Source organism: Homalodisca vitripennis, chromosome 1 (assembly GCF_021130785.1).
Source record: "Homalodisca vitripennis isolate AUS2020 chromosome 1, UT_GWSS_2.1, whole genome shotgun sequence".
Taxonomy (NCBI): Eukaryota; Metazoa; Arthropoda; class Insecta; order Hemiptera; family Cicadellidae; genus Homalodisca; species Homalodisca vitripennis.
Window position 1 is genome coordinate 167305625 of NC_060207.1, and position 72089 is coordinate 167377713.

A 72089-nucleotide genomic window follows, 5' to 3' on the forward strand; every position below is an offset into this window, starting at 1 on the left:
AAACTAGAAAATAAACGATATCATCTAATTTGTATTTAAATTGGTATTAGGTAATAAGGAATATGTATTCTGATTTAATTGAAGTATTTACAAGATACTGTCACCGTCAGGTAGATTTAATGAGATCTTGTATATTATACTGAATAGTTTAAATGTCTGATAAAGAGACTGTATAACCTATTACTGATTCATTGGCGTTTCATAAGAAATCTATTTATGTTCACTCACTTTTATCTAAAAGAAAATCTTTTATGATTAAAGAAATGTTTGTTTGGATATAAAATATATTTGATCTTTGTTTGTTAGTTCCAAAAAGTATTATTTTATAAACTATAATGTAATTCCAATGGAATAGTTCAAACTCAGAGTAAACTATCTACAAGATATGAAACTGGCGTGTAGGCCACGTAACTACAAACTGACAAAGTTAGATTAATCCTGACCGCCAGATTTGTCGCCTGCACGGTGTAATCTAAAGTTCGATTTCAATCTTGGCAAGAAACCTGGAAGTGGCAAGTTTGGGAAAGTAATGCTAAAAGTTCTAGGACGGACGCACTAAGGAGAAACCGTATTTGAATGATTTTTTATCTGGAGAACGCTTATATAACAGGTTTAGATGATCTTATTCAGTTTTAAAGCAATTCATACTTATTGTACTGTATGGAAATTTATTTATTTTCGAGTTATTACTATATTGCGACTTCAAGCAAATTTTTGCTCAATAGAAGTCATAGTTATATAAAAAAGTACTATCGTGTGGCCAAGGAAAACACAAGGAAATTAAGTGGTTTATATACACGAGGTGTTCAAGAAATGGTGTCACAATGTTCTGTTGTTGTTCCTTGCACATAAATTGCGATGAATAAAAGGAAAATTAAAAAAATACAATGGTGTGGTTTCCTTTAATATTTCATAAATAAGGCCCGTTGACAATTTGCATAGTCCAGTAAAGTCAAGTATTAACCAAATTACAAAATTATACTGTGTCACAGTTTTTATTAAATTATTATAAAACTTATTAAAACTCAACAGTACTTTTTTTCAAGATCCGTCAACGCACGAACGAGCAAGACCATTTTAAAGAATGCTTGCACAGGCCGACAGTGACAAACATTTTGTCGGTTGACATTCATCGGCTGTTTCTAAATGTTTGTGACAACCGTTTCTGAATACCTGTGTATGTGGTATGTCTAATTTAATAAGCATAGAAAAAATAAACAAACTATCAAAACATTAAGTTCTATAAATATAAATGATGTATTGTAGTGTTAACTAGGTTTTCTTGCTCAAATACATACTCATTACAAATTATAAAAGTCTTACATGTATTGACGAGTAATAAACTAGCTTATTCAACAAAATACAAAATAAATAGCTGTTTATTCCTTAACTATAGGACCTCAACGGGCCCTAATAGTTTATTAAAGGGAAACATATTCGTAGTATGGTGTCCAATTAATTATTAACATTATTCCCATCTAAAATAAGCTCTAACAATTACACTTTAAGGGGTATCTTATATTCTTATTGAATTTAAAGTTCCTAATCTTAAAACTTCAATGCGCATCTCTCTATACGTACTGTGTAATCTTAAGTACACGTTACAGTATACAGCGCACTAGCGTGTCTGCCTTGACAACTTTTTACAGAATTCAAACTCAAAGTTGCAATAGCTACTAATTGTTTATTTAAGGAAAACACTAAATAAACATTGACTCTATTTTAACTTCATTTTCGTTACACATTTGTGTTTTAATAATTTTTATTTTCTGGTGTATTGTATGATTAATTTGAATTTAAATCTTATTAATTAATTTTCAATTATTTAAGTAGATGAATATTACTTTTTACGAATTTTTTAAACTTTATATTGTTTGCTGTTTTGTGTTTTTTTGCTTATATTTTTTTTACGTTTATTTTTACATTAGTAATTCCAATAACTGTCCTCTTTTCACGAGTATTGCTGATTTGTAGAAATATAATCAACTGTATATATACATATATATATATATATATATATATATATATATATATATATATATATATATATATTATCTATACATAGATTAAAGCTCTTTAAAAAAAACACATTACTGTATTTGCAACCAAAAACACTCAATTCCTTACCTGACTCCAAAAAGAACTATTTTGGCAATCGTCATTCTAAATCCATGTTGGAATCTTTTCCTATTAATTTTATTACTTATCAGAATTGTTTAACTATTGTCCACAATCTCTCTTAATTTACATAATTGTATGCCATTGATAGTAAATTAAAAGGTTTTATAAGTTATGAGTATGTACGAAATATTGTAATATGCCAATGAAGAATAAAATAATGTATTCTATTTTATTCTATTCATATATGAAAATTTAACTTTAATACACCGATAAATACTTTATTCTTCACTAAGTAGGAGAAAATTGAAGGAAAACAATTACAAAGAATTTGCATTGTGAAACATCAAGACTTTAGACACAGAATGGAGTTTCTTTGTAGGAGATTTCCTCATTTGCCGTAACATAATAAGAACTAAATACAATGAATAAATCAGAAGACTACGTTGCTAACAGCTTTATTGTGAGTGTTAGTTTAGTGTTATTGTGTTGTTTGGTAAATATTTGTTTTTATCATTTTGTAAGCACTTTTTGAGTACAAGCACATAGACAAAATACATTTTGAGTACATAGAATAACAGAATATAGATGTTGATAGAAACGATTAAAAATTAAATCAAAACTTAAGACAAAGGAACTGAATTACCCAAACTGAATTAGGTCGCAGTAAGTTATATTTAGAAATTATTTATTATAAGATTTTATCGTTGCCTTATGCCTATCCATAATACCAATGTAAAAATGTTCGCTAACGTACATCCAAATCCCATTAAATGGCATACATTACAATCGTTAAATGTTTAGTCATAGTCTTCTTGTGGTAAATACACAAACAAAGTGCGTACGATATTACGTTAGAACATGATTTTCCGTGTTATTGTTTACATTGACAAACATATAGACTTACTTTATAATTACTTCATTTTTAGTTTTTACACAACCATAATTATGTTCGTTTGATCTAGAGTTTATTTTTATTAGCCAAATAAAACAGATAATACACATTTGGTTTTTGAGATATAATGAGATGAGTTATGCAGCAGCTAAGTATTATCTGAGTCGTACAAAAAGAAACTACAGATTTCATGTACTGAGTATGAAATTTACAAATATAACAATAAACTGAAGTTGAGTTAATAATGTATTTTTAATGAAATATCAATTAATAATTGTAATTTTATTCAGGGACTACTGATGGATTAAAGGCCTTTTTGATCTCGTAAACAAAACAAAGACCTCTTTCACCGAATATGAATTAAAATTGGTATTCTGTAATAACGAATGTGGATCCGGTTTTAATTAAAGTGTTTACACCGTATTGTCACCACCAGGTAGAGTAAGTAACATCGTGAGTTTACTGCGAATAGCTAAAGTGTTTCCTATGTTATATATACATGCGTTACAATAAATATTTTATATTGAAAGTTTTGAGAGCTACTGTTTTTAAATGAAAGCAGGAGAATGGAAAAAACGTTTCAATATTCTCGGTATGTCGTTTTAATATATACCGTATTCTCGGTAACTTTGGCTATAAACTGTCACGCAACTCCATTGGAATGATTCCACGCGCAAACGCCAAACTCAAGGAAAACGAGTTATAAAACTGGCGTGTAGGTTACGTGACTACAAACTGGGAAAGTTAGATTAATCCTGACCGCCAGATTTAATCTAAAGTTTGATTTCAATCTTAGCGAGAGACCTGGAAGTGGCAAGTTTGAAAGGTAACGATGCAAGTTATACTTCTAGGACGGACATCCCAACAGGTAAGTTATTGACATTATATTTCCTTGGTAACGCTGTTATAACAGGTTTCTTTTGGTTATAGATATTCTGTATTAATAAGTATGTGAGGTCACGTTTCGCAAGGATTCTTACAGTATTAGTAATTAGAGTACTATGGCCTATTTTATTTTTAACTGATTTATATAAATAAAATATTTTTATTTCAAATAAAAACTATTATGGCAATCTATATTAAATTAATCTGTATTAATTACAGTGTTTTATTTAAACTTAAAAAGTAAAGAAATAAGAATAATTTTACCTGAGTGGAGTACAGCACAAGATTTCGATTGTTCAATGAAGCGTATAGAAATTGTGGTGTCAGCTGCAGCGTAATAAAGAACAGACACGATAACCAAACAAATAATAAATATACAATTAAATAATTAATTAAGTCATAAAATAACTATTTTATCTTCATTACTTTTTTTAAGTTTTATCCCTATCAGATTCATTATTAAATGTTGAGTATTATGGCCTATTTTATTTTTGTGGTAGTGCCATTAATTTATATACGTACATGAAATATTTATATTTAAAAATAATGGAGTATAACAGCTATATACAGCTTATTATTCGAAAATAACTATGGATTTTTTTGCATTCAGCAGCGGTTACAAAATAATATAAAGAAATATTGACCTAAAAACACTATCACGTTAAGCTAACTCCTACTTTTCGTTAGAAAGATGACGTTGGCGTAATCTGCTTCTATAAAAACACTATCACGTTAAGCTAACTCCTACTTTTCGTTAGAAAGATGACGTTGGCGTAATCTGCTTCTATGCTCATTTAATTTGTTTCCTCACGTCAAATTAATGAATCACTAACAAATCTAAAGGCTAATTAAATGTTTTCCAAAGTAAATACTGTGTAATTGTTGTCCTCAAATCTGCTTCCATTTGATGAACAATAATGTAATCACGGACAAATTTAATAAATATTAAAAATTAATACTTAAAAGACCATTATCTTGCTTATGGTTTGAAATACCTATATAAAGATTTATATATTTTAATGTTATAAGAATATAATTTTTTATACCACCTACTTCTCAAACCACAGATGGCGGTCAAGGCGCGGCTGGAGCCAGAGATTCAATGGTCCCAAGTTAATAATATATATACTTTCCTTCCCTATTTTTGGGTATGCCATTGTGTTGGGTGGATAAATAATTAATTTAGTTGAAATGAAAAGCTAAAATTTAACTACGTGAGTGTTCGAGATAATTACCCCCCTTTTATATTTTTTAAAAACTTTCTCCATGGCAGTATATATATATATATATATACTGTATTAATATATAAAACAGTGGAACTCAATGTCATTGGAACTAGTTTATTACAGTATAAAACATAGCCAACACTTTTATCGGGTAATAACCCTATTAATGGCAACAGACTTAACATAACTACTACGTCTAACGACCCGAACCTATCATGAACTATAATTCAAGAAATTATGCTTTATTTGGTTATATAACAATTTCATCCTATTGGTAAAATGTCTTAATACGAGTCTCGTGTCTCGTATATAACTGAAGACATAATAATTATAAAGTGTAAAGCAGTGTTGAAAGTAAGTGAGTAGGACAGCAATAAGACTTGCTGACAACGCAGGCTCAGCACCTGCGTGTGCTGGAAGGCAGTCTAGATCAGGCCTCTGACTCGTTTACATTTGATTCTCTGTAGCTCTATTATAACAATTTTTTTAATTCTTTAAACAATGTAATTGAATATCTTATTTCGTTCAGAAGTGCTCTCTCCCTTTTAAACCAATCTAAATTGTATATTTTTAATAAATTAATCAATAATAAACAGTGTTTGAAATTCAAACAATGTTGTTAAAAATTAATTTCTTTTTCCGGAATCATCCGGTGGTGGCAGCGGATACCATAAAGACCCCAAATCGGTCGCGTTACATACGCAAAAACCTGTGTTTTCATTTATTTTATTGTAAACCCAATTTGGCTATTGTGATATGTAAAGACCAAGATAAGAATAACTTAAACTAACAATAAGGTAGATAAATAAATACAATTGGATCCAGACCTACAATTACGCTACAAAGAATAAAATAAATTATATGTTTTTAGCGGGAGGACAGAGTTAAATAACAATAGGGTGGTTTAAGATTTTACGCTCCATGGGTACCTCGAAGTACAAGGGTCAATGGATAAAGAAACCCTACGCTTAAACCAAGTGCGAACTGGGCAACTCCTAACTGAGTTATAAACTAAATTACTGACAGCCCTGCCTCACAAGGTAGGGCCTTCACAAAATGAAAAGAGAAAATATTATATAAAGCTTACACACATAATACCTGTACATAGGAATAAGCATCGTGTCTACTTTATGTATATTTATCATCAACAAGGCTAATAAATTAAAAGTCCCTCTTTCGCTTTATGGGAATGCTTTTCCAAAAGAATGTTCAGACAACATTTTCAACAAAATGTAACCTATAATCTTGTCTCTAGTTTTCAACTTAGCGCGCCCCTCATGGTAGCGGAAGTCAATCGCTGGGGTAAAAGTTCACCGACAATTACACAATCAGGAAACCGACTATTACATTAATATAACACAACACGCAATAAATAGCAGAACTAACCTATAACGAAGCAGTTTGGAGGCTGCAAAACAGCTCGGCCTAAGACTGTCAGAGGTCATACAGCGGAGAAGAATAGTGCCGTGGCCACGGCACATTATGATATTAAAGATTAAACGATTTCAGTATGTTTAATTTGAAGTAATTTGACTACAACGTATGGGGAGGGATAAATATCATTCATTGAGGGGAACAGATTAAAACAAGGACAGGCACTTGTGTAACGTTTAAAGTCGTTGCAGTCCCACTCACTCGATTTATACACTCGTACATTGCGTGTTTGGCCTTTCTAAGTCCCTTGCAGCCCTTGCAGCTCTGATGGTGATTATACTCCATATTAGAGTTCGTGTGACTGGCTTGGAGAATATCAGTCGTGATTCGCTGACCCGTGAGGCGTAAACCTGTCAGGAGCTTAAGGCATAATTGGATCAAAACTAAACGGTAATACATAGCCAACATATTGTGTTATTAGCCATCATTGCGCTACGTAGCCTCTAAAGATTGTATTATGATGTTTAATATAAAATTGTAAAATAGTGGCAATTTACCTTTTTCTATACTTCTGTAAGACTTTGTCACATCACACATACGAGTATGCATTGGACCCTTTTTGTTTCAAATTTAGTATAAAAAACATTTGCTTCCAAATGCTTCCAAACAATGTTCTCATAAACAAGTTCTAAAAAACAGATACTTATTTTTAGAGGGCACTGTTTAAGAAATATACACAATGGATTTTTAAAATGCCATAAAGTCAGAACTAATGGGCTTCAATGGTTTAAGCTTCTATGTTCAACTACAACACTATTTAAATTAGAAAACACATTTTTATGGAAGTTATATTTATCAATGCTGATCATATTTTTAAACAATGCAGGTTGGTTTTGCAGCAAAGGAAAACAATCTCCCCTAATGACGGTATTGAGCGTCAGCAGCTTCATGATTGCGGAATGCATAAATATTTTACAGCCAGATTTATTTGATTCCATTTTACGAGGTTTTAACCCACTTCTATCACACACCAGACCTCAAGATCGTTTCTCAAGGGAACCATTTCAGCGAGAAAACCACATAGCTCTCTCAGAAAGACGTTCCCTACAACCTAAAGGACACGATGGAAGCGTCATCCCAAACCACCGGAAGTGGTCTTACCACGCTCCCAGTCAAGTAAAAAAGAGTTCACCCACCCAAATCTCTGGAAATGGTCAAACGGCCTTCTTGAAGACTATTCACTCGTCCGTAGACCAAAACGCGATGAAGTAACTACCATGCTCTAAGGAAGTTTTGAGCAGCTTAACAGTCATCCGTATGCAGCAGTCTCTGGCCGCTCTTATCATGCAGCATCATCAAGAAAAAGCGTCCACGCCTGGTGATGTGGAAATGCAACGGCCTACCGTGGAGACGGTACGAATTACTGCAATTATTGTGTGAATACGATATAACCGTCGCCCTACTGCAGTAGACCCACCTACGTCTATCACTCCCAACTACGTGGAATACCGCACAGATCGTCCACCCCAACATGACTGTCATAATAGAGCAGCTTGCGGGACTGTAATTCTCGTACAATAAAACCAAATACTAGGGAACATCGGTAAACCGCGCTCTTACCACCACATTGGCCGTCATTGTTAGCATACCCTAGCAGAAGACTAAGCTGCTGCTGTCTAGGGCCATTCTTCGTTCAGTCCTTACCTACGCCGCGCCTGTCTGGTACCCTAAAACATCTGTCTCAACCAGGAAAAGGCTATTAGCTTTTCAAAACTCTACACTGGTTTCCTGATTGGATCGCCATGAAACGTCAGGAATACATTGATATTTCGTACCGCGGGTCTACCGTCTATCCACCCTTACATCAAGGAACAGTCTGGATGAGACCACGTCAAGGGGTGAGTTTTCCGTGAGATTACACGGAAACTACAGAGACCTAGAGCCCTACTGGACGACCCGCATTAGGCAACGTCAACTCCTGTTTGCAAGCAAATATTCGAGAAGTTAGCCTTTTTTACCTGCCCTACAGCACAAAAGCTCTAATGTGAGATAGGAGCATTATCTGTCCTGCAGCCATTGGGATTATTTCCCAGCAACTGTCCAAAGAGGGAATTAACATCCCCGTCGGCCTGTCTGGAATCTGGAGAGCTATATGTATAAATCACCCATAATAACAATCACAAACAATAAATAATCTAACCTTTTAATAGCTGAGTTATACAGATGTAAATCGAGTACTCACATTTATTTTTCATTCTCAATAGTTCAAACAATTAACAGTTTAAAGCTGAAACCAATAAAAATAGAGGTGATTTTTGTAGTGTTTCTGCCAGTTCGTTCCCAAATACGTTCGTTGCCCAAGACTAAAGAATAATGCAAATCTTTGGCACAGTTACAATATGTGTTAACCGGAATGGGTATATGATTATAATACGAGAACTAAAATAGTGCTATATACGGTATATTATTCAGAATAATTCAGACATCTTCTATGATGACTTAATCTCCGGGAAGTTAAAATTATTTACTGTCAGAACATAAAACATTGGAATTTTAAAGCGATAAATTAAGGATACAAGGTTAACGTAGTATTTAATATGCTAAGACCAGCCTTTTAGTAATTAGCTAAGTTTAACAAAACCTATCACTCGAATCACTGGAAAAATTCCTTTTTTATGTGTGTGTCTTTGAGACTGTCCGTCTGCACGAAATCTCGATAACTACCTAACCTATAAACTTGGAATTTTGCACTTAGCTTCATTTCTATATGACGAAAACTGAGTTTGACGATTGTGCAAGTCACTCAATAGGATTTGGCTTGGCGCCAAGGCCACAAAATTTCAATGCAGACTATGGTGTGGAAATATATGGCATCTTATTACAATGAACGAAATCTATTTCATATCAGTGGAGGCGATATACATAAAACACAAGATGAAGTCAATAGTTACTTCATACAGTGCTTCGTCTCAAATATCCCACCATTAAAACTTGTTTACTAATGTTCAAGCACACAATAAGCTAATTAATGTTTATTTAAAGTATGGTATTAAATAAAATATTTGTCTGAATGTTAGCAAAGTTTTTAACTTGGTGGGGGGGATTGTCTAAATATCTCTTTTATGTGCCTGCCTGCCTGTCCTTACCATATATCAAGAACGAATTGAGCTATGGACGTGAATTAATTGTTCCATGATGATTCAGTTTCTTGTATGTAATATCGAGTTCAATGACGGTGCATGCCACTTTGTAGTATATGGCTATAGTTAGTGAAGTTTTTTTGAAGAAGTTTTTGCAGGACACCACGAAAATTAAGTAAGTTATGGACTGTAACCTTTGCATGTAGTTTTATGTATACATTAGAAAATCGAGTTTGATGATGATGCTGGTGTGTCCTTGGAATTTGGCTGAGCGTTAACGAAGTTTATAACTTAGGATATCTCAAGAATTAAATGTGTTATGGACATGAAATTTTACAAAAAAATGTAACCAAAGCATATTGCGCGACACGTGGTTATGCTCTATAATCCCTTAGTGTATAATAAAACAAATTTTTCAGTAAAACTTTTGCAAATAACGCTTTGAAGATATTACTCTCCTCTAAAGATATTACCAGTTGGATAATGTTGAGCAAGCGGTTGGGAAGCGCTGTACTGCATTATCATTGATTGTGTGAGTGAGGTGGCCGAAATACAACCATTTCAGCTGTGCGGTTAATCGCATGACGCTAGTTCTGGGTTCCAAACGCTACAAATAATTCAGTTGGTTAAGTTGCGGTAGTGAACTGTTATTATGTCAACAGTTCCCTAGCTTTAGTAGACGATGTCAACACTTTGGCTACCATGCAGCGCAGAGTCGAATATGAAGGAAGAGTTCAGGAACTGTAAGATTATGGAAGCTACTCCATGTTTTAATGTTTCAAATAGTAAAAAATAATAAGCCTTTATACGATTAGTATTTTATGTCTGATTATATAGCGAAAACAAATAAATCTGTTATATATTTCTGGTATAAAACATAGTAATATATATATATATATATATATATATATATATATATAAAATATATATATTACTATATAATAATACGATAATATAGTAATAATAATATTACTCCATTAAATTGTAATAATATTGTTGAGGTATTCAAATTACTTTACTACTATGCGTAATTAAAAAACAACCTCATATGTACAAAACCATTTAAAAAATCAAGGATTTAATTCGGTTGAATAAATCATTTATAATTTAAATTCTATACAGATTAGTTGAAAAATTTAAGTAAATAGTTGAGTAAATATAAACACAAATCATTGCGTAAGTATAATAATGGTTTGTAAAGAACTGTAAATACGTTATATATTTTCAAAACTAATTACCAAAAAAATGTTTGAAATATAAATTGTTGTACTCCGTATCTAATAATGAAAATGTTTTATACAGCTGATCATAAATCTCTATGTTAACAACCCAAAGAGTAAAGAAACACTTCCTAGCTGATTCTTGCATCGGTAGAAGTCATCCTATTACCAGATTTATAACTCCAAGACTGTAAGAAGCCATGATATAGTTCTTAATTTAATGTTCCACAGAGTTTGTCTCGTTCACATTATAATGTTTTTTATGCATTGTTGTTCAAGTAAATTCATTTATTCCAGCAGGTTCCACTCTGTTTTATCCATAACACATTTCTTGTCGTGGAACCCACTGACATATATTGTACTCGTACATTGAGAAATTTTGACTGTATGATGCAGCATTTGAGAAATTATCGTATAAACAAATCATGTATGAATCTTTAAAGATTGGATTTTATAGCTTGAGACAAATTTATATAACTGATATTGTTAATGACATCAATAACTCGTTTAAAATGATGAAAGGAAACCAGGATTACAAATAACTTCTCTTCTTCTTCTTCTCCTCTTCCTCTTTAATTTTTTCTTTGCGAGCCTGGGTGACATGGGCGCATCCAGAATATTCTTGACTTATCATCCTGGTTGGCAGAGGAGCTTCAGCTTAAAAGCAGGCTTTTTTGTCTTTATTTGACAAGAGGAGTTTTATCTGAGGTTGGTTATTTTTTTCAAGCTTTGTATTATCTTCGCCCTATTCGTAGATTTCCCAAAAATGTTTTCGAAAATTAACAAAAAATGGAACATCAAAGAACGGAACAAATTCCTCTTAATTGTTATAAGCCATTTTTAGTCTCTGAGAGGTATTTATCATCAATCACGTATTGCTTTTTAGAAGCCAACACCCTGGGAGAATGTTCCCCTTTACTTCAATGTTGGCTTCTCTGCCACGCAAGGAGCTTGATCTTCGTTACCTGCATGGCGTTTTCCTACAAAACGGATTGCTACAACAAGGTAAAACATATGAGAATTTCGGTAAGCGTAATCTCTTATTTTGTCAACTGTAAATGTCCTCAATTCGAGTCCAACCATTTGTTGGGACTGTTAGAGCAATCTCCCTGTACATTGGTCTGGCTGCTTGGGAACACGTATGACTGAATTTGCCTCCAGGCTCCGCAGGTAAAGACTATAGGAAGGCACCAGATCAATTAATTGAGAGCTCCTATAAACCGAGAAACATAGAAACTGAAATTAACAATCGTTTTTTTTTCGGCAAATATACAAGGTAGTAGTTTGGCAGTTACTAGCTTGCATGTTAATATTCTTCATCTATAAACTCACTGTTTTAAAATAATACCATGTCAGAAGACAAACAATGATTGGAAGTGCTGAAAGATAAGAATGAAGAGGAAAAGAAACAGATTTAAGAAGGAGAACTCATTAAGAAACACCTGAGAGCATAAAGATTATGAGGACAATAGGATAAAGCTAACCTGTGAATTTTCATGATACTTATCCGCTTCTATGAGCAGTCTGGGTAATTACCAGTTGGAAGATTTCACAGCGAGCCCTAGGACATAAAATACTACTCTACTGTTTTATAATAAATTAAAACTTATTTAACGTTTGTGTAATATTCAACGACCTGTCTCGAATTTAATTAAGATTCGACTTCTAAGGGCCTTGTGTGCAAGTTACAGGCCATTGTTTTATCGCTAGAGAAACCCAAACCATTTATCTCACAAACGAAAACCATACTTTTAGCTAAGAATTATTGGTACGGAAGGTTATTTGGTTATTTTCCAAATGTTAGGGAAGATTAAAAGTTATAAATTTTTGATGTTAAATACTAATAGATCTTCAAGAGACGTAGATAAAATTTCCAATGCGTTGCCCTTATCATTATCAATGTCAATATTGAAATGCGCTTGTTAAGGATTATTAAAATAACACAGTCTAGTACATTCATCAGATTTGACTACTACTGCACAGTTATATATATATACTTTATATATATATATATATATATATATATATAATATACGTTACGTATATATATAACGTTGACAACGTTTTACAGAATTCAAACTCAAAGTTTCAATAGCTACTAATTGTTTATTTAAGGAAAACAGTAAATAAACATTGACTCTATTTTAACTTCATTTTCGTTACACATTTGTGTTTATAATAATTTTTTATTTTCTGGTGTATTGTATGATTAATTTGAATATAAATCTTATTAATTAATTTTAAATTTATTTAAGTAGATGAATATTACTTTTTACAAATTTTTTAAACTGTATATTGTTTGATTGTTTGTGTTTTTTTTGCTTATATTTTTGTTACGTTTATTTTTACATTAGTAATTCCAATAACTGCCCTCTTTTCACGAGTATTGCTGATTTGTAGAAATATAATCAATGTATATATATTATCTATACATAGATAATAAATTTAAAAAAAAAAACATTACTGTATTTGCAACCAAAAAAATTAAATTGCTTACCTGACTCCAAAAAGAACTATTTTGGCAATCGTCATTCTAAATCCATGTTGGAATTCTTTTCCTATTAATTTTTATTTATCAGAACTAATTAACTGTTGTCCACAATCTTTCTTAATTTACATAGTTTTTATGCATTGATAGTAAATTAAAAAGGTTTTATATAAGTTAATGGAGTATGTACGAAATGTTGTAATATGCCAATTAAGAATAAAAATATTGTATTCTATTTTATTCTATTCATATATGAAACTTTAATTTTAATACACCGATAAATACTTTATTCTTCACTAAATAGGAGAAAAATGAAAGGAAAACAATTACAAAGAATTTGCATTGTGAAACATCAAGACTTTAGACACAGATTGGAGGGAGTTTCTTTGTAGGAGATTTCCTCATTTGCCGTAACATAATAAGAACTAAATACAATGAATAAATCAGAAGACTACGTTGCTAACAGCTTTATTGTGAGTGTTAGTTTAGTGTTATTGTGTTGTTTGGTAAATATTTGTTTTTATCATTTTGTGTAAGCACTTTTTGAGTACAAGCACATAGGCAAAATACATTTTGAGTACATAGAATAACAGAATATAGACTTTTGATAGAAACGATTAGAAATTAAATCAAAACTTAAGACAAAGGAACTGAATTACCCAAACTGAATTAGGTCGCAGTAAGTTATATTTAGAAATTATTTATTATAAGATTTTATCGTTGCCTTATGCCTATCCATAATATCAATGTAAAAAATGTTCGCTAACGTACATCCAAATCTCATTAAATGGCATACATTACAATCGTTAAATGTTTAGTCATAGTCTTCTTGTGGTAAATACACAAACAAAGTGCGTACGATATTAGGTTAGAACATGATTTTCCGTGTTATTGTTTACATTGACAAACATATAGACTTACTTTATAATTACTTAATTTTTAGTTTTTACACAACCATAATTATGTTCGTTTGATCTAGAGTTTATTTTTATTAGCCAAATAAAACAGATAATACACATTTTTGGGTTTTGAGATATAATGAGATGAGTTATGCAGCAGCTAAGTATTATCTGAGTCGTACAAAAAGAGACTACAGATTTCATGTACTGAGTATGAAAATTAGAATAATAACAAATAAACTGAAGTTGAGTTAATAAATGTATTTTTAATGAAATATCAATTAGTAATTGTAATTTGATTCAGGGACTACTGATGGATTAAAGGCCTTTTTGATCTCGTAAACAAAACAAAGATCTCTTTCACCAAATATGAATTAAAAATTGGTATTCTGTAATAACGAATGTGGATCCGGTTTTAATTAAAGTGTTTACACCGTATTGTCACCACCAGGTAGAGTAAGTAACATCGTGAGTTTACTGTGAATAGCTATAGTGTTTCCTATGTTTATATATACATGCGTTACAATAAATATTTTATATTGAAAGTTTTGAGAGCTAATGTTTTTAAAATGAAAGCAGAGAATGGAAAAAAACGTTTCAATATTCTCGGTATGTCGTTTTAATATATACCGTATTCTCGGTAACTTTGGCTATAAACTGTCACGCAACTCCATTGGAATGAATCCACGCGCAAACGCAAACTCAAGGAAAACGAGTTATAAAACTGGCGTGTAGATTACGTGACTACAAACTGGGGAAAGTTAGATTAATCCTGACCGCCAGATTTAATCTAAAGTTTGATTTCAATCATAGCGAGAGACCTGGAAGTGGCAAGTTTGAAAGGTAAACGATGCAAGTTATACTTTCTAGGACGGACATTCCAACAGGTAAGTTATTGACATTATCTTTCCTTGGTAACGCTGTTATAACAGGTTTCTTTTGGTTATATATATCCTGCATTAATAAGTATATGAGTTCACGTTTCCCATGGATTCTTAAAGTATTAGTAATTAGAGTACTATGGCCTATTTTATTTTTTAACTGATTTATATAAATAAAATATTTTTGGTTCAAATAAAAACTATTATGGCAATCTATATTAAATTAATCTGTATTAATTACAGTGTTTTATTTAAACTTAAAAAGTAAAGAAATAAGAATAATTTTACCTGAGTGGAGTACAGCACAAGATTTCGATTGTTCAATGAAGCGTATAGAAATTGTGGTGTCAGCTGCAGCGTAATAAAGAACAGACACGATAACCAAACAAATAATAAATATACAATTAAATAATTAATTAAGTCATAAAATAACTATTTTATCTTCATTAATTTTTTTAAGTTTTATCCCTATCAGATTCATTATTAAATGTTGAGTATTATGGCCTATTTTATTTTTGTGGTAGTGCCATTAATTTATATACGTACATGAAATATTTATATTTAAAAAAATAATGGAGTATAACAGCTATATACAGCTTATTATTCGAAAATAACTATGGATTTTTTTGCATTCAGCAGCGGTTACAAAATAATATAAAGAAATATTGACCTAAAAACACTATCACGTTAAGCTAACTCCTACTTTTCGTTAGAAAGATGACGTTGGCGTAATCTGCTTCTATGCTCATTTAATTTGATTCCTCACGTCAAATTAATGAATCACTAACAAATCTAAAGGCTAATTAAATGTTTTCCAAAGTAAATACTGTGTAATTGTTGTCCTCAAATCTGCTTCCATTTGATGAACAATAATGTAATCACGGACAAATAAATATTAAAAATTAATACCTAAAACACCATTATCTTGCTTATGGTTTGAAATACCTATATAAAGGTTTATATATTTTAATGTTATAAGAATATAATTTTTTATACCACCTACTTTCTCAAACCACAGATGGCGGTCAAGGCGTGACTGGAGCCAGAGATTCAATAGTCCCAAGTTAATAATAATATATATACTTTCCTTCCCTATTTTTGGGTATGCCATTGTGTTGGGTGGATAAATAATTAATTTAGTTGAAATGAAAAGCTAAAATTTAACTACGTGAGTGTTTAAGATAATTACCCCTTTTATATTTTTTAAAAACTTTCTCCATAGCAGTATATATATATATATATATATATATATATATATATATATATATATATATAACTGTATTAATATATAAAACAGTGGAACTCAATCAATGTCATGGAACTAGTTTATTACAGTATAAAACATAGCCAACACTTTTATCGGGTAATAACCCTATTAATGGCAACAGACTTAACATAACTACTACGTCTAACGACCCGAACCTAACATGAACTATAATTCAAGAAATTATGCTTTATTTGGTTATATAACAATTTCATCCTATTGGTAAAATGTCTTAATATATAACTGAAGACATAATAATTATAAAGTGTAAAGCAGTGTTGAAAATAAGTGAGTAGGACAGCAATAAGACTTGCTGACAACGCAGGCTCAGCACCTGCGTGTGCTGGAAGGCAGTCTAGATCAGGCCTCTGACTCGTTTACATTTGATTCTCTGTAGCTCTATTATAACAATTTTTTAAATTCTTTAAACAATGTAATTGATTATCTTATTTCATTCAGAAGTGCTCTCTCCCTTTTAAACCAATCTAAATTGTATATTTTTAATAAATTAATCAATAATAAACCGTGTTTGAAATTCAAACAATGTTGTTAAAAATTAATTTCTTTTTCCAGAATCATCCGGTGGTGGCAGCGGATACCATAAAGACCCCAAATCGGTCGCGTTACATACGCAAAAACCTGTGTTTTCATTTATTTTATTGTAAACCCAATTTGGCTATTGTGATATGTAAAGACCAAGATAAGAATAACTTAAACTAACAATAAGGTAGATAAATAAATACAATTGGATCCAGACCTACAATTACGCTACAAAGAATAAAATAAATTATATGTTTTTAGTGGGAGGACAGAGTTAAATAACAATAGGGTGGTTTAAGATTTTACCCTCCATGGGTACCTCGAAGTACAAGGGTCAATGGATAAAGAAAACCTACGCTTTAACCAAGTGCGAACTGGGCAACTCCTAACTGAGTTATAAACTAAATTACTGACAGCCCTGCCTCACAAGGTAGGGCCTTCACAAAATGAAAAGAGAAAATATTATATAAAGCTTACACACATAATACCTGTACATAGGAATAAGCATCGTGTCTACTTTATGTATATTTATCATCAACAAGGCTAATAAATTAAAAGTCCCTCTTTCGCTTTATGGGAATGCTTTTCCAAAAGAATGTTCAGACAACATTTTCAACAAAATGTAACCTATAATCTTGTCTCTAGTTTTCAACTTAGCGCGCCCCTCTTGGTAGCGGAAGTCAATCGCTGGGGTAAAAGTTCACCGACAATTACACAATCAGGAAACCGACTATTACATTAATATAACACAACACGCAATAAATAGCAGAACTAACCTATAACGAAGCAGTTTGGAGGCTGCAAAACAGCTCGGCCAAAGCCTGTCAGAGGTCATACTGCGGAGAAGAATAGTGCCGTGGCCACGGCACATTATGATATTAAAGATTAAACGATTTCAGTATGTTTAATTTGAAGTAATTTGACTACAACGTATGGGGAGGGATAAATATCATTCATTGAGGGGAACAGATTAAAACAAGGACAGGCACTTGTGTAACGTTTAAAGTCGTTGCAGTCCCACTCACTCGATTTATACACTCGTACATTGCGTGTTTGGCCTTTCTAAGTCCCTTGCAGCCCTTGCAGCTCTGATGGTGATTATACTCCATATTAGAGTTCGTGTGACTGGCTTGGAGAATATCAGTCGTGATTCGCTGACCCGTGAGGCGTAAACCTGTCAGGAGCTTAAGGCATAATTGGATCAAAACTAAACGGTAATACATAGCCAACATATTGTGTTATTAGCCATCATTGCGCTACTTAGCCTCTAAAGATTGTATTATGATGTTTAATATAAAATTGTAAAATAGTGGCAATTTACCTTTTTCTATACTTCTGTAAGACTTTGTCACATCACACATACGAGTATGCATTGGACCCTTTTTGTTTCAAATTTAGTATAGAAAACATTTGCTTCCAAATGCTTCCAAACAATGTTCTCATAAACAAGTTCTAAAAAACAGATACTTATTTTTAGAGGGCACTGTTTAAGAAATATACACAATGGATTTTTAAAATGCCATAAAGTCAGAACTAATGGGCTTCAATGGTTTAAGCTTCTATGTTCAACTACAACACTATTTAAATTAGAAAACACATTTTTATGGAAGTTATATTTATCAATGCTGATTATATTTGTAAACAATGCAGGTTGGTTTTGCAGCAAAGGGAAAACAATCTCCCCTAATTACGGTATTGAGCGTCAGCAGCTTCATGATTGCGGAATGCATAAATATTTTACAGCCAGATTTATTTGATTCCATTTTACGAGGTTTTAACCCACTTCTATCACACACCAGACCTCAAGATCGTTTCTCAAGGGAACCATTTCAGCGAGAAAACCACATAGCTCTCTCAGAAAGACGTTCCCTACAACCTAAAGGACACGATGGAAGCGTCATCCCAAACCACCGGAAGTGGTCTTACCACGCTCCCAGTCAAGTAAAAAAGAGTTCACCCACCCAAATCTCTGGAAATGGTCAAACGGCCTTCTTGAAGACTATTCACTCGTCCGTAGACCAAAACGCGATGAAGTAACTACCATGCTCTAAGGAAGTTTTGAGCAGCTTAACAGTCATCCGTATGCAGCAGTCTCTGGCCGCTCTTATCATGCAGCATCATCAAGAAAAAGCGTCCACGCCTGGTCATGTGGAAATGCAACGGCCTACCGTGGAGACGGTACGAATTACTGCAATTATTGTGTGAATACGATATAACCGTCGCCCTACTGCAGTAGACCCACCTACGTCTATCACTCCCAACTACGTGGAATACCGCACAGATCGTCCACCCCAACATGACTGTCATAATAGAGCAGCTTGCGGGACTGTAATTCTCGTACAATAAAACCAAATACTAGGGAACATCGGTAAACCGCGCTCTTACCACCACATTGGCCGTCATTGTTAGCATACCCTAGCAGAAGACTAAGCTGCTGCTGTCTAGGGCCATTCTTCGTTCAGTCCTTACCTACGCCGCGCCTGTCTGGTACCCTAAAACATCTGTCTCAACCAGGAAAAGGCTATTAGCTTTTCAAAACTCTACACTGGTTTCCTGATTGGATCGCCATGAAACGTCAGGAATACATTGATATTTCGTAACGCGGGTCTACCGTCTATCCACCCTTACATCAAGGAACAGTCTGGATGAGACCACGTCAAGGGGTGAGTTTTCCGTGAGATTACACGGAAACTACAGAGACCTAGAGCCCTACTGGACGACCCGCATTAGGCAACGTCAACTCCTGTTTGCAAGCAAATATTCGAGAAGTTAGCCTTTTTTACCTGCCCTACAGCACAAAAGCTCTAATGTGAGATAGGAGCATTATCTGTCCTGCAGCCATTGGGATTATTTCCCAGCAACTGTCCAAAGAGGGAATTAACATCCCCGTCGGCCTGTCTGGAATCTGGAGAGCTATATGTATAAATCACCCATAATAACAATCACAAACAATAAATAATCTAACCTTTTAATAGCTGAGTTATACAGATGTAAATCGAGCACTCACATTTATTTTTCATTCTCAATAGTTCAAACAATTAACAGTTTAAAGCTGAAACCAATAAAAATAGAGGTGATTTTTGTAGTGTTTCTGCCAGTTCGTTCCCAAATACGTTCGTTGCCCAAGACTAAAGAATAATGCAAATCTTTGGCACAGTTACAATATGTGTTAACCGGAATGGGTATATGATTATAATACGAGAACTAAAATAGTGCTATATACGGTATATTATTCAGAATAATTCAGACATCTTCTATGATGACTTAATCTCCGGGAAGTTAAAATTATTTACTGTCAGAACATAAAACATTGGAATTTTAAAGCGATAAATTAAGGATACAAGGTTAACGTAGTATTTAATATGCTAAGACCAGCCTTTTAGTAATTAGCTAAGTTTAACAAAACCTATCACTCGAATCACTGGAAAAATTCCTTTTTTATGTGTGTGTCTTTGAGACTGTCCGTCTGCACGAAATCTCGATAACTACCTAACCTATAAACTTGGAATTTGTGCACTTAGCTTCATTTCTATATGACGAAAACTGAGTTTGACGATTGTGCAAGTCACTCAATAGGATTTGGCTTGGCGCCAAGGCCACAAAATTTCAATGCAGACTATGGTGTGGAAATATATGGCATCTTATTACAATGAACGAAATCTATTTCATATCAGTGGAGGCGATATACATAAAACACAAGATGAAGTCAATAGTTACTTCATACAGTGCTTCGTCTCAAATATCCCACCATTAAAACTTGTTTACTAATGTTCAAGCACACAATAAGCTAATTAATGTTTATTTAAAGTATGGTATTAAATAAAATATTTGTCTGAATGTTAGCAAAGTTTTTAACTTGGTGGGGGGGGATTGTCTAAATATCTCTTTTATGTGCCTGCCTGCCTGTCCTTACCATATATCAAGAACGAATTGAGCTATGGACGTGAATAATTTGTTCCATGATGATTCAGTTTCTTGTATGTAATATCGAGTTCAATGACGGTGCATGCCACTTTGTAGTATATGGCTATAGTTAGTGAAGTTTTTTTGAAGAAGTTTTTGCAGGACACCACGAAAATTAAGTAAGTTATGGACTGTAACCTTTGCATGTAGTTTTATGTATACATTAGAAAATCGAGTTTGATGATGATGCTGGTGTGTCCTTGGAATTTGGCTGAGCGTTAACGAAGTTTATAACTTAGGATATCTCAAGAATTAAATGTGTTATGGACATGAAATTTTACAAAAAAATGTAACCAAAGCATATTGCGCGACACGTGGTTATGCTCTATAATCCCTTAGTGTATAATAAAACAAATTTTTCAGTAAAACTTTTGCAAATAACGCTTTGAAGATATTACTCTCCTCTAAAGATATTACCAGTTGGATAATGTTGAGCAAGCGGTTGGGAAGCGCTGTACTGCATTATCATTGATTGTGTGAGTGAGGTGGCCGAAATACAACCATTTCAGCTGTGCGGTTAATCGCATGACGCTAGTTCTGGGTTCCAAACGCTACAAATAATTCAGTTGGTTAAGTTGCGGTAGTGAACTGTTATTATGTCAACAGTTCCCTAGCTTTAGTAGACGATGTCAACACTTTGGCTACCATGCAGCGCAGAGTCGAATATGAAGGAAGAGTTCAGGAACTGTAAGATTATGGAAGCTACTCCATGTTTTAATGTTTCAAATAGTAAAAAATAATAAGCCTTTATACGATTAGTATTTTATGTCTGATTATATAGCGAAAACAAATAAATCTGTTATATATTTCTGGTATAAAACATAGTAATATATATATATATATATATATATATATATATATATATATATATATATATATATAAAATATATATATTACTATATAATAATACGATAATATAGTAATAATAATATTACTCCATTAAATTGTAATAATATTGTTGAGGTATTCAAATTACTTTACTACTATGCGTAATTAAAAAACAACCTCATATGTACAAAACCATTTAAAAAATCAAGGATTTAATTCGGTTGAATAAATCATTTATAATTTAAATTCTATACAGATTAGTTGAAAAAGTTAAGTAAATAGTTGAGTAAATATAAACACAAATCATTGCGTAAGTATAATAATTGTTTGTAAAGAACTGTAAATACGTTATATTTTCAAAACTAATTACCAAAAAAATGTTTGAAATATAAATTGTTGTACTCCGTATCTAATAATGAAAATGGTTTATACAGCTGATCATAAATCTCTATGTTAACAACCCAAAGAGTAAAGAAACACTTCCTAGCTGATTCTTGCATCGGTAGAAGTCATCCTATTACCAGATTTATAACTCCAAGACTGTAAGAAGCCATGATATAGTTCTTAATTTAATGTTCCACAGAGTTTGTCTCGTTCACATTATAATGTTTTTTATGCATTGTTGTTCAAGTAAATTCATTTATTCCAGCAGGTTCCACTCTGTTTTATCCATAACACATTTCTTGTCGTGGAACCCACTGACATATATTGTACTCGTACATTGAAAAATTTTGACTGTATGATGCAGCATTTGAGAAATTATCGTATAACAAATCATGTTTGAATCTTTAAAGATTGGATTTTATAGCTTGAGACAAATTTATATAACTGATATTGTTAATGACATCAATAACTCGTTTAAAATGATGAAAGGAAACCAGGATTACAAATAACTTCTCTTCTTCTTCTTCTCCTCTTCCTCTTTAATTTTTTCTTTGCGAGCCTGGGTGACATGGGCGCATCCAGAATATTCTTGACTTATCATCCTGGTTGGCAGAGGAGCTTCAGCTTAAAAGCAGGCTTTTTTGTCTTTATTTGACAAGAGGAGTTTTATCTGAGGTTTGGTTACTTTTTCAAGCTTTGTATTATCTTCGCCCTATTCGTAGATTTCCCAAAAATGTTTTCGAAAATTAACAAAAATGGAACATCAAAGAGCGGAACAAATTCCTCTTAATTGTTATAAGCCATTTTAGTCTCTGAGAGGTATTTATCATCAATCACGCATTGCTTTTTGGAAGCCAACACCCTGGGAGAATGTTCCCCTTTACTTCAATGTTGGCTTCTCTGCCACGCAAGGAGCTTGATCTTCGTTACCTGCATGGCGTTTCCTACAAAACGGATTGCTACAACAAGGTAAACATGAGAGAATTTCGGTAAGCGTATCTCTTATTTTGTCAACTGGAAATGTCCTCAATTCGAGTCCAACCATTTGTTGGGACTGTTAGAGCAATCTCCCTGTACATTGGTCTGGCTGCTTGGGAACACGTATGACTGAATTTGCCTCCAGGCTCCGCAGGTAAAGACTATAGGAAGGCACCAGATCAATTAGTTGAGAGCTCCTATAAACCGAGAAACATAGAACTGAAATTAACAAGCGTTTTTCGGCAAATATACAAGCTAGTAGTTTGGCAGTTACTAGCTTGCATGTTAATATTCTTCATCTATAAACTCACTGTTATAAAATAATACCATGTCAGAAGACAAAAAATGATTGGAAGTGCTGAAAGATAAGAATGGAGAGGAAAAGAAACAGATTTAAGAAGGAGAACTCATTAAGAAACACCTGAGAGCATAAAGATTAGGAGGACAATAGGATAAAGCTAACCCGGATTTTCATGATACTTATCCGCTTCTATGAGCAGTCTGGGTAATTACCAGTGGGAAGATTTCACAGCGAGAGGAGATAAAATACTACTCTACCGTTTTATAATAAATTAAAACTGATTTAGAATTTGTGTGATATTCAACGACCTGTCTCGAATGTAATTAAGATTCGACTTCTAAGGGCCTTGTGTGCAAGTTACAGGCCATTGTTTTATCGCTAGAGAAACCCAAACCATTTATCTCACAAACTAAAACCATACTTTTAGCTAAGAATTATTGGTACGGGAAGGTTATTTGGTTATTTTCCAAATGTTAGGGAAGATTAAAAGTTATAAATTTTGATGTTAAAATACGAATAGATCTTCAAGAGACGTAGATAAAATTTCCAATGCGTTGCCTTATCATTATCAATGTCAATATTGAAATGCGCTTGTTAAGGATTATTAAAATAACACAGTCTAGTACATTCCATCAGATTGACTACTATTGCACAGTTATATATATATACTTATATATATATTTTTATATTTGTTTATATTTTATTGTATACATGCTTTTGATAATGTTACTGAAAAGTAACGAAATATTAAGCTTTTCAAGTTGAAGAAACATGTTTTGTTTTCTTTTATACCTATATATATATATATATATATATATATATTATATATATATATATATATATATATATATATATATACTTAGGATATATAGTATATACTAAGTAAATACAAGTATATATATATATATATATATACTTTTCTTTAATTCACTATGTCGTCTTAATAATTTCATTCTATCGTTATTTTTCGTTTTTTATACACGATTATGTAAATATTCCTACCAGAGAGTTAGAATTATAGAATTTTTTGTTTTGTTTTAATAAAAAATTATCTTTCCATGGACATGCAAAATATTTGTAGTATATAGTATACATATATACTACTAATAGTTCTCATTACTATTAAATGTTCTCATTGTAATGTTTGTATTGAACCAATTCATTGTATTTTTGTTTCAGTGGAACTACTTCTTCGAATAAGTTCTCTGTATAAAATATTTTCTTTTATATTTGATTGGCGGACCTGGACAAACTCGTAAACTAGACTTATGTTGCAATCTGGAATTTTATCTGCTGGAACGGCTTTTAAACAACTGATCACAATACAATTGAAATTATACATAGCATGTAAGTTTAATAAAGGAAAATCTATAGCATTTTATACATTAATTAATTTATTATTATATTTATTTCTTTTTGTATTTTAAATAGTATTTATAAGTTTAAACATAGAACATTTACGTTCTTAAATACCAAAATGTATTTCATTTTAGAAGTTTGTATACATTAATTAATTTATTACTAGAGTATTTATTCCTCTTTATGAGTTTTAACAAAATAAGACATTTGAGTTGTTAAATACTGTAATATATTTCACTTTAGAAATTTAAAAAATGGAAAATACTGTATCATACACCAATAAAACATGTCGTGAAAATTATTCAGTTACAAATAGTGACATTTTATGCATATAATAACACCGACGCATAAAATAATAACAATTCTTCAACTAAAAGAGTTGTTATTTGCTGAGGTCATTTGACCTTGAGTTGTTGGTAAAAACACCAACAACGCTATTTGTAATCGACAACATTATCTCAAACCTTGTATACATCGCAGTGTCTGAGATCAATACAGCTATCTATAACCATTTGGCCAAAAGGCCGTCAATAAGAGAATAAAAATTGTAAAAGAGCCAAAAATAACAAAAACTATAAGAAAATTAAGGCCAGGAACATTAATCTCCTCTAACGCTTTATTCTCCAAAGAAAATTGAATCTTCCCTGGACCATTAAAAATAATATAAAAATACCAAAATATTGGTTATGGATGTTAATATGTGCTGCCCTAGCAATACAATCGAGGTTTGTGGAAATAAGGCAAAGAATAAGTGGAACACTAAAGGGATTTTCATTTCCATAGATAAGTTGAAAAGGTTTACAGAAGATTGATCCAAGCTGCGAAGGCATATGATGTTTTAAATGATTCATTTCCTCCGAACATGTTCCCAAAACTATATGAAACTAACTATTTCAGTTTAAAATGCATTAAATCTATTTCATTTAGTACAAGTTTTGAAGCTATCTTAATATCACTTCCGACTACATAATAGATTGGAGAACAAACTCTCCCTTTCCTTCAAACGTGTTTGTTACTAATAATATATAGATGACATTTGGGTACTGTTGTCTTTTTTGTTAAGTTTGACAAAGATGGATGACAGCTCTCATGGAAGTATATTACGCCAGGTGAATGTTACACAATTACATGTAACACTACATCATCAGCTTATCACGACCCAAGTTACCAATTATAATAAGAACAATATTAAAACAACTACAATCACAACAAATAAAGTTATACGCCTAGACGTGTCAAATGTCACAAGTCAGTGAGACAACATATCTTGTAAATGTCCGAACAATTAAGTCTCCAGCTTGATAGCGGCATTAAAAGTGGATGGCTCTTACATCGAGTGTTTTGTTTGCTGTTTCCCCGTTATTGAATCCAGTCTCTCTATTGACAGTGTAATCATCCTTGTGCACTGTTCTTCTAATAACGTTCATTTAATTTTTCTTAGTTTCTCTATGTTCATAGTTCAAACTGTTGGTTCAACTATTTATTTTTCCTTTGGATATTGTTGGAAGGAAAGTAAAATTTCATGTGTGATCTTTAATGGCATGCTTATGAATTTTAAACACTATAAATTTAGAAACTACAGACAAAATCATAAACATATTCAAGAAGTTTAAAAACGAAGACTTTATTTGTTTAGAATTGGTTGATATTATGTTTGTAAACTTTTTACTCTCTTTAGATTTTAAGTGTTGAACAACTATAATCTTATTTAACTCCTAGATACGGAACTACTCGTATTAGGGAGAATTATGCTTTAATTGTGAGTGAACTCATTTGGTAGACATGGGATTGTTATTTGTAAAACAAATAAAAATTAGTAGTGTTTTCCTTTCTTCTACAGTGAGATACGTTACGTACTGCATAGCTGGGTTTCAGTAGAAATGAAAATTCAATTTCGATATCGTTAACCAATTTTGGAAGTATTATCGAGTCGTTCATGTATTTCCAGGTTACTGGGCTTCGGTTACCTTTATTTAAGTTTCATTTTAAAAACTGTACGACCATATGGGGTATTTTTAATTGTATATCCTATTATATTTATTCTTATACCCAAAGGATTTGCAGGTCCCAATTTTCAAATTTTTTAAAATGTGTAGGTATAAATGTAAACAATTAACTCCTTCGATTGTACCAAATACTAATTACAAAGAGTTGCAATTATACATACAGTGGTTACGTACGATAATATGGTAACTGTGGCTTCGTAATGATTACACAACATTTGCTAATTGGTTCTGCTTAATTTATAAGTTGTATAGTTATCAGAAATGTAGGCAGAATGCGCTTTGGCCTTTAAAGGCCAAATCCTCCAATACAAATCTAAATACAATATAGTGAAGTTCCACAAGAAACCAATTCTGAGAGGTTATTCAAAAAGGATAAGGTTAATTGCGAGATTCATTTTAGATACACGATTATTTGTTCATAAAAGTATCATTACCTTCTCTATACAGGAGGTACAATCAAGTGCTCTGCCTTACCATCGACTTCAATGCCTGACTCCAGAATTAAGCCATCAGATCGGGATCGCAATGTTGTTTATTGGCTATAAATCTCATGTTATACGATTGTGTTATTATTGTGTCTTCTTATGTATAGGAGATTACTATACAGCTTAGTTTATTTTTATTGATACACTTTGATGTTTAATTCAAGAACCACATTAAGCAAGCAGAAAGAAATATTAAATACAGCCAATCCAACTATCTTGTTAAACTTTGCTCTAAAATCAACAAACCATTATTTAAATATCAATTAGCATTTAAAACTTGTAATAACCTCGGCCCTGTTATAAAAAAATATAAGTAATTCAAGAAACCTAAATTAAAATTAAAAATGTACCAAAAAGTGGAATGTACTAATTAAAATGCAACAAATGTTAAAACCACTGTATTGGACAAACTAGCTGATCGTTCTGAATTAGATTTTTATGAAATAATGGGCATTGAATACATTATCAAATTCAAGTTATGCTGACTATTTTAAGTACAGTAATACCTGCCATACATACACATATATCCAAAACAATCTTGAAATTTACACGTATGTAATAAAAGTCACGTAATGCCAACATTAGAGCATTTTGAAAGGTACAAAAGTGCCACAATCATTCCTGGAGTACTATCAAATGACAAAGTTGTTTTGACAAAACATTTATAATGTAATAGACTATTAAAGCGTATATACGTACTAATCGCACATACATTAAGTACGAAAATTAACCACCGATGTAGCTATAACACATATTAATGTAATTAAATTATTTGTTTAACATTTATCAATATTAATCTAGTACTTGAAGTTAAATTCTCTGAATTTGAAATGTACATTCTACTAATACAAGTAATATAAGTGATTTAAACTTTCCAATCAAAAGAAATAATGGAAGATTAATTATGAAAAAACATTATAAGAATGGCTAATACACTTTCATTGTTTGTCCTGGAATTTGTCTAGCAGGGTTCTGTTAATCTAAGTCATACTGCAATTTATTATTAATATAATTCGAATTTTAGCCACCAGAAGTTAGCCGTTTAAAACTCACTGTAAGTTTCGTTAATCTTCATTTATTAGAATAGAGAACTAAAGAGTTTTTTACACAGTCTATTTGAAGTAAGGTTTAGGCTTTTGTAATCCATTAAGCATTCAAAGTTATGAGGTGTACTCCTCAGTTACTAATCGAGCTCTAGAATTTCTGTCAAAGCAAACTTTACTCTTTGAACAGGGTTCATCGCTTGTTTTAGTACCGGTCTCTTTAACTTTCATAACAATTACTACTTGCACGCACTGCTTGTTATTCGTATTAATTGCTTAGGGAAAAATTGCAGTTACATATTTCAATGTAAAGTAAAAGTAAAGTAAAGAATGTATTATTTTACCAGGCGAAGTTAGGGCTAAAAGCCCTCTCTAACACTTAACCTCGGGACCAACGGCTTAAAGGTGACTTCCGAACCACCACCAATGGCCGGGCTTGCAAGGGCAGGATCACTCAGCGGTCACCTATCCAAGCAGCAGCGCTCGACGTTGCTTGATATGGTTATCTTGCGATAACCGCCGCACCCGCTACACTGTGCAATTGGCACAGTGTTTTTTTTTTTCAATGTGTATTTTGTGCACGTGTCAATTATATACAACAAGAATAATGCTGAACGATATGTTAATAATTCTTATAGTATTTGTTTCATGAAAGAATCGTCAAAGTATTCAAAATAAACAATGTTTTATACTGTAGGAAAATATGCTGTAATAAATCTGAAACAAAAATCCATTACAAATATTGTGAAATTAATGTAATTTGTAGATGGCAATTTGTGGAAAAATAAATCAATATTCTACATATGCCACTAGATCCTTTCAATAATATTAATAACGAAGGCAGGGACGAATGAATGTTGCAAACATTATCTTGTGTAACAAATGGATACAAAATGATACATACTTGTAACATCTAGACTAGTAGAAGATAGTGTTCACTATTGATGGGCCCCTAGAGGGTGCCTTCACGTTGTTGGTTTGGATTCTACTGATTTTCTATTATTGCTGGTCTACATTTAATTTATTGTTTAGTACCTTTGAGCAAAACAATAAAGAAAGTTCTTACAACATAGTTTCTATTAAATTTTTATGTATAAGCTTCAGTATAACTTTTCAAATTGAAGGTACCATTTTCAGTATTGGCAAAATTGAAATCGAACTCTAAACCATATCTTGGAGTAGTTCATCTTTCGTAATTCATATAGCAGAATGTACTGACCAGTTCTTTAAAATTTAGTATTGCTCTTTCTTTGGTATCATCATATACGAAAGAAGCTTAATGATGATAATTTATTAGAGTTACTAATACTTATATTTTGGAAAATTATATAACTCAAGTCAGCACAATGTCTTACTCGTGACAACACAGAGCAATAGTTAGACTGTACCCAAAATTATACAGCGAGTATAAATGAGATATAAGCTAAGTAGGACAATTATCACAATGTTCTAAAACACAGTAATCATGTTCTTAAATCAATATGTACATTGATTATATTTTTGTTTAGGTGTTTATGGAAGATGGATGATTTAAAAGAATGATAGAATTTTGGACACTTGTCATGGTTGTTATGTTACATAAATAGAGTACAACTCTTAAATCACACACAAGTCGTGTAGGGAATCTTTTAGGGAGCTTGGATTTATGACTTTGCCCTGCCTCTACATTTTTGAGGTGGTTACGTACTGCAGATCAAGGTGTACTCTGATTCGTGGCAGGGACGTTCACCAATATGAAACAAGAGGCAGGGACAACTATCGGACTCAGCATCACAGACTGGCGTTGTCGCAACATCTACCTCAAGAAGTTGGTGTCAAACTGATCAATAGGCTCCCTGAAAGTATTCCAACAATCAAAATCAATTTAAAACTCGTCTAAGACGCCTACTGGTGTCTAGAGCGTTTTACTCTGTCGATGAATTCATGATGAGCCGCTGGGATTTATGAGAGCATAGGATCTGAGGTCAGTGAGAATGTGTTTGAGAGAATGTATGAAGATGTAAGTTTGACTGTGTGTGTGCATGCATAAGGGGTTGCTTATAACTATAATTATAAGGGGTTTCTTAACGATTGCGATGCAATGTTGAATTGTAAAAAAAATGCAATAAAAGATGATTTGATTTGATTTGATTTGATTAAACATTGGAATCCATCTTTTTCCTTTGTGCCAAAAACTCCTTGTACGTGAAGATGTGAGTTTAAACTGCACAAAAACTTAAAAATAAAACGTTGTAATAACCTTTCGTAACTTTCTTACCAAATTTAATATAGAGTACGGTAAGTAAGTTTATATATGGTAAACTTATAGCTTAAGTATGTTTAACTCCCACCTAAGGAATTGGTTATATTTCATTGCTCGAAAGGTATTGTTCTATGTTTATATCATATAGGATTGCAAATATCGGAATAGAGACTATATTGATTATGGTTATACTTATGAAATTTATATGTAACATATAAATGTTATAGTCCGTCTATTTTATTAAACAGAACTATATGTATTGTTATGTAAGGCAGTATTCTGCTTGATTTAACTTGTACAAAACTTTAATTTTTAATTGCGTGATTTTGGCAGTAAAACGTTGGAGTATGATATCTTAGTTTTAATGTTCTTGGTTGTAGTTTTAATTTCCAAGTTGAATGTAAAATACTAAACTTGTTCTTTCATCAGAACGACATATGAATGCTGCTCTCATTAAAAAACACCTCAAACTATGCCCTAGGCATTGGTGTCAAAAATTAATTAAACAACGTCCATATACGTTGTCAATGTTATTGTCCATTTTATTTGACATTTGCTCGATATAGGACATTTCTTTTTCTTGTGGGAATTTAATAAATGAATTAAATGAGGTGGAACCTAATTGGTACACATAGTGTTTAATTTTATAACACAGATGAGAATGAAGTATCTCTCCTATCAGTTTGAAAGAGCAAACAGAAATGCACTAACTTGAGCAGAACTTTTCAGCTTAGGAATTTACGAGTGTGTTACAAATACAATGGTCCAGCCTAACTTTGGTGAGTGAGACAAAGAGCAAACAGAAATGTACTGACTTCAGCAGGACTTGGCAGCTTGGGAATATATGTGTGTGAATACAATGGTCTGCTTAACTTTGGTGAGTGAGACAATTAACAAAACAATGTACTTATAGCAGAGTCCCTAGCGTTACCGCGTTTGTTCTCTATTGAGATATAGATTACAAATCATTTCATGTACAAATATCTTTACTAATTTAATTTCTACAAAACCCCATAGCTAGGTAAAAGAAAAGAAACTGTTTACAATAAGTCACGAAGTCAGCAAACATTCCATGTACAGAGGTAGCAAGTTTTATCCACTGGCCAGGAGAAATCTTATCGCATATTGCATGAACTTATTTGTAAATCACAAGATTTTCGTGATCATGCAAATTGTTTAAATTCATTAAATTAATTTTTAAATTAAATTATGTTATTGAAAGAACATTTATCCAGTATCATCAGCTCTATTTAATGTAACCAAAAATGTAACATAATTCTATTCTATTCTAATTGCCCCTATCAGATTTAGACCCTCTATAGTATTCGGAGAGTTACACTGGCGGTCATCTTATTTTTGAGCTCATGAGAACATCGTTACACTTCAAACACGGTTATGTCCTTAATTTTATTTGTATAGAATTATAGTAGATGTCTGGATTTAAATATATGACTAATACAGTTCCAAACATTTTTTGGATTTTCTATATTGTAATGGGTAGGTTACACATAATTTAATTGGTTACACCTACCAATTATGTTACAGAAATATTTAGCCTTCAAATAGTTTTGGATTTTAATAACGCCAACTATTAAAAACCAATTTGAAAAAATTACTGCGTATAATACTACTCGTACTATAATAACATGTTTTAATATTGCTAACATAATGAACATGTTATTGCTTACGAATACCAATCACGTTACAGAAACATGCAGCATCCGTATTGTTTTCAATTCGAATAACTTATATTCTAATTAATGTGAAAGAATTACTGCGTATATCAATATACTCGTTTTACGATAACATGTTTTAATATTGTAACAGTATCGTTTAAAATGCCAAACAACATATATTAGTCCATGGAAATGTATATATATATTAAATATATGAATATACTGTATATATATATATATATATATATATATATATATATATATATTTATATTTTTATTCTTTACTTTCAACATGTACAATTTCAAGACATATCAATGTATCATATTATCTGATATAAGTATAGAGTAAATCTCTTATATCCATAGTGACCTGCTGTCATATACATTCAATATTAAGTGCTCTGAGTTTGATTGTTTAAGTTATGTTTTGTGGTTAAACTTTACCATTCTAAACTCAGAATGGGTTTTACTTCGTTCCCAGGACAGCCTGTTAGTTTACTTTCCCTGGTTCCTATTGTATAAATACACTTTACTGTACTGAAGAAAGCTTTCAATATAAGCGTTTTTTTTATTGGGTAAATATTAAAAACATACTTGTAAAATTATTATATAATGTTGAAAACAATACAAAATGTGAACGAGACCATTTAAAATGACGATATAGTTTAATTATAAAATAAATACATTATATTGTTCCTGAAAACAGTTTATGAATGTCATTATTAATTAACTATGAAGGTATTAATAATCAATAAAGTACAGATCATCAGGCCTAAAAATGAAAGTTTATAGTTATATAATAATAAAACTATTCATAACTGGTATATTATACACGCACAACATCCTATTTAACTTTTTATACCACTGGCTTTAATACCAGAAATATGGCTTAGGCTAGATAAACCTTTTTATGTGACGAGAGAAGTTATTTTAAACGATTGTTACTATGATATTAAATATAACAGCCGTAAAAAATTCGGCACCAACTAAATTATTTATTTTTGAATCAAATAAATATACCACATCTATATTTATTATATGGTATTCAGGACAGATATGCTGCTCGGTAACCAGGTGCTGACAGATAACCAATTCGTTACCTTATTGATGTATTTGGTACAATTTGGCTGGATAATTATATTAGGGTACATAACACAAAGGTTGTAATCAGTAGAACATCGATGTTGTCCTGGCTCCCCACACCAAACACAAGGTTGTCTGGTCATAAGTTTGGCAGTACCAGCTAACTTTCTAATTGTAAACTAAGCCCTGTGAGCTGGCTAAATGTTTGGTCTGATATTACACAAGTACTTGATGTGGTTATTAACCGTAAATACTCACATATTACGGTAGTACCTGTACTACTCTCTACAGGTAGTAGAGATATACAGTAACAACTGTACAGTTTGTAAAAAGTACATCCATTGAGCCGTATTTGAACTAGCTAAGGATTGCCCACCGCATGTTTAACTCTACACTCCACCGATATACCAACGTTTTATTTGAGTACATACCAGATTGGCTATTGTAAATACAGGATTTATGATAAGAATATATAATTATAATTAATTATAATGGTGGTGCGATGTAGGTACCACATTAAAGCCTCTACAATGGTAATACCACTCTCATCAAACCTTACTTAATATTGTATAGTAATTATAGTTTATAATTATTTAAATTATAGTTTATAAATAATTTTTAAGTACAAAATGTATCCTGTTTATGTATGAGATTTATATTATTTGTATGAATTGTATGAGATTGGTCCAATATCGACTACTGTTGTGTGATGTCTTACCCTGGATATGTCAAAACAGTCAGCAGTATAAAGTGATTGAGGTAGACGTCTCGGTTCATTTATAACTGCTAGCTCCAGCAATCTCGGCCATCAGCATCTTGTAGAGATGTAACGTCATATATGAGATTGATCCAATATCGACTACTGTTGTGTGATGCCTTACTCTGGGTATGTCAAAACAGTCAGCAGTATCAAGTGATTGAGGTAGACGTCTCGGTTCATTTATAACTGCTAGCTCCAGCAATCTCGGCCATCAGCATCTTGTAGAGATGTAACGTCATATATGAGATTGATCCAATATCGACTACTGTTGTGTGATGCCTTACCCTGGGTATGTCAAAACAGTCAGCAGTATAAAGTGATTGAGGTAGACGTCTCGGTTCATTTATAACTGCTAGCTCCAGCAATCTCGGCCATCAGCATCTTGTAGAGATGTAACGTCATATATGAGATTGATCCAATATCGACTACTGTTGTGTGATGCCTTACTCTGGGTATGTCAAAACAGTCAGCAGTATCAAGTGATTGAGGCAAACGTCTCGGTTCATTTATAACTGCTTGCTCCAGCAATCTCGGCCATCAGCATCTTGTAGAGATGTAACGTCATTGCTGAGATTGCTTCTGCATCGACAACTGTTGTGTGATGCCTTACTTAGGATATGTCAAAACAGTCAGCAGTATCAAGTGATTGAGGCAAACGTCTCGGTTCATTTATAACTGCTTGCTCCAGCAATCTCGGCCATCAGCATCTTGTAGAGATGTAACGTCATTGCTGAGATTGCTTCTGCATCGACAACTGTTGTGTGATGCCTTACTTAGGATATGTAAAAACAATGAATATAGTTCTAGATAACATGCTGTCAAGCCGTTCTAGGTGCGGAATCTCTGCAATGAATTCTAGATAGACTCGTACGCATGTACGTAATTTTGTAGGTATGTTACTTGTTTTTTTCTAAACCGTTTCATACTTCATCTCGTGCATGAAGTTATACATTCATGTTTTTCTCATGCGGTTTGTTTCCAGCCTGTTATATAATTTGTTTATTTGTTTTAAATTTTAAATTTGGTTTTATGCTTAGAGGTCTATGAGACACCTGTATCAAAAAACAAATGTCAGTATCATAAATGTCATTGTTTTCTCCAGTTGTCTGTTTTGGTTTTGAATGTGTTTCTGGTTTGAATAAATATTTTGTTAACAAATTTAAAAATGTGAAAACGTTCTTTGTAGCAACACTAGTGAAAATACGTGTCTTAAGTACATAAAGGCCTTTCATGTGAGACTAAAGCTATCAATATTGATAGAGTAAATTTTTTTATATTTATTATTATAAGAAATAACATTATTTTTAATTTAAATTTAATTAAATGAAGACTTTTAAGTGTAATAAATAGTTAAAACTATTTAAATTGATCCGGTGTACATTATTACATAATAACCTAAAAAATGATAAGAAAATTAATTACCAATTACAAATTTATGTAAAGGTGTAGAGTCCCCACCGTCATTTCCACATTCCAACGGCAGGTGGTATAGTTTAGGAAAGACAAGATACCAATGTTTTCACATTGTATCAAATGAACTAAAATTAATGATTTAAGTATACTGTAACATGGTGGAGAATGGTTACTGAAAAAACGTAAACATAAATACACTGTAACACATTCTTAAATTTTGAATCATCTTTTGTATTTATGTGGATAATAAAGGAATTAAATACAATAACAACTTAAATTATATTCTATAGGGGGGAAATCGGTCATGAATACAAATACTGATTTAAAATATATATTTATACAACTAGACCAATCTAAAGTAATTTTTAGGCGTTTTATAATTATGTATATCTTTTTCGTTATATTTACCACCACCAATCAAAATATTATCAGTAAAGTTTATTTGACTAAATACTCATTAATATTTATAATCTAATTTATAGACTACTGCAGGATACAAACGCCATCATCAAATTTGTATTGAAATTGGTATTTGGTAATAAGGAATATGGGTTCTGATTTAATTGAACTATTAACATGATATTTTTACCACCACCTAGACTTAATGAGATCATGTCTATTATTCTGAATAGATTAAACTTCTGATAAATTGTATATACCAGGTTGAATAATTATTTTACTGATTTAATAGCGTTTCATATGAAATATATTTATTTTCACGCACTTTGAAACGTTTATTTTACAAGATAAACCAATTCTTTGTTTGGATATGTATGATATTGTAAACTATAACATAATTCCAATGGAATAGTTCCATGTGCATACGTCAAACTTAAAGATAACGAGTTACAAGATATAAAACTGGTGTGTAGGTCACGTGACATCAAACTGAGAAAGTTAGATTAATCCTGACCACCAGATTTGTCGCCTGCAGGATGTAATCTAAAGTTCGATTCAATCTTGGCAAGAAACCTGGAAGTGGCAAGTTTGGGAAGTAATGCTAAAAGTTCTAGGACAGACGCACTAAGGAGAAAGAATATTTAAATGATTTTTTGATTTGGTTAGTGCTAATATGATAGGTTTAGATGATCAATTGCCCAGGATTTCATATAAAAGTAATATCCTTTGCCAAAGAGAGCCCAACAAAATTAAGCGGATTATATAGTACACAGAGTGTTCAGAAAAGGGTGTCAAAAAGTTATGTGGCTGATAGTACACATAATTTCAACGAAACGTGTCTTATAACCATAGATCGGGAAAATCTCGTTTAGTCGCTAACTATTATTTTTAATTTAAAAAAATATTATATCTATAAATAGTAAAGTTGCAGATATCACAATTTGCACATATATTGCAATGAATAAAAAGAAAGATAATAAAAAACAATGTTGCAATTTACTTAAATATTTAATAAATGACGCCAGTTGTAAGTTTGTATAATCCAGTAAAACAAAACAAGTTATAACAAAATTACAACATTAAAATCTTTTTACAGTTTAATTAAATTATTATAAAACTTATTAAATTTCAACGGTACTTCTTTCAACGAAATCCGTCAACACACGAACGAGTACGACCACTTTAAATGTCTGCTTGCACAAGCCGAGAGTAAAAAACATTTTGTCGGTTGAAAGGCATCAGCTTTTTCTACATGTTTGTGACAACCTTTTCTGGGTCTAATTTAATAAGTATAGAAAAATATAAACAAATTAAGAAAACATTAAGTTCTGTAAATATAAATGAGGTATTGTAGTTTTAACATTGTTTTCTTGCTCAACTATACACTAATTACAAATTATACAAGTCTTACACGTATTACTTGTAATAAATAAGCTTATTCAACAAATTCCAAGATTTAAAAAAAGGTCGTTTATTCCCTATAGGACCTCAACGGGGCTTAAGAATTTACTAAGAGGAAAATAATATGGTGCCCAAATAATTATTGCAATTATTCCTGTCCAAAATAAGTCCTATCCATTACACTTTGAGGGGTATATTATATTCTTATTGACTTTTAAGTTCCCTATCTTACACCATGACTACGAATCTGTCTTTACGTACTGTGTGATTTTGAGTACAAGTTACTGTATACAGCGCACTAGCTTGTCTGCTGCAGACAACGTTTTACAGAACCCAAATTCAAAGTTGCTATAGCTATTAATTGTTTATTTAAGGAAAACAGTAGATAAACAATGGCACTATTATAACTTCATTTTTGTATCAAATTAGCGTTTTTTATATTTGTTATAATTTATTATATAATTAATTTTAATTTTAATTTTGTTAATTAATTTAAAATTATGTAAGTAGTATGTATATTAGTTGATACAACTATTTCAAACTTATGTTGTTTTTTGTTTTTATTCTTATATTATTGTTACCAATTTTTTTATTATTAATTCAAATAACTGTTCTATTTTCTCGAGTAATAATGATTTGTAAAAATATATTCAACTGCTACATTTCTAAACATAGATTAAAGCTCTTCTAAACAGTATTACTATATTTGTGAAAAAAATTAATTCCTTACCTAACTACAAAAAGAAATATCCTGGCAATCGTCATTATAAATCTATGTTAGGATCCTTTATTTTAAATTTTATAACTTATCAAAATTGTTTAACTGTTGTTTACAATCTCTCATAATTTACATATCTACAAAATTTTCTTGTTTATCAATTATGAGTATGTTCGAAAGATTGTAGTTACCAATTAAGAATAAAATACTGTATTCTATGTTATTTATATATCAAGCTTCAATTTAAATACACCCATAAATACTTTATTCCTTTTTAAGTAGGAGAAAATTAAAGGAAAACAGTTACAAGAGTTTGCATTGTGAAATATCAAGGCTTGAGACACTGAGTGGAGTTCATCTGTAGGAGATTTCCTCATTTCCCGTAACAGTACAAGAACTAAATTCAATGAAGAAAGTAGAAGATTACGTTACCAAGAGCTTTCTTATGAGAATTAGTTTATCGTTATTTGTTGTTTCGTAAATATTTGTTTTTATCATTTTGTAAGCGGTTGTTGAGTACAGTAAAAACACTGTCGTTACTTTAAAACTAACCTAGAATAATAAAATATAGATGTTGATATAGAAACGATTAGACGTTAAATCAAAATTTAAGACAAAGAAACTGAGTTACTTACACTGAATTAGGTTGCACTAACTACCGTTTAGAAATTAATCTATTGTACAATATTCTCATTGAAGCATGTGTATCCATAAGACCAATGTAAAAATGTTTGCTAATGCTCATCCAACAGCACAACAAACACACGCAATCGTGAAATGTTTAGTCTTCTTCTGGTAAATACATAAACAAAGTGCGTATGATATTAGATTCGAACGTGATTTATTGTTTATCGTTTAGATTGACAAACATACAGACTTACTGTATATGTACTTAACGTTTAGATTTTAAACAGGCAAAATTATCTTCGTTTTATCTAGAGTTTAGGTTTATTAGCCAAATAGAAATAGATACTACACTTTGTTTGAAGTTTATTTTTGACTATGGAAAGATTGTGAATGAAACAGGATTTTTCCGGGACATTTGCCATCGTTCAGTAAAACAAAAATTCAGTAACACTACGTTTTGAGATCTGCAATCTGATCTCTTCTTCGGGTAAAGAACTAACCTAATACATAATTACAAACTAGGTTAAAATAAACAAATTATACCAAAGCGTTGTGGGACGCCTAAGTCATGAATCACAACCACCATGTTGTTTGTCAACTTCACTAAGTCTATAAACGTGCACTTAATAACAAACTATACACAACACTAATCATTAAAACTGAACTACAGAATACAGGTCACAATACGTCTGTATTCGTCTACCAACCACCTCTACCAATCAGTCATAGGCGGTTGGTAGGCGAATACAGACGATTTGTATTGTATAATTTAAATTTTATATACAGGGTGATTCATGAAGTTCTCCCCCCACTTCTACAGCACATTGTACTAGTAAAAATAATGAAAAAATGTTATATAAACATAGGTCCGAAAACGATTCATTAGCGAGTTACAGCTAGCGAAAGATTTCGCCTGAATTCCTGGGTAAAGAGTAAAATAAAGCCATACTGAACTTTTGGAAAGGTTAATTAAGTAAGAAAATATCGTGGATTCTTATGTATTTTTTTACCTGATAAAGCTAATAAAATAGGTTTCAGAACTGTACCTGTAGTAGTTTTTGAGGGATTCAGGGTTAAATGCAAAAGATTGGGGCACGAAACAATGTTTTTTTTTTAAGTTTGATGTACAATAACTTTGTTATAAATTGGTAATAAATACATAAAATCAACAAACATTAATTGTAGAGAATTTAATTCTGAGAAAATTGATATAATCAAAGTCTAAAATAAAACAGAAATAAGTACCAAAAAATCGATTTTATTCAGTATAATATTATTACTAGTTTTAAGCAAAAATTAATCAGGTTGGGCCAACCGTACGCACCTTTTTATAATAGATGTTCGAAAATGAGGCCATCATTATCAATACATTTTGCAGCACGTTTGTGTATTTGCTTTTGTTGGCGTTTCTTAATTTTTCAGGACTTCCCTGTATCTGCACAGCCGAATCCATAATACGGGCAATTAATTCATCACGAGGAATTCACTTTTGTCTTGTATACAATGTCTTTCATCCATCCCCAGATGCAATAATCCAATGGAGATAGATCCTGGCGATCTTGGTGGCCAAGGGTGTAGGCCCTCCACGACCAATCCAGTGTCCAGGAAATTGATGATTTAAGTAAGCAGAAACGGCACGTGAAAAGTGGGGAGGTGCTCCGTCATGCTGGAAGTACAAATTTTGTCTGAGAATGTAAAGGAACATTCTCTACAGCTGCGGCAACTCTTCTTGAAGGAAAATGCAAATAAAACTCAGCATTTAGGCGTCCAGGTAATATGAAAGTTCCAATCAGCCGATTGTGCAAAAGGGCACACCAGACATTGACTCTAAATCGGTGTTGAAAGTTCTGTTCCACTACCTCATGTAGATTTTTCTTCTGCCCATGAGTGTTCATTGTGCAAGTTATTGACACCATCCCGAGTGAATTGTGCCTCATCCGTAAACAAAATACGCTTGTAGAGTTGATTATTAATATTCAAAAAGTTGCAAAACTCCCAAGCGAAGCGGACCATCCCCTAGCTGTAGATGTTGAACCTTTTGTTTATGAAACGAGATAAAATTTGTTTCGATTAAGTGACCTCCACACCGTTGACTGCGAAACTCCTATCCGCCTAGAAATACGTCGTGTACTTACACCTGGACTGCGATGAACAGCATTAATAACAATATCATCATCAAGTTGGACAGCTCGTTCATAATTGGTTTCTAGTACTTGGTAGTGATCCTGTTTCCTCCCGAAGAGTACGAAAAGTTCCTGAAATTGTTTTGGTATTCTGGAATCCTCCTATTAGGGTAACGAAGTTCATATTCTTCTACAGCAGCTCTAGCATTACCATTACAGTAACCCAAAATAAAAAACCATATCAGCGTATTCCTCTGATGTAAATAAGTTAAAGGCATTTTTTCGCTGAATAAACAATCGAATTATAACTCACAGAAAAATTGCATTTAATAACACGATTCACAGAACCCGATCTCTCCTGCTATAGCTTGCAAAACACCACTAATACAACAGTTCTAACGTAACAGTACAGAATTACCATTGTTGATCAGCTGTTATTCGTGCGTTACCAACTTAGAAATTAATAAAACAAAAAACTGCATTTCGATGATTAGTAAACAATAATGGGAAAATGTTTGCTTCATTTATTTTCGAACATTTGATGTAAATGTTTATTAAAAAAAAAATACAAACGTAATAAAACATGATATTTTTATTTACAAACAAATTTATTTAACAGTTAATCTTGTTTTCTCAATTTATCTCATCATTAAGGAACAAACATTTTGTTTTTGTTTTATTTTAACTAAATACCGTACGGTATTTCTTTACAGCTAGTAATGTATTATACTGAATAAAATCGATTTTTTTGGTACTTATTTTTGTTTTATTTTAGACTTTGATTTTATCAATTTTCTCAGAATTAAATTCTCTACAATTAATGTTTGTTGATTTTATGTATTTATTACCAATTTAACAAAGTTATTGTACATCAAACTTAAAAAAACATTGTTTCGTGCCCCAATTATTTGCATTTAACCCTGAATCCCTCAAAAACTACTACAGGTACAGTTCTGAAAACCTATTTTAATTGGCTTTATCAGGTAAAAATACATAAGAATCCACGATATTTCCTTACTTAATTAACCTTTCCAAAAGTTCAGTATGGCTTTATTTTACTCTTTACCCAGGAATTCAGGCGAAATCTTTCGCTAGCTGTAACTCGCTAACGAAGCGTTTTCGGACCTATGTTTATATAACATTTTTTTCATTATTTTTACTAGTACAATGTGCTGTAGAAGTGGGGGGAGAACTTCATGAATCACCCTGTATACATACATTTCAATAAATAGTTTATATTGAAAGTTTTGAAAGCTACTGTACTTAAATGAAAGCGGGATAGTGAAACATACGGTTTTATTATTCATATAGAGTATTCTCGGGGACTTTGGTTAAAAACTGTAACGCAACTCCACTGGAATGATTCCACGCGCAAACGCCAAACTCAAGGAAAAAGAGTTATAAAACTGGCGTCTAGGTCACGTGACCACAAACTGAAAAAAGTTAGATTAATCCTGACCGCCAGATTTAATCTAAAGTTCAATTTCAATCTTGGCGAGAAACCTGGAAGTGGCAAGTTTGAAAAGTAATGCTGAAAGTTATACTTCAAGGACGGACATCCCAAGAGGTAAGTTATTTACATTATTTTTCCTTAGCAACGCGATTATAACAGGCTTCATTTGGTTACAGATTTCTTGTTATAATAAGTATAGGAATTCACGTTTTGCAAGGATTCTTACTGTATCCGGTTTTACATTAGAGTACTGTGGCCTATGTTATTTTTAATGTGTGGACACTCATTTATACCAATAAAATCTTTTTAGATCAACTAAAAGCTATTATGGCTATCTATACCAAATCGGTCTATAATAACTACAGTGAAATATCTGCACTCAACAAATTAAAAATATAATAATATCTGTACCTGAGCGGAGATTTCGATTGTACTGTATAATGAAGCGTATTATAAATTGTGGTGTCAGCTGCAGCATAATAAAGAACAGACACGGTAACCAAACAAATAATAAATAAACAATAAAATAATTAATTAAGACATAAACTAACAATTTTATCTTCATTACTTTTCTTTTTAACGCTAAAAGTTCTATCACTAATATATTCATTAGTAAATGTTTTCAGAGTATTGTGGCCTATTTTATTTTTGTAGTAGTGCCGTTTATATATACATTAAATCTTTATATTTCAAATTAATGAAGTATAACAGCTATCTACAGTCTACCATTCAACAATAACTATGTTGTTTTTCTTGCTTCCAACAGCAGTTACAAAATAATATATACCTTAAAAACACAATCCTCCTACTTTTTGTTACAAAGATGATGTTGGAGTTATTTGCTGATTTGTTCATTGAATTTATTTTCTTGTTTTCTTACGTCAAATGAGAAAATAACTAACAAAGAAACTCCACAATCTTTGTCTGAAGCCTTCATGTTTCACAATGCAAATTCTGTGTTATTGTTTTCCTTCAAGTTGCTTCTACTTAGTGAAGAATAAAGTATTTATGGGTGTATTTAAATTGAAGTTTTATATATGAGTAGAATAAATAGAATATAATACTTTATTCTTCATTGTTATATTACAATATTTTGAACATTCTCTCTACTACTATCACTGTCATACTAACTATTCAAATTATGAGAGATTGTGAACAACAGTTAATCAATCCTGATGTTACAAAATTTAGAAAAAAAATCACAACATGGATTTTGAATGACGATTGCCAAGATTCTTTTTTAGTCTAAATCCTGATTGTATGATTTCAATAGCTAATACAGTGTAATTGGTTTTCTTCATTTTGCTTACATTTGATAAACAATATCGTAATCACGGACGAATAAATATTAAAAATCAATACTTAAAAGACCATTATCGTTCTTATACTTTTAAATATCTATTTACAGTTTTTTATATTTTAATTTGTTAAGAATATCATGTTTATATTATCCCAATCCACAGATAGCGGTCAGGCTCGGCTGGAGCCAAAGATTGAAAGGTTTGAAGTTAAAAATAAAACTAAAAATATATACTAAACTTCCTTCCCTATTTTTGGGTGGACAAAAAACTCTAGTTTTGTTTTCAAGAAAATCCATAAATGATTTTTAAATTTTTTCCATAGCAGTATATATAAATATATATATAAAATATTTATTTAAAAAATAATAAATATTATATACATATACATATATTGACCCTTCTTGTTTCAACTTTATTATAGAAAACATTTGCGTCCAAACAATATTTGCACTATACTTCAGGTTCTCATGATATTTGCAAAATTCTGTTGACAACATTTTAACATTCATTCCACTCTATCCTTCAGAAACTTGACACTATAGTATGTGCAATATTTTACCACTATTACTATGAGGCTTCAGGAAAATTTGCGGCAAGATATAAATTTTTTTATCCAAGTCGAGTTTAAATGCGATTTAATTGTCCCATAATTTCAGAATTTATTTAAAATATTTGACTTCTTAACGGCTTTCTAGGGTAACATTTATTAAGTTATAGAACGACTAATTTCCTTTTAATCTAATGTATAGTTTCACTAAATAATATTTTTGTCAGCTGTTAAAGCAGTTGCCTTTATTTTATTTAACTGCCTACTATCCTGAGTATTAAAGAAGACTATAACGCAAAAACTTAAAGTTCATTGTACACAATATTGTATATAAATTTTAAGTAATGAAATGTAACAACTTAATGTAACAATTAGGCAAAAGAGATTTTGTAATACAAAACATCATAACATGACTAAGTGATTATGCAAGGAACGTTAGTTTATCTCTCTTTTCCTCAACAGAATGAAACCAAACTGATTGCGTACAAAGAAAAATGTACTTATGGTTTAATAGTAAAAAGGTATACAATGGATTTTTAAAATGCAATAAATGCAGATCGAATTGGCTTCAATAGTTAATTATAACACTTTTTAATTTGAAAACACATTTTTTATGGAAGTTATATGTTTTATCAAAGGAGACGCTATTGAGTGTCAGCAGCCTCAACATTGCGGAGTGCATAAATATTTTACAGCCACGTTTATTGGATTCCATTTTACGACGTTTTAACCCACTTCTACAGTGCACAAAGCTCAAGTCAGCCGTAATAAATTTGGCCTTTTATCTCCAAGACACCGGCTTATTGTCTTATGTTATCGCTGTCCACTCATTGAAAAAGTTGACCGTTGATTTCAAACATTATTATGTTACCCTGTAATAAATATTATTTTATTTTTTCCATGAAATTTATAGAAAATATTAAAGGTTTTTTTACATACTTTAATAGGTTTCTATGTGGGTTACTCTTTGTCACAAGACCAAGAGCCTAACCAGGATCAAAACTAAGGTGGGGGGGAGTGTGTGAATGTAGCTTCAATTCTATATGAGGAACACGATTGTGCAAGTCACTCAATGGGATTTGGCTGCGCGGCAAGGCCACACAATTTCAATGCAGACCACGTGAATAGGAAAGCTAAAGCATATTATAAATTTATTCAAAAGGCCATTTTGCAGGCGTTTTACTATGGTGTAGGAATATATGATATCTGATTACTCTGAACTAATTCTATTTCATATCACTGGAGATGATATACATAAAAAACAAGTCAAAGTCAATAGTTGCTTCATATAGTGCTTCGTCTCAAATACCCCAACATTAAAACTCGTTTACTAACGTTCTAGCACACAATAAGCTAATTAATTATTAATTTTGATTTAAATTATATTATTAAATTAAATATTAGTTTGAACGTTAGCAAAGTTATTAACTTGTAGGGAGGGATGTCTAAATATATCTTTTATCTGCCTGCCTGCCTATCCTTGCAATGTATCAAGAACGACTTGAGCTATGGACGTATATTAACGGTTTCATGTCGATTCTGTTTCATGTATGTAATATCGAGTTCGATGATGGTCCATGCCACTTCGTGGTATATGGCTAATAGTTAGTGAAGCCTGATTTTTTGCAGGATATCACGAAAATTAACTAAGCTATGGACTGTAACATGTGCATGTAGTTTAATTTATATATTTAAAAAAATCGAGTTTGTTGATGGTGCTGGTGGATCCTTGGAATTTAGCTGAGCTTTAACGAAGTTTATAATTTAGGATGATATCTCCAGAGTTATGGACTTGAAATTTTACATGAAATGTAACCAAAGCATATTGCACAGCACGTGGTTATGCTCTATAACCCTTTAATGTATAAAGAACCAAATTTTCCAATAAATTATTTTTAACAAAATATTTTTAAAATATTACACTTCTCTACTTATTACCAGTTGGACAATGTTGAGTAAGCGGTTGGGAAGCGCTGTACTACAGTATTATTGATTGTGTGAGTGTGGTGGCCGAAATACGACCATTTCAGCTGTGTGGTTAACCTGTTTCCTCTGAAACAAGTCGCTAGTTCTGGGTACCAAACGCTACAAATAATTTAGTTGGTTAAGTTGCGGTAGTGAACTGTTATTATGTCAACAGTTCCCTAGCATTAGCACACTTTGGCTACAATGCGGCGCAGTGTCTAATTTGAAGAAAGAGTTTAGGAACTGTAAGATCATGGAAGGTGCTCCATTTTTTGAAGTTTTTATATGCTTATACAAATAATAAGCCCTGTATTATAAGTTATACAGAAATCTATTCAATTTACAACACTCAGGAAGCTTAGTATTTTCTGTCTGATTATACAGCGAAAATAAATAGACCTGTAATATAAATCTGGTATAAAACCCTCAAGATATATATATATATATATATATATATATATATATATATATATATATATATATATATATATATATACGATAGTTTATTGAAATATATGGCATTATAATATTACGGTAATATGGTACTAATAATATTATTGCAATATATTGTAATAATATTGCTGAGGCATTCAAATTACTTTACTATTTTATTTAAATAACACCCCCTTATATTTACAAAACCTTTTTAAAAAATCAATGACTTAAATCTATTGAATAAAAAAATTATAATTTGAATACCATACATAGATAATATGTTGATGTGTTGTAATATAAACACAAATCATTGTGTAAGTATAATAATGGTTTGTAAAGAACTGTGATATTTTCAAAACTATTTGCCAACAACATATTTGAAATAACATTATCGTTCTCGGTACCTAATAATGAAAATGGTTTATACAGCTGATCGTAAATCTCTATGTTAACAACCCAAAGACTAAAGAAACACTTCCTAGCTGATTCTTGCACGGTAGAAGTCATCCTATTACCAGATTTATTACTCCAAGACTGTAAGAAGCTATGATATAATTCTTAATTTTATCTTGTTTGTCTTGTTACATTATAATGGTTTGCATTATAATGCAACCTTGTTCAAGTAACTTCATTTATTCCAGCAGGTTTCGCTCTGTTTTATCCATAACACATTTGTCTTCGTGGAATCCACTGACATATATATTGACAAATTTTGACTGACTGGTGGAGCATTTGAGAAATTTATTGCATCAAAAATCGTGTATGAATCTTTACAAGATTGGATTTTACAGCTGGAGACAAATTTATAGAATTTATATTGTTAATGACATTAATAAATCGTTTAATATGATGAAAAGAACCTAGGATAAAAACTATCTTCTTCTCCTTCTCTTCCTCTCACTTTTTTCTTTGCGAGGTCGGATGATATGGGTGTATTCATAACATTCTCGACGTATCTTCTGAGTGGCATAGGAGTTATAGCCTAAAAGTAGGCCTATCTGTGAAAAGCGGAATTTCACCTGTGATTAGGTACTCTTTCAAACTATGAAATATCTTTCTTGACGCCATATTTGACCTTTTTCGGAGAATTCACAAAAACATCTTCAAAGATTCAAACAAATGTAACAACGAAGAAAGAAAGAAACTCCTCTTCCTTTTCATAAGCCGATTTTAGTCTATAGGAGGTACTTATCATCAATTACAGATTTTATTTTCGGAAGCCAACATCCCGGGAGCCATTCTCCTCTACTTAAATGTTGGCTTATCTGTCACACAATGAGCCTGATCTTCGTTAGCAGAAACTGCCTACATGACGTTTCCTACAAAACGGTCCGCTAGAACAAGGTGAACATGAGAGGTCTTCGGTAAGCGCACCCCGGGGTTTGTCGACTGGAAATGCCCTCAATTAGAGTCAAGCAATTTTCCAGGACTGTTAGAGCCATCTCCTTGTACCATGAATGAGTTACTTAGGGACACCTATGACTGAATTTATTACAAGTTCTTCAGGTAAAGACTAGAGAAGGCACCGGATCAATTAGCTGAGAGGTCCTATGAACTGAGAAGCTTAAAGATCTTAAATGCATAAGCGTTTTTTGGCGAAGGTAAGTTTAGTTTGGCAGTTACTAGTTCACAAGTTATTATTTTTCACCTGTAACCCAACTGTTTTAAAATAAGTCCATGGCAGGAGACAAACAAAGATTGGAAGGGTTGAAAGATAAGAATGAAGAGGAAAAGAAACAGATTTAAGAAGGAGAACTCGTTAAGAAACACCTGAGAGCACAAAGATTAGGAGGACAATGGGAAAACTCGGGGTTTTCATGATATTTATCCGCTTCTATGGGCAGTCTGGGTAATTACCAGTGGGAAGATTTCACAACGAGCTCTAGGAGATAAAATACTACTCTACTATTTTATAATAAATTAAAACTTATTTAAAGTTTGTGTAATATTCAACGACCTGTCTCGAATCTAATTAAGACTCGACTTCCAAGGGCTTTGTTTGTGAGTTACAGGCCATTGTTTTATCGTTATACCAACCCAAACCATTTATCTCACAATACAAAACCATACAGAAGTGATTACAGAAACGATTAAATGATTTCCTTATCTCTTAGTTAGGAATTACTAGTAAGGTAAGGTTATTAGGTCAACCTGTGGATGACAGCTTTCATGGAAGTATATTACGCCAGGTGAATGTTACACAATTACATGTAACACTACATTATGAGCACACTACAACCTAAGTTACCAATTCTTATACGATCAATATTAAAACAACTATAATCACTACAAATAAAATTATACACCTAGACGTGCCAAACGTCACAAGTCAGTGAGACAACATATCTTATAAATGTCCGAACAATTAAGTCTCCAGCTTGATAGCGACACTAAAAGTGGATGGCTCTTACATCGAGTGTTTTGTTATTGTTTCCCCGTTATTGGTTCCAGTCCGTCTACTGGCAATGCACGTTATTGCCGCTGTAAGTGCTTTCGTTCTCGTGCGCTTACCTTGCAATAAGTCTATTTCATTTATCTCAGTTTGTCTATGTTCATAGTTCAAACTGTTTGTTCAACTACTTATTTTTTCCCTTTGGGTATTGTTGAAAGGAAATTAAAATTTCATGAGTGATCTTTAATGGTTGGCATGCTTATGTACACAGCAGTATTCTAAACATAAATTTAGAAACTTGAACTTTATAAAATTATGAATCAAAATCATAAACATATTCAAGGAGTTTAAAAACGAAGATTTGATTTGTTTACAATCGATTAGAAATAATGTTTGTAAAGTTTTTACTCCGATTAGATTTGAAGTAATGGACAACTCTAATCTAATTTAAATCTTAGACACGAGGATGTTAGAGAGAATTATGCTTTAAATATGAGTGAACCCATTTGGTATACATCGGTTTGTTATTTATAAAACAAATAAAGGTCAGTAGTTTTTTCCTACCTTTTTCAGTGAGAAATGTTACGTATTGCATAGTTGGGTTTCAATAAAAATGACAATTCAATTTTGACATCGTAAACCGAGGTTTGGAAGTATATGAATAATGGAGCCGTTTATGTATTTCCAGGTAACTGGGCTTCGGTTACCTGTATTTAAGATTGGTTCATCTTAGAAACTTTATGTCTACATAGTCTTTTTATTGCCTATCCTGTTATATTTATTTATTCATACAAAGGATTTAGGAAAGTTCCTTATTTCAAATTTTTTAATATGTGTTGATATAATGTAAATAATTAACTCCTGTAATTGTACCAAATACTAATTACAAATAGTTTTATACATACAGTGGTTACGTACGATAATATGGTAACTATAGCTTCGAAATGATTACACAACTCATTCTAATTGGTTCTGCTTGTTTAATAAGTTGTATAGTTATCAGAAATGTGGATATAATGCGTTAAATTTAGATTTAAACTAAACGAAAAAATTTATTTATAGCTTCTCATCACTGAAACACGGTGTGAATCATTCTTCACATTAATAACCAAAAGTCAATTTCAAACACCTTATTCTCCAAAGATTTAAATAGTTAAACTTGTTCTACTGGTTTCATTAAATTTGGATGACATTAAAAGTTTACGATTTTAATAGATATTAGAAGATATTTGTGTTTAAAGTGTCTTCCTTTGTATTTATGTTACATTTTCTATACTTATTGATCTGATAATATTGTTTCTATCCACTGGCACCCATGCAGTGCGGAATATTTCAGGGAGGACTTTGCCCAGCCACAGCTATTGCTGAACTGACTGACCGATTTCAATACTCATAACATTAATTAACCATTTAGAAAATGTTTTGTCGAGTACAACAAAAATTAACTTAAAACATTTCAAATCTCTTAGCTTTTAAGTTATTAATTTAGTATTTATTTGTTAGTTTTGCAGCGTTTACTTATTGCTTATTTTACTGTTAGGTATGCTAGTTTTAAAGATATAGACTTGCAAAATCCCAAAGATTTTTTTTATTTGTGAATGATTCGAACCTCAGGTTCGGAACTTTTTACCACATGGAAATGTAACCGGGCTCCGTGGGGTGTTATACAAAAATCTTTCATTCGCCTACCAGAAACGGCATATCTCAATTAATTGTACTATTATTAATTTATACTATAGCAACACTACATAATTTATAATACTTGAATTATTTGTACGCGTGTTATGTTGTACATTGTTATAATAAGTTATAAAGTGCATAAAAGCATTCCATATGTTTCCGGACAAAAACACCACACTACGACAAGAAATAATGTTGTTCAGCTAATTTAGTTTCTATAGATACCTGCTCAGACTTGCTGTTAAATTTAAAGGTCAACTGGAATGTCATTCAAACAATGTAATGTTTGTTCAATGAGAGTTCATAACTCACAGTCTATAATCATAGCAATATTGTTGGATCGATTTAGTTGGGTTTTGAATACCATAATAATGGCTTAATATGTTTAACCCTTGCATCTACTTCAACATTGAAATAAATCTGTGAATAAAATAAAAATGCAACACGGCTCTAAGAGAGTGCAGCCTTATTTATCTATAGTAAATATTAAAATTTTATTATTAAAAAAGAAAGCTTTAGTTATATTTCTACTAGTTACGATATAATTAAATAATGTATCTAGTTTGGATTAGATGATTCAGAGTACCAGAACCAGCAATAAGGTTAAAATATTGATTTATTTTTTATTTCAAATGTTAATAAAAGACTCCCTCTACATCCTCGGAGAACACTTACTAGAAAGTCGTATATAGCGGTAAAGTAAGGACTTCAGTCATTTCATCTATGTCTCTACCACTGGCTTTGTTCTAAAGCATCCACTGATCACTTCCTTCGGTTTTCTTTTGACAAATCATGTAATCACTTTGTTTGTAGTTCTAAATTATAGCTAAAAGTGTTTTACAAAGCTAGTTTGTATATCTTACGAATACATTGATTTAATTACTTTAGTAATTAAGTATGTCAACACCTTGGAACCGCAATAGCTCAGGGTTCCAGGAACCGAGAAACCTCACAGGCTGGATACTAGCATAACCCGAAAACCTTTAACGAGTGTAACCTTAAGAAGCTGGAGCACCTAGAAGACGGATGCTTTTGCAGGATTGGAGCTGTAAGAGTCCAGAGAATTATTGAAGCCAAAGTCTTCCTTATTGATTTCCAAAGGTCAGGGACTTTCAGACGGTCAGAATTTGCTAAAGTCAATACCCTCTATAGAATGAACATCATTCACAAAGTAATAGTTTCCAGAGGTTGGAAAATATAATTAAAATTAATTAATTAATTAATTAAAAATATAAGTATAATTCTTCAAATCACTACCTGTTCTGAAACGGATTAATAATTTTTAAGGTTACCTTCAATTGTACACAGTCGGTCGTAGAAAACTTGGGACACAATCTGTGTTGTGTGAATTTTCAAAGCTAACTAAGTAATAACTAAGTTGTTATTTTAAAACATATGGAAGACACAACAAAACTGCACGCAGTCACTGCGGCACATGAAATGTCAGCCTCTCTGACAGCCAGGATAATGGGTAGGATGTTTCTGACGCAGACATTTTTTTAAAAGAACGAATAATATTTTATGGTTTCAAATAAATAATATATCAGCGAAACATAGATCTTTCAACTATTTAGTTATCTTTTGTGAGAAACATAAAAAATACTAATATATTAATTGATGAGAAAAATTTCTATCGGCACTGTATAAGTAAACTGTTTGCTTCATATGACGATTCGTTCAATTTTTGTTCCAGCTACAAAATAAGGTATATTTGATATATAAGAATAATGTCACTCTTCATAAAATATTCATGTTACTGAATAAAAAAAACATGATCATAAATAATTACTCTAAAACAAAGCTCGATTTGTCAATTAGGTCTAACCTAATGATAATGTCAAGGAACTATAATCAACATAATGTATTTCATTTGCCTGGTAAAGTATATACTACATAATACGTCACATAATTGAGAGTGAAACAGAAAGTAAGAAGTTAAACCTTATTGGTTACCCTGTACAATCAATCATAATTTTTCAAATAAGAAAGTACAAAATGTTTTTAAAGATATATGTTTAAATTAAACCGTTATTCCGATTGTTAGTGAAGGCTATAATTCCAGGTACTTTAAAAATAATGTCTGTCTGTCCGTACTATACCTCGAGAATTAACTAACCAATAGATTTGATATTTTGCATGAAGCTTCATATTTCTTTATAAGCAACAGCGAATTCGATGATAATCCATGCCACTACTTGGGGTTTGTCTAACCGTAAATTAATATGTTTATATTGGTATTATGGTTAAACTTGATACTAACGAAAAATCGGGGATTAAAAAAGTTGTAAACAAAGTAAAATGTTATTGTTCTCCTAGTGGATATAGTCACGGCTCTTTAATTGAGAGATCACAGGTTCAAGTTTCGTGGAACACCCATCATACAGAAATAACAGCAAAAGTCCAGAATAGCCAAGATTGGAGGCTTAAAAGGGATAAAAAACTAAAATCAGTAAATCTGACTTTTTAACCTGTGACATAATAACACATGTGGCTATACAAACTTGAAATCTTGTATGTAACCTCAGCGAAGCCTGTTACGTGACACGTAGTGTGGCATACTTCTGCATTGTTTATGATGAGTATCGTTTTAACTCTTGCTCTCCTAGGGTCCAGCCAGTGTCTATCTACCACCAGACCTTGGGGTGTAAGGGTTGATAAACCCTACACACAAATAAAATTGGTACAAAAATTAATTGTTAATCACTAATTCTGTTCCAGCTGTCTTTTGCACACTCTGCTTTATAATTGCCTACACAGAAATGACATATGCTAATCGTTCAAGGCCAAACTCGTCATTCAATATAGTGAAGCCCCACAAGAAACCGGTGTTGAGTGTATGTTACTATCACAAAGGATAAGGTTCATTGTGAGATTTAATTTAGATACACGATTATGTGTCCGTAAAAGTACCATTACCGTATATAAAGAAAGTAAGCACCCGCTCCGACATACCAACGACTTCAATGCCTGACTCCAGAATTGAGCCATCAGATTGGGATCGCAATTTTGTTAATGGCAGCCATAAGGTTTATTGGCTATAAATCTCATGTTATAGATTGTGTTATATCAGTGTGTTTTCTTGTGTACAGGAGATTACTGTACAGCTTAATTTATTTCTATTGGTACACTTGACGTATTATTGGAGACCCACAAAAAGCAAATAGAAAGAAATATTAAATACAGCTAATCCGACTATCTTGTTAAATATTGATACAAATTTAGCAAACCATTATTTAAATATCAATTAGCATTTAAAACTTGTAATAACTTCGGCCTTTTAAAAAAATAATTCAAGAAACCAAAATTAAAATTCAAAATTTAACAAAATTGGAATGTACTAATTATAATGCAACATATCTTAAAACCACTATATTGGAAAAACCAGCTGATGATTCAAAATTAGATTTAATGAACATAATGAGCATTGAAAAAATCGTCTAATTCAAATTATGCTGACCATTTAATTAATACTGGCCATACATACACAAATATCCAAGACAGTCTTGACAATTTACACGTATGCGAGAAAGTTACGTAATGCCAACTTTAGAGCATTTTGAAATTGCCAAAATCAATTCTGGACTACTATCTGATGACAAATTTGTTTTTACAAAACGTTTATTACGCAATAGACTTTTTAACGTATACATTATCCCACACAAATTTAGTAAAATAAATGAGCCACCGAGGTAGTTATTACATATGATAATTTAGTTAAATTATTTTTTTAATTTTTTTTATTCACCTTAATCTAGTACCTGAAGTTCAATTCTCTGAATTTGAAATGTACATACTACTAATAAGAGTAAAGTAGGTGATTTAAACAACCCAATCAACAAAAATAATTGAAGAGTAATAATTGTGATAAAACATTATAAGAATGACTAATCAAATTTCACTGTTTGTGCAGAAAAGAGTCTTGCAGCGTCTGTTAAGCTAAGTCATATTACATTTTCTTATTAATAGAACTGGAGTTTATACTTAGAAATGTTAGCTACCAGAGTTTAGCCTCTTAAAACCCACTGTACATTTCGTTAATCTGCATTTCTTAGAATAGAGAATGAAATACTTACTTATACTGTCTATTTGAATTGAAGTTTAACTTTTGTAATCCATTAAGCATTCAAAGTTATGAGGTGTACTCCTCAGTTATTCATCGAGCTCTAGAATTCCTGCCAAAGCAAAATTTGCACTCTCAACAGGGTTCATCGCTTGTTCTAGTGCCGGTGTCTTTAATTTTTCAACTACAACCCTACTACCTGCACCTATTGTTTGTTATTCTTATTAATTGTTTAGGGACAAATTACATTTACATATTTCAATGTGTATTTTGTGCTTGTGTCATTAATATACAAAGAGAAGAATATGTAAAGAACGGTGAACGATATGTTACCAATTCTTATAGTATTTGATTTATGAGAGCATCTTGTAAAGTATTCATAATATTAAAGTTGTATATGGTAAAAAAACATGCATTAACAAATTTGAAACACAAATAAATGACAAAGATTGTACAGTTAGTTTAATTTGTGGATGGCTATTAATAAAAAAATAAATAAATATTCTAAATATGCCACTAGATCCTTTTAATAATATTAATAACGAAGGAAGGCACGAATGAATGTTTCAAACATATGTAAACAAAATACATACTTGTAACATCTAGACTAGTAGAAGAAAGTGTTCACTATTGATGGGCCCCTAGGGGGTGCCTTCATGTTGTTGGTTTAGATTCTACTGATTTTCTATTATTGCTGGTGTACATTCAATTTATTGTTTAGTACCTTGGAGCAAAACAATAAAGAAAGCTCTTACAGCATTGTTTTAGAATGTTAGAAAACTTTAAATTACAAATTTAATTCCTCAAAACGTATTTTTATAACGTGGATAGCAAATGTCCAAAACGGGATTGTTTTGATTAGGTTTATTTTTATAAAATGTATATGTAACATTTTACACAACATTTGTACACATGTAACATTTTACATAAGTCTGCTGATTTAATTAAACAGAATTATATGTCTCATTATGTAAAGCAGTATTCTGATTTTGGCGGTATTAATGTTTGAGTACGATATCTTAGATTCAATCTTCCCGGTTGTAATTGTAATTTTCAATTTTAATTTCATATTAGTATGTTAACTTGTTTAATAAAATCTCTTTCAACAGAATCACACGTGAATACTGCTCTCATTCAAAACAAAACAACCTCTGCCCTAGGCATAGGTGTCAACATTTAATTAAACAACATTCATATACGTTGTCAATGTTATTGCCCATTTTAATTGACATTTATCCGATATGGAGCATTTTGTTTTCTTGTCCGAAATTAATAAACGTATTAAATAAGGTGACACCTAATTGGCATTCATAGTGTTTAATTTTGTAACATAAATGAGAATGAAGTAACCCTCTCTCCTGTCAGTTTTAAAGAGCAAACAGAAATGCACTTACTTGAGCAGAACTTTGCAGCGTGAGAATTTATGAGTGTGATACAAACACAATGAATGGTCTGCCTAATCTTGGTGAGTGAGAGAAAGAGCAAACAGAACTTTACTGACTTCTTGGTCAGTACAGGACTTGGCAGCTTGGGAATATATGTGCGTGAATACAATGGTCTGTCTAACTCTGTTGAGTGAGGCAGTGAACAGAACAATGTAGTTGTAGCAGAACCCTTAGAGTTAATGTTGTTCGTTCTCTAATGAGATATGGATTACCAACCATTTCATGTACAAAAATCCTTACTAATTTAATTTTTATGGAACCATAACTGGATAAAAGTAAAGAAAAAATCTTGCTTAAAATAATCACAAAGTCCGCAACAGTCCATTTGCGGCGGTGACAAGTTTATCCACTGGCCATGAGAGTTATCGACTGTACACAGTGCAAACTACCGCTACTGTTGGGTACACAACTGAAGGGCTAATCCACACCAGGATCTGACCAACTGATATTGATACTGACTGACCCACGTTACTTTGGCTATCGTTTACTTACCAACTGTTTACCCGGTTCTCATGTGGATTCATGGATTTCACATTTAACAATGTTACTGAATTATTTATTTTGCCACTTTTTCTTATTTTAAAACATTGCAATTACTACGCTAAAGCATTGCTATTATAATGGATTTAAAATTATTTGTTGTTATCATATATAATTAAAAAAAATTAAAATTAAAATTAATTACAAATAAACTAAATTATTGACCAAAATTTGGTGTTTTAATATATTACCGGTAATAAAAACAGAAACAAATACGAGAGAAAAGGTAGAATGAAGAAGGTGCTGATACTGATAACATCTATCTATTATAACCCATAAAACATAGAGTGAAGAATACCTACAAACAATATATACGGAGAACACATCGTTTCAGACAATATTAACCTGAGACCCAAACTACAATCTTTCCATAGTAATGGTATTATTCTATGAAAAAAATACAATAATTTTGTAACAAAACCTTAAGTGACTTAAACAATTACACTTTATATAATTTTATAAGTAACACATGATTGATCTGTAGTGTTAAACTTTATACCTTTTTGTTGTTCCCTCCGTCACGTTTCTAAATTAAACCAAACGGGGTCAGCCTAGTTAACAAGCAATATAATAACATTTAAATTAAGTTACTGTTGAATTCGCTTTCTTATAACCAAAACCTCTCACTCACTTAACATTAATATTTATTATGTTTTCAAGAACATGTACCATTAATTTTATTGTATAAACACTACAAACACTCAACTTAAACTTTACATCCTACTATGTGGAGTTTAATACTAATTATATGAACAAAATATCACACATTCGAACAAACTGGATTATTTACTTATTCAAAGAACTCAAACATCGTTATTCTATTATTTAATTTAAACATAAATATAAACTAATATTTATTTCACACGAAATATCTATATGAGTATTTTATTTAGGATATTTACCTATTAGGTAGTACCAGAGAGCCAAGTAGTAAAAGACAAGCACGGGTTACCGTCTTTACTCGGCAGGTTTATATTCATCAAGGCTCTGTTTCGCTTCTCCCTTCATCAATATAAGGTAAACATTGATTTATAAATAGTCTAGTATTCATAACATGTATTGTATCTTTATAATAACGTTTATGATACTCTTATTTGGACAGCTCTCAATTATTATGTCGTATTTAATATAGTAATTATTTTTTCTAACTTTGGTTCTTTTGCAACAATGGCCATGCAATTTAGACACATGTTCAATACATCCTAAATTACATAGTAAATTTAAAATAAAGGAACTTATTATTACTCTAGAATTTTGATAATTTACTGATTGTATGGAGAGATGTTTTTGATTCGTCGTCAGCTGATGGGCTGGGAGCATCAAACAGTGATATGATGTCAACAGGGAAAGGATTTCTCAGAAAGAACCAACTCTATCAACAACGACAAGGAGAGCGTTCACGATAAGGTTTGAAATAACTATTCTATTTCAATTTATATAGTTCAAATAGACCTGGCTGCTGTAAATTGTTCATGAAAGAGAATTACGTTGTAAGTATGGAGAAAGTGTTTGGTATGCATATACTGCAAAAGTTAATCAATTATCACGGTTTAGCTTCTTCTATAAACAAGTCTCACCGTATATTGGCATTTTCAGAAATTGGCAGTACGTGAGAAGAAAAACTTTTCCGTAACCTACGAAAATGCCAAAATGTATAACTAACACTTTAATAGCATTCAGTAATCCTGTAAGGACATAAACAAATATATCTATTGTTATTCATGATATTCAACATGTAAACTTACAAGACATGAAAGTTTAACACATTATCTGATATAAGTATAAAGAAACTCTCTTATAACGATAGTGACTCAATATCGAGTGCCCTGTGTTTGACTGCTTAAGTTATGTTTTGTGGTTCAAGTTTACCTTCCTAAACTCAAGATGGGTTTTGCTTCTTCTCCCGTACAGCCTGTTACTGTTAAGTATAAATACACTTTACTGTACTAAAGAAAGCTTTTAAAATCAAACATAATTTTAAAATTGTTAATGTGTCGATTTTTGTACTTTAAACAAATTATTTACACATATATAATTTTTACGTGTAAAATAATTTAAAATTTTTTGAAACTATGCAAAATTTGAGTGAGATTTACAATGTAGCACCTTAACTATATAGTTGAACTAAAGTATAGAAATTTATGTATAATAATTTTCCTGAAAACTATCAAACAGTTTATGCATTTCATAATTAATTAATAACTATAAAGAACAGATCATCATATCTAAAAATGTAAGTTTATAATTAAAAATTTTAAACATATCCATACATGGCTAATTGTATTAGACCTGCACAATATCCTACTTAACTTGCTATGGTACTGGCTATAAAATAATTTTTTTACAGTACTTAAATGAGTTATGGAAATTATATGTTGTTTAGTAAAATATTATATTGCACATGTTTAATATAAAATCCATATTAATCCTTTCAGTGATATTTCACATACAAAACAGAAAAATCAAGTCATTATCTTCTGTCGTCTTTGGTCAGCCATATTTCAAAAATGTGTTACAAAATAAAATTTCAGGAAAATTTAAATGTTTTTACGTTAAATTCCTGAAATTTAAATAAAAGACCAGTATATCACTTAGTAATTTTTATGTAACGAAAAAAGGTATTTTAAAGGATTGTTACTATGATATTAAATTTAACAGCTGGACAAACGTTCGGCACCAACTATAATATTTCTTTTGTAATCAAATATATATATGGTACATCTTAATGTTATATGGTATTCAGGAGAGTAACGTTGCTTGTAATTCGTCACCTGTTTGATGTATTTGGTACATTCTGGTTGGACAATTATATTAGGGTAGATATTACAAAGCTTGGAACATCTACAATGTCCTGGTTCCCCACACCAAACACAAGGCTGCCTGGTCATAAGTTTGGCTGTATCAGCTAACTTTCTAATTACATACCAAAGCCCTTTGAGCAGAATATTTGTCTGATATTACACATATACTTGATGTGGTTATTAGTAGTAATATTATATATTACGTCACTGTAACAGTAAGTCTGTTTAAATGGACAACAAATTTGCCTGAGTTCTGTCCACAGGCGGTGGAGTTCCTCTGTGCAATCATTTAGTAAGAAACTCATTAGAGACTATAACTGTAATACTCATTTCATGATGAAGCTAAGTAAATGCCCTTTGAACCAGGTGATCTCTCTTATTACTGGACTCGGCCATTTCTGAAAACTCGCACGTATTTCTTTAGGAAAATACCAATATAAGTCCAGGGAGACATCTTGCAATAGTTTTCAGTTTTAAATTACATATATTTGAGATAACAAGAACGTTTTGTGAAATTGCATTGTAGTTGCATAAGTATTTACAATGGTTTCAGTTTATAATTATAAAAACTAATGCTGTGTGGTAGAGAAGGGACCTTCCGCTAGTGGTAGATAAGAGGCTATACCCTCCTTGAAGGGTATTATGATTGGATTAGTAAAGCGATTGGCGCTCAAATTCTATCAAACTTTTTTAAATTTAAACATCGTTTAAGAAGCAAACATTAAGACGGCGGTGTATCTAATTATTTATGCATTGTGGGAGATGGAGGTACAAGGTATATTGGAAACTTTTCGAGGGTTTCTAGTCAAAGGACATTTAAGTAGTAAGAAAGCGTAAGCGCAATACTGTTAAACAATACTTTTGGTCAATACTTCGCCACTGAAAAGAGTAATGTGTATGTGGGCCATATCCAGAAGAGGATAGCGAAAAGTAACATCTCAATGTAGCATGAATCTCTGACAGTAAAGACAATGAGTGAGGGGCGTCCAGCAGATGGAGTTATTAATAAAATTCAAATTTACAATGGACTTGCCCTAGGAATGTTGTCAAACGCTGTAGAAGAAATGAAAATAACTGTGTGGGTTACACATTATCACTTGATGTTTTAAAATAAAGATCCAACAAATGGATTGTTTCCCTGTCAGTTACCTAGCTATTGTAAGTATAAAACACCATTGCAAATTTGGAGATCACAGCGATCACACTCAGTTACAATGCATCAAATAAATTCCATGTTTATACAGAACTGCTTCGTAAGTGTCTTTTTTTGGGAGTATCTAAAATTCTACCGAGTATACTACCTGGTCTCATTTAACAAAAACAACTTTTTAAACATGCATAACATTTTAATTAGGATATATATACATATACAATACATATATATATATATATATATATATAAATATATATATATATATATATAGTGTGATGTATATTATGTTGTTTTAAATTTACATGCGGTGAAATATTTCAAGCTTTCGTACAGATTTAAAAAATTCTTCGTTCAATACATATTAGCAAATAAATCTATAAACACGACTGTTAATACTAACTCCGATAATGGGTGGAATAGTTTTAATTTGTTTTCTAATAGTGTATCTTTATATATATATATATATATATATATATATATATATATATTTATATATACGCAGTATATATAAAACGTCTGTACGGAATAACATAATATTCCAATGTTCTATGGATTGTATCTTCGAAAGTAATAATTGTTAAAACTTTAAAAATAACTTCCCTTTACGATAAACTTGTCTCACAAACGTGGGCGTCAGCGTTCTTGGCTTGACAATGCAGCTGTAGTCGGGAAGGGGGAATATTAGTAGACTGGAAGTCTAAAACATGAAGTAATTGGGCTTGAATTCAAGAAGTGAGCTCGAAGAGCAAACTGCAACTCGCCTAAAACAAAATCGGGACGATATTAGCCATTTATCGAGACAACTTATAATCACGACAACGTGGATTGTATCTTCGAAAGTAATAATTGTTAAAAACTTTAAAAATAACTTCCCTTTACGATAAACTTGACTCACAAACGTGGGCGTCAGCGTTTCTTGGCTTGACAATGCAGCTGTAGTCGGGAAGGGGGAATATTAGTAGACTGGAAGTCTAAAAACATGAAGTAATTGGGCTTGAATTCAAGAAGTGAGCTCGAAGAGCAAACTGCAAACTCGCCTTAAAACAAAATCGGGACGGTATTAGCCATTTATCGAGACAACTTATAATCACGACAACGTGGTCTCGTGAGAAGGACATCGCAACTAATATTATCCAAGTTGATCTGGCAAATAAAACACATTCAAGGTAAGTTATTTTACATGTTATAATTTTACTTTACATTACATTCAAATTATATGTGTCGCACGAAAGGGCGTACATTTTACATTTACATTAAATTTCGTACTTATGATACGAAAATGTAATTTTTTACTTACGGACAAGGCACATGAGGATCGGCAGTAAGAAAGTTCCAAAGGGAAATAATTGATACGCTTGCCAATTAGGTTATCAATCCCCCAAGAATTTAGTTCTTTGTTTGAAGTTTATTTTTGACGTTGAAGGATTGTGAAGGAAAAAATGATTTTTCAATGGAAATGGAAGGTGTAAGTCCAAAACAAGCTTCCCTTTTTTGATGTGTGTGTATTAAGAGATGGGATGTCCTTAAGACAATTGTTTTTAGAAAGAAAACACACACAGAAAAATATTTAAATTATCAGTCCAACCATCTGTCAAAGAAGGAGTTGCCTACTCGTTATTTGGTTAAGAGCAAAGAGCTTATGCTCAGATAAAGATGAACTAAAAGAGGAATTTAAGAAACTTGAATCGGATCTTAGAAGTAACGGATACCCTCAATTAGTAATAAAGTGCAAACGAACCAGAAGAATCATTCCTGAGTCAGAAAAACAGAATAGTGATAGATTTTCGTTCATGTCAATCCCTTATGTGCCGGGATTATCAGAGAAAATTAGAAGAGTAGGTATAAAGTACAACATTAAGACCGCGTTTAAAACACACAATACTCTTAGACAAAGTCTCGTAAAAAAAACCGAAAAATTGCACACAAGATTCAAAAAACTGTGTTTACAGTATAAAGTACAGTTGCAATAGAAAATACATAGGCGAGACAAAAATACCATTTAAACGTTACGATAAAAGAGCACAAAGAAAACACGAGAAAGGGTCTCACAGAAAAGTCAAAAATTGCACACCATTGTTGGTCCGAATACCATCTTATGAATTGGGATGAAGCCAACATAATACATCGGGAACCACATTTTTTCAAAAGTAAATAAATAGAGGCATCATACATTAACTTAGCAGACCAACCAATCAGTCAACCATCAGTCGAGATTAGGCCGCTTTGGTTGCCATTCTAAAAAATGAACTAAGAAAATAACCAAAAGTATCAAACGAATCAGATATATGTAATAAACCAATGCGGAGTCATAATATGGTTTTAAGAATTTAATCTAGCATGAACCAATAAATAATAATAATAGAGGCCCATTCCTGTTACCCTTCCTTTTTATTTCCGCCGTCTTGTTTCTTTCTGTCCTGACGATAACCATTTGCTATTGGCCTCTGGTCAATCGTAGGTGGTTGGTAGACGAATACAGACGTTTAGTTTTAATGATTAGTGTTGTGTATAGTTGTTATTAAGTGCATTTATTAGAGTTAGTGAATTTGACACACAATTTGGTGGTTGCGATTCCTGACATAGGCGTGCTACAACGCTTTGGTATGATTTGTTTAATTTAACCTCCTTTGTAGTCATGTGTTATAGGTTAGTTATTTACCTGAAGAAGAGATCAGATTGCAGATCTCGAAACGTAGTGTCACTGATGTTTTGTTTTACTGAACGATTGCAACATGTCCGGAAAAATCCTCTTTCCCTGAAGAATTTAGTTCCATGAACATCGGATGTAACTTATACTAACCAGTAACAAGTAACTGGGTTGCGAAAATATGTATTATATGAAGTAAAACTAAATAACGGTACACGTTCTAACTGCTATACCAAAAAAATTATAATCATATGTTCCTATCTCTTCTTATGTCCCTCCCTTTCTTGCTTCCATCCCTGGACAGGGATAAAATACATACAAACATATATTTCAATTAATATAGTTTAATTTATTTATATATCTTTACATAAGTGGGAGTAGTGTGTCAAACAATCATTTGAAAATGAAAATCCCGTCCGGCTTAGACTAAATAAAGGTAAGATTTCATATTATGACTGTCATCTCGAAATGACAAACGGAAGATGAATTATTAGTTAATACGTTTAATATGCACAACATTGAGGGCACGATAACTTTTCAAGGTTATTACACGTAAATACTTTTAAATATTTTATAAATCGGTTCCAGAAATGTTAAAAAATCGTTATGAAAATTAGTTTTTATAATCGTGTACTTGATTTAATCTTAATAAATACAAAAATATGTTTGAAAAAATAATATTTTGTATCAATTCCATTGTATTTTTCAAAATGTTTTGAGCGGCTGCTATCTTCAAACCATGAGGGTTATTTCAAATGTATAAGAATAAATGTTCGTTTAAAATGCTTGATAATTTGATAACATGTCAATTTTACTGTTCTGCAATACGTTAGAGAGAAATATTTTGGACAAATACGGATGGCTACCATCTTGAAAGATTTGTTGTTTTAGACTAGCTAATAACCACGTTCAAGCAACTGTCTTTGTGCCAAGTCCAGTTTTAATTGGGATTTATGTCATTTTTAGTGCCATTTTAAAATTTTATACAGCCACTATCTGAAAACCTTAAGAGAAACCACTACGTTAGAGCAGAACGTTATTATAAATGACTGGTTGGTGTAACCTACAAAATGCTTTTGGTAATACAATGAAACACTATACATACTGTATTATATCTGAACTTCATATAATGATGATACTCTTTTGTTTAAATTATTTTAATAGTTACAATTTTTATTCAAATTGCACTCTAGATCTTACCTACTAAGGGCCAAACATATATTAATTATGGTTTTTTACAAACCTAGCTATTAGTATTTGAAATAGAATACTAGTAATATTAACAGGTTGTATAATTAATCGACTACAGTGTATGCAGTACTAAACTAGGGATGGAATAAGTTCATTCATTGGATAATAATCTAGTTAGTGCTGAGTGACTAAATACCTATACTTTTCTCCAACTACAAGCTTCAATTACATTAACGAATTAACTACTTTACGGTAACTACTTAATTAAGTTATCTTACTGTATTATTTCGTGATTTTTTAAGTTATATAGTCTTGTAATACAATTTAAGTAAGTGCGGTAATACAGCAAAAGAAGCTTAAAATAATTTTAACAAATAATGATATGGGCGGAAATTATTAAAGATAATTTGTGTGTAATTTGGTAGGTAATTTATGAGTGTATAGGGTATTAAAATATGACAACGGAAGAGGTACAAAGATGAACTAAAACATTTGGTTATTCAACGTTATATAGCATTGAAGAAGTGTGTTCGTACTTCACCTTCCAAAGTTACATAGACATGCAGTACTTAAAATTGGAGCTGAAGATTTAACACAACAGAATAATACTTTGGCTTAATTTTATGTAAGGATGTCTATTCAACGATTTGTCAAAAGAAATCAAAAAGGCTGTAAACTGACCTGCGGAAGAAAACTGAGAGAGTTTTAAAATGATTTGGTTTTATTTTGAAAACTGGGAAGACGCACCAATAAAACATAATAAAGGCCTAATTATTTACCGTCACAATTTTTTTTATCTATCATAAAGTTCAAATGGTTGCTCAATATTACCAAACTTGTTGGCAGGCAGCCTTATGTTTGGTGAGCAGAGTCGTGACAGTAGTGTCTCTCATTGTGGTCTCAGTTCTGTGTAATCTGGTATAATATTATAGTCTAACTAGCTGATACAAATTCTATAATTATGATGATTTATAAGTTCTTTCTTAGTTATATATGGACCTTTGAAAAACAAATAGATATTAAGGTAAATCGGTTTCCTGCAAGGGTTCAGGTTGTATACCGAGAGTTTTAAATCATGACAGGCTATATAGAGAATAGAATATACTTGATATTCATAAAAAGCTAAATTAATTTTTGTAAATTTTGAAAAAATGAAACAAACTCTGAATTAAACTGTTTTACTATTATTAAGAAAACGTTACGCGATGAAAAATACGTGAAACAAGAGTAAAGCTCAAAACTATTATTATGGACTTCGGTATTCCTCTACGTAACGACAGGATCTGACTCGTCGCTACGCCAGTATACAACACCAGGGCTGTTTGTACAACAATTTAATGTGTGGAGGGAAGCATCGAGGGCTGCAGACTCATTCATCAGTATAAAATAAGAAATCGATTTATAGAGTGTATTTAATCACGGTGGCTGTAGAGCTACGATTTTAAACATGTCAGTAAAACATACAGTTATACTATTTCATCATCAATCACCGTTCCAAATATTGCACTATTTTTTATTTCAGAGAATATTTTAAAGTTATGTAAAATGCTTTGTAAAATATGACTTGTAATAAACATCTGTAGCTTGTTCTGGATGACAGGTTCTCTATTTAGTGGTTTTACTTGAAAATACTCTTTTATTTCACGTATAATTTATGGAATAGAAATTTAAAGTAATTTATAAATAATTTCTAGATAATTTCTTAAATATAAATTTATAGTAGTGTTAATGAAGATTAGCGGACTGAGCACCGAAGAATAGTAAAAGAATAAATGATGATTAAAATAGGTAAAAATTAGATTACTAAAAATAAATTTCAATTATCGAAACAAACTTTTTCTCCAAGCGATCACTAACATGACAATGGGGGAGAAATTGCAGTTTTGGATGAAAAACCACAACGTAAATGAAGTTATACCCGGTGTCATAAGTAAGGATTAGAGTGTTATAGAGTACTCTCCTATAATATCTACCTGTTCAAGTCAATTATTGTGTTCCAATATCGTGGAAGGAAAGTAATTATATTACATATATTTTGCTACAAATGAGTTAAATAATGTCTATATACAATAATTGAGAAGACGATGACACATTTTACAAATCAAAATCGAGGTTTTGATCAAATCTTTTTTTATTTAAAGTATTGTAATAGAATTTCGGTAAGTAGAAGCTACAAATTTATCAGGAGAATATTGGTCCTGGGGTCCCTATAATTTCTTTTACAAAACAGTAGCATCATATACAATTGATTTTCTGATTGCACAGCTTATCATTTTTTTTAACTACAATCTAGGTTAAAATAAAGAAATCATACCAGAGCGTTGTGACAGAAATAAGTTAGGAATCATAACAACTATACTGTATGTCAACTCCATGTATACTAACTGTTAAACATTACTTAAGAAAACCAAAACACATAACTAATTATGAGAGCCGGTCTACAGAACAATACACCATCGACGAACCACAAAAAACTAACCAGAGTCTAAAAGTAAACAGCGATCATCACGGCAGAAACAAGATGGCGGTATAAATGTTGTGAATTATAAAGTGTTGAATAAACACAATATACTAACTTGGACCAATTTTTCTGAACCACTCGCAAAACAACGTGAATTTTTTGTTATCAATAATAATGTGCAATATTTTCTTGATTCCATACTCATTGCTATAAATCAAATCAAATGAGGTATAGCAATTGTGTACCACGGTTTATTGTTGAAGTGTGTGTTTTTTTATATTTACGGGTCTATTTATTTTTGTAGGGATATTTTTTAGAGAATTTGCATAAAATTTGCAAATTTTTGCATAAAAAATGCAATTTTTACTATTCTTATAAAATTTCTATAACTCATTTTCTTAATTCAAAAAGAAAATGAGTTTTCAAAGCTATTTAAGATCCGATAACAACAAACGAAGTTTTGCCTTTTATGTACATTTACTTCTCTACCGCTATTTGGTTTCTAAATTGATTGTCACGAGAGTTGGCATGACATTCATAAACCACTACCATTATGAAACTAATTAAATTATGTTTTAATTTACCAAAGAGTTAGATATTATCAGAAATATTCATGTAAAATTGTAACACTATGACTTATTCAGTTTTAAAGTAAAGAGTTTTTATAACACAGACATATAGACGAAATTATAGCTAGATAGGACCTAAAACCATATGGTATTGTTTGAGTAATTTGTAGACAACAAACATAATGTAAATAATGTTTGCAAGATTCAATTTTTGCATTGATGGCAATGTAACAAGAGCTATTTATGAGGATTATTTAAGGAAGAGTTAGTATTATTGTTATTTTTGCTTCCTGAAGTTAAGAATATTTTAGAGATCACATCTCTGTTTAAATTTAGTTGTTTTCTGTAAAGTAAAGCTCTACCGGTAGGAATAAATAAAACTAAAATTTTTCTTACACAGAATTTTACGCCATTAGTTTAACATTATAGCATCGAGGGTTATGGATGTTCTAAATAGGGTTTTATTTCAATAGGGATATTATTTATCTTTGTAGTTATTAATATTTATTGATCTTATATTTTGTTTAACCTAAGTAAAAGCACTGTTTGTATATTGAATACATTGTGTAGTCTGTTAGGTCACGTTCAACAGCAACTAACTAGCTGTCACCAACGCAATACATAATGGATAAGGGTCGATGTTATCCATCTTTCTCATAAATCTTGCCGCTTGATATAAAGTACACTTCATACATGTTCTCACACAGAACTTTCTGTATGGATTATTAGCCGTTCAATTATTTATATCTCAACAAAATTCTGAAACACAGATTTCAAAATACCACTTTGATTGGAAAAACTTTCATATATATTTATTTAAACAAATTAAATTATAATTTTAAGAATCCGAAGTAGCTGTTGGTCTGAGTTTTAATAATTTTTGAGCGTTAGTAAAAATACCCCTCGTATTAATGGAGGGCTGAACAATTTAGAGTTCATTTGTCTGTATTTCCGCACGGTATCTCGAAAAAACTTACCTACAGGCTTCAAATGTTTCATTGGGCTTTGTTAATGTATAGCAAACATCGAAATCGGTTATGGTGCATGTTACTCTATACGATTAGGCTGAGCGTTGGTGAACATTTTTACATTGCTCTTACGGTAACCATGACGGCGACGAGAAAATATCAGAATAAATTACTGTAATCAAACTGAGTGCAGTAATTGACATTTCGTCACGTGGCATATTAACACATATACCCTAACTACAAATATTATAAATAGATATATAATGTATCGCGAGAAAGACTTTTCGTAGACTTTAAATTATCCATGAAACTTTATTTCGACATAGACAGGAATGAGTTGCGAGCATATTAGTAGGATTTGTCTGAACGTAATTAAAGTAAGTTGGAAATTACTCTTTTGTTTGCGGGGGTTGTAAACATTTGTTTTCTGTATAATTCTTGACCTGTCTGTCCACAGGATATCTCAAGAACGATATATGGGATACATAACTGCAGTGAAACCTGTTACGGGACACGTAATGTGACATTTTCTTACCTTGTTTATAAAGAACAAAATTTGAAATTAATGCCTCATAAAATCGTATTTAAAAGAAATTTGTCAAAAATATTGTAATATTTAGTTACATAATGTAGTCTATTATACTACACCTTCCATAATCTTCAATAGATCTTGCTTCGGATTTATGTTAGTTTATAAAAACAAATAAGTGGAACAATTAAACAGTTATTAGTAATCATGTATTATAAACTAATAACCAATAAAATATACAGAGAACATTCATTGAGTTCGCATATACTCATTCTCAACCAATGTACTAGCTTACGCTACAAACATACATTTTCTTGATTTGAAACAACTTTATTTGAATGATTTAAATAAAACATGTCATGCAAGTAAATTACTAGGATCCTAGAATCTACCGTTAGCACCAAGCTCCACCACGCCGTTGTTACAACTATTCGCTAGCTAATTTACACGTCCTTCACTTTTTAAATTACACCGAAGACTTTTTACTAGGCATAATGCAATAAAACTTAAAATGAATTTCCCTAGTATTTGTACAGAATTAAAATTGCAAAACATCTAACCCTTGCAAAATGTTTGAAACTCTTGTGAAAGATTGAACGATTTAGATTCAGTAAAGTTCCAGCACGAAAACTTACCTGTTTTCTAATATTTAAAAACATAACTGCCAAAATGAGACACACAACTTCTACTTTTACTGTATTGGTTATTGTTTCTTCATTGTCTCACTGTAAATATTTGTACAGAGTTGATAAGGCGTGTGTGCTATAGTGGTAGAAATCCATACAGAATCTACGTTTCTGAAAGAATCTTTGAGCAGATTCCACCATTCATATCTGTAACCATGTTTAAACATTAAATGTAACCCTCTAATTTATAACTCTTGAAAATGTAACCGAAAATAGGACACTCTTTTAGTATAAGACACTAGTAAATACAATAATATTATAAAAAAAGAACACCTTAAATAATAAAAAAACAACAGTTTGTATTCATAAATTAAATTTTAAATCACGTTTTATGATCATCTGACGGTATGAGTAGTGACTAAAACTGGTTCAATATGGATTTACTCTAGACTACACAAGTGTACAACGTTGGATCGAGAAGCTTTCTAGAAGCAGATTGTACAATATCGTTATGTGTCTAAATGACCATACATATTGCGTTAAGATTTGATAGAGGTATCAAGTTTATACATATTCTTTTTGTACAGAGGACGTGAGTTTTATGTAAATGAACTAAAAAGTGTATTACAAATAGCAAGTTTTATTTGGGAATTTAGCAAATAATCCATAAGCAAAGTTTAGTAAAAATTTACTCTTTTTTGATTCCACTTGATATTTACATCCACAAAAATGCAGGGTTGGAGACAAATCAGACATGAATGTAAAAATAAATACTTTTGCTAATGAAAATAATTCAATTTTACCATCTAATATTTTTTATCATACGATGAACGAAGAGAAGGCAAAAAGAATATATAAAATGTACTGTGGACAAACACTTACTCGGACAAATTGAGGAGGATATAGTGTTTCGCTGCTTCCCTTCCTTATTCCGTAATGGTTTTGTGTCAGGTGAGGATTGTTTGTGGATATACGGCTGTCACACAACTTATTTGCTTTCTATTGAGGAACCTTAAAATGCACAATGCAAATAAGTATGTACTACACTGTGATATAAAATATACTACAGTATAACGTACGCTATTTAAATATTTATATAAATGAAAATTCTATCAGTCTGAAATGCTTGAAGCGTATTGGAACAATATAATTAAATTACTTTTGTGATTGAAATTAAATTGAAAGAATACACTCGACTTGCTGTAGCAGATGTTGCATTCCCGGTTATATTGGTAGTCTTTCTGTGGAGTAGGGAGTGGGCGAGCAATGGATTCGATGTGATTGTTGGGGCAAAACTGCAGTAACCATACAGAACTATGATATTCGGAGTTTCAGTAACTTAACTTTAATATGTTGTAATTTTTTATTATTTATGCAATCTATTTCATGCAATTTGTGATCGACGAGCGTGAATAGTTATATTGAAATAAAACGTATCGTATTTGGCAAAACAACTAACTGTTTTGCCAATGAAAAGTTTAAACCTGTAAAGTTATTTAAGCCAGATTAAATAAAAATATTCATACGAAAAATAGATTCAGTATCAAAGAATAGTCTCCAAGACACATACAGTATTTCCTATAACATACGATTATCTACCTATTTAACCTAAAAAGTAAAAAAAAAAGTAATTTTTATTTAGAATTTGAGACCTAGGGTTTGATCTGGCCAATTTTAAATATTAGCATCAGCAGTAACAGACGAAACTTATTGTACAACATACAGTGTTTAGGATATAACGGAAGAACTTTATTATAACTTGTCTGTCTTGTTGAAAAGAATGTTGGATTTTAGAATTAAATACAATATCTCACCTGAAAGTTCAAATAGCAGTGATTAAGTAAATAACTCAATTTACTGTTCGAGTCTAGACTTACTCTAACTACCCACACTTTGATTTTTTGTTTGTGTTCTTTATACAAGAAATACATATCATTAATACGGAAGATGTGTGGTAATGTCCGGAAGACAGTTAGTTCATTTAGTTCTGAGGGCTGACGATAGCGCTTCACCATGTAACTTTGGTTGTTACCATTCAAATATTTACTACCTGAGTTAGTGTATCTGTACCTATTACACTAAGGCTCTCTTTTCCGTGCTCAATTTATATTATAGGATGAGTTATCTCTTGTGTAACTAATAGAATCAAAAGTTAAACCTAAAACCTTTTTTGGTGAAACATCATAGACTATAGAATTTTACTCACAGAAGACTGTACTGAACAGAAATATTCATTTTATACTAATAATAGCAATATACCAAAGGAGTTTAAACATCATCACCACATGCTAATAGAATTTCAAGCTGCCTTTCTATCAGGCGTGTTTTTGTTGTGTAGGCATGGTGAATCGCTGAATACATTATTCACTGTACATCATGACCTGCCTAAAAGAATAACCAGCCAATTTAAACCAATTGTCTTATCGAGAAATTCCTAATGGTAACCTATTGTCCCTGTTCGCTTTTTTAGATTCTATTTTATATTTATATGCAATGGGGTAACCTTACTTACCAAACCTTAAGTACCACATGTCAGCAGTTGAATCAAATAAATTGATCCTGAGATTCTGACAGTTTGTTAATCTAAAAATACGATATGTCCCCAGG